The 70,345-nt window shown below is 50.8% G+C and overlaps 2 protein-coding genes across 3 annotated transcripts; one reads left to right on the forward strand and one right to left on the reverse strand.

Annotated features, from left to right (window-relative positions):
• Window positions 1-8,773: 8,773 nt before the first annotated feature.
• Window positions 8,774-16,931, forward strand: VSIG8 (V-set and immunoglobulin domain containing 8; the record flags this gene model as incomplete). Its single annotated transcript, XM_084866541.1, has 9 exons — window positions 8,774-8,822; window positions 9,069-9,115; window positions 10,444-10,527; window positions 12,732-12,953; window positions 13,590-13,791; window positions 13,895-14,116; window positions 15,062-15,187; window positions 15,467-15,659; window positions 16,418-16,931. The coding sequence occupies 9 exons, from the start codon at window positions 8,774-8,776 to the stop codon at window positions 16,668-16,670; spliced, it is 1,398 nt and encodes a 465-aa protein (XP_084722667.1). The 3' UTR covers window positions 16,671-16,931.
• Window positions 16,932-32,744: 15,813 nt separating this feature from the next.
• Window positions 32,745-43,363, reverse strand: SLAMF8 (SLAM family member 8). 2 transcript variants are annotated; one of them, XM_084865926.1, is made up of 6 exons: window positions 43,175-43,363; window positions 39,538-39,864; window positions 36,512-36,553; window positions 36,094-36,390; window positions 35,912-36,010; window positions 32,745-34,284 (listed from the first exon to the last, which is right to left on the reverse strand). In XM_084865926.1, exons 1-6 carry the CDS (start codon window positions 43,263-43,265, stop codon window positions 34,223-34,225), a joined length of 918 nt encoding a protein of 305 aa, XP_084722052.1. In that variant the 5' UTR covers window positions 43,266-43,363; the 3' UTR covers window positions 32,745-34,222. The 2 variants fall into 2 exon arrangements, with proteins under 2 accessions (XP_084722052.1, XP_084722053.1); XM_084865927.1 differs by lacking the exon at window positions 36,512-36,553.
• Between the last annotated feature and the right edge of the window lie 26,982 nt (window positions 43,364-70,345).

Below are 70,345 nucleotides of genomic sequence, written 5' to 3' on the forward strand. Positions count from 1 at the left end.
GGAATCAACAAGAAATGATAAGGGATCAACAAGAAATAAAGAATACATTGACTGAAATAAAAAAATATTATACAGAGTCCTAAAAACAGAATGGAAGATCGCAAGAATCAAGTCAAAGATTTGGAACATAAAGAGCCAGAAGACACTCCTCTGCAGAAGCTAGAAGGCAAGAGAATCCAGAAAATTGAAGATAATGTAAGAAACCTCTGGGACAACTTCAAGCGAACCAACATCAGAATTATGGGGGTCCCAGAAGATGAGAGAGCAAGATATCAAAAACATACTGAAAGAAATAGTGACAGAAAACTTCCCCCACCTGGTGAAAGAATTAGACTTACAAGTCCAGGAAGCACACAGAACTCCAAACAAAAGGAATCCAAAGAGGACCACACCAAGACAAATCATAATTAAAATTCCAAGAGCAAAAGACAAAGAGAGAATATTAAAAGCAGCAAGAGCAAAGCAGGTAGTTACCTATAAAGGAGCACCTATACGATTGTCAGCTGATTTCTCAACAGAAACCATGCAGGCCAGACTGGAATGGCAAGAAATATTCAAGGTGATGAATAGTAAAAACCTACAGCCAAAGATAATCTATCCAGCAAAGCTATCACTCAGAATCGAAGGTCAGATAAAGAGCTTCACTAATTTAAAAAAAAGCTAAAGGAGTTCATCACCACCAAACCAGAATTATATGAATTGCTGAAGGGGGTTCTTTCAGAAGAGAAAGTAAATAAAGATAAAAATTTATGAACAACAAATATGTAACTATCAACAAGTGATTCTAAAAACCCAAGGAAATTAAAAAAAAATCTGATGAACAATATTAACTGTTGAATATAATAGAATCAGAGGTATGGAAGGGGAGTGAACTGAGGATTCTCGGGGAAAAGGGGAGAGAGGAGTGTGGGAAGAGACTGAACATAAACTGTGCACCTATGGATGAGGACAATGGGGGGAAAGGGCAGAGGGTGTGGTGGGAACCTGATGGAGGAGAGCAATGGAGGGTGGGGGTGGGGGGAAAGGAACATTTGTAATAATATGAACAATAAAAATTTATTAAAAAAATAAATAAATAAAATGTAAAGGGATGCATAAAAAAAAAAAAAGTCTAAGAGTGGAGTCCATAGCCTTCCTCACTCACATCCATCGTGATTGGTCCTTCTTCAGAGCAGGAGCCTGGGGGAGAGATTGGGAGAGGGGGGGAGAGGGTTCATTCAGACCAGAGGTATCGCTCTTAGCCTAGGCTGCTGTCAAGGTGACTCTTCCCCCCATTCTCTCTCCCATCCATACTCTGAGATCTAGACTGGCAAATCACCAAGGTTACCTGGAAGAAGGTCATTTCCAGCACCACAGAAATCTAGAGTCCCAGAAAAGGCTTGGTTATTCTTGATTTGACTGGCTCTGAATAGCTTAGACATTCCCTCTGTCGTAGCTCCCACTCTCCCAGCTGGGCTGTCCTTGCAGTGCAAGCTCTGCATTCCTTCCTACATTCTCCACGTCCTCTTGGGAGAGGGGTCACCATGATCTCAGTGTCCTCTGATGACTTGGAGGCTGGGACAGGAATATAAGGTCGAGGTTTTGGTGGCTTCCTTAGAAGACCCCTTCTCTTAGAAGTAGAGAGGGGGTGGGAGTGAGGGGGGGGAGGGCACAGGAGAAACGGCCCAGAGCTAAGGAGCTTCCCCCCACAGCCCCAGGGGAAAACCGTTAGTCCCTGGGCTGATGGGTGTGAGCACCAGATCATAGACCCTCAAGGCTGGAAAGGATCTCAAGGACCCACTGGTGCTGGAATCTCCTTTGTAATCTCTAAATCAAGTAGTTGGAGAGTCTGAGCTTGCTTTTACTTCCTGAGAGTCATAAAAACCCCAAGCCATCTCAGATCAGCCCCGGGGCTCAGACAGGTCTTAATATTAAGTCAGTATATGTCTTCCTGTGCATGCCCAGTGGTCTGAGACCACACTAAACAAGTTCAGGATTTAAAAAAAAAATTTTTTTTTTTTACATGATGCCCCTTCAGATACAGCCTGACCCCATGTCCAAAGTTCTGGAAACACATAGCTTTTCTGAGTCCTTTTTTATTTTATTTTTATTTTTTATTTTTATTTTTTGCGGGGGTGGAGGGGGGTGAGTGGGTTGTTAGAGGGAGAAAGCCAGGGAAAGCCAGGAACATTCCACTCTATCCATTGGCTGGGCCTGTAGCTCTCCTGCCCTGGGTGATGTGTGGTGCTTCTGAGCCCTGCCCCCGCTGGCACCACCTTCCCCACACTCCTTCCCCTTTCCTCGTCAGTGTCCAGGCAACAGGAAACAAACATGGAAAGCAGAGGGAGGGCTGTCAGGACAGGCTTAGCAGGGAAGGCTCCGAAGCAGACACACACCCGGCTTAGCTGTGTCGCCTGCCAGGAAAGCAAGGCAGCCTGGGGCTGCCGGGGACTGAGGGAACCACAGTTCCCTCTGTGATATCTATTGGGGGAACTCAGACTGGAGAATCAAAGGCAAACTTCATTTCTACAAACTCAAGGGTCAGAGTCTCAGTGGGCATATGGCTTAGTCCAGTGGTCGCAAACTCATTAGTCAACAGAGCCAACTATCAACAGTACAACGATTGACATTTCTTTTGAGGGCCAAATAGTTTAAACTTAGACTTCTTCTAACACCACTTCTTCAAAATAGACTAACCCAGACAGTGGTGTTTTGTGGAAGAGCCACAGGGCCAAAGAGCTGCATGTGGCTCAGAGGGATAGAGAGCCAGAAACATCGATGAGAGAGAAACACTGACCAGCTGCCTCCTGCACACCCCCAACCGGGGATGTGCCCGCAACCAAGGTACATGCCCTTGACCGGAATCGAACCCGGGACCCTCCAGTCCGCAGGCTGACGCTCTATCCACTGAGCCAAACCGGTTCTGGCAAGGTCTGTCTCTCTGTCTACGTACAAACGTACAGGGCAGGCCTGGCTCTGATCCCAGCCGGTGCTCTGGTGGATTGGGCAGAAGGTCCCCAGGGATTCAGTCCTCAAGGATCTTCCCTCCTCAGTCCAAATATAACCACTAAGGTTGTCTCTCTTGATTTACTCTCTTCTCTGTGGGCTCTGGCAGGGTCCGAGTTCAGTTTCTAAGGACCCAAGTACTCTTCAGCCCTCCCCCTCCACTCCCAATCCTCCCGCACATCATCAGATGTGCTCCAGACATCCTGTCCACCAGGCCCGGGCCTTGCTGTGGTCACCATAGCTCATCCTGTTGGGACGAGGGGTTGGCACCCCCACCCTTGCCCATCTCCCCCTGCAGCCTGGATGCTCTAGGACACACACTGCGTTCCATTAATCGCTGCTCCTGGGGCCGAGGGCAAGGCCCAGCCCATTTGCTGAGTAGAGGAGGGTTCTGCAGTGCACGGTTGATCTCGGTGAGGAGGAGATCTTTTATCTTTAGGGTCTCTTCGTTCTTCTCCAGGTCTGTCATCAGGAATTCACATACTCCTCACAAGCGAATTCTTCTTTCCTCCACTATTCCCTTGATAACAGCTCAGTTCATAGCATCTAATCAACCGCCCTTTGTCACAGTGCTGGCAGCCACTCCTTCCAGTAATGGGGCCTACTGCAGTGCTATTTGCTTTTTTAATTTTTATTTGTAGTGCAATAAAGAGTTTATTTCAGACTGTTTGCTCTTACGAGTCTGGGCCGGCTCCAGGATACCACTCGATGGGAGAGATGTGGGCATATCCAACATGCTCCCTCCCAGTATCCCCCTTCTGGGGTGGACCAGCAGGAACTGCCGAGGCTTGGGAAGCCTGAGTAGGGGCTCAGGGAGTCCCAAGGTCACACGTGTCCAAAACTTGTGCCCACTGGTCCTTATCTGGACCTCAGTCACTAACCCAAATTCTGAAACAGAACCACACACGTGACTTTTATTTCTAACTAGCTCCAACCCATTCTCAACTGAACTTGACATTCTGCCATCACGCCTCCTATACCACCTCTAAGCTTCCACTTTTCTCATCCGTCATGGTAGTTCTCCAGCCCCAACCCCTCACTGAGAGCTGGGGGAAAGGGCAGACGCTGTAGCGGCCCTGGCTTCTCTGTGACTGTGGCCGCGGGGTGCCTTGTCTGCCCTCTCTGAGGCTTAGCATGTTGTCCCTCCTGCACCGCTCATGACTCCTGCCCCCAGCCCTTTCCTCAGCGGCTTTCTCTGCACGGCCTTCCCAGGATCTGCTGTCACTCCTTGGGGTTGTGGGGTGAGCCTGGTCTGCGTGAGGACTGGGGAGAGGTGCAAGGGAGCCTGCCAACTCTCTCTCTCTCTCTCTCTCCCTCTCTCTCTCTCTCTCTCTCTCTCTCTCTCTCTCTCTCTCTCTCTGTGTGTGTGTGTGCATGCGGGTATGTGCACTTTAGAAAGGGTCAAATTGCCCTACCTGGTTTGGCTCAGTGGATAGAATGTCAGCCTGTGGAATGAAGGGTCCTGTGTTTGATTCCGGTCAAGGGCACATGCCTTAGTTGTGGGTTCAATCCCCAGTGTGGGACGTATAGGAGGCAGCCGATCAATGTTTCTCTCTCATCATTGATGTTTCTATCTCTCTCTCCCTCCCTCTTCCTCTCTGAAATCAATAAAAATATATGAGGTGGGGGAGGGGGAAGAAAGGGTCAAATTGCAGAGGGAGTGGAGGGGAGCTGGAGAGGAGATGGGCACTTGAGCCTGGGCTCAGGGGGTCTGGGAGAGGAGTTGGATGGACAGCCTGGGCAGGTGGGGGCGGGGCCTGCAGGGTTGTGCCAAGTTGCTGTGAAGGGCACTTTGGAGGAAGAGTAGGGGGACCAAGCCTCCCTCCTATCCTTCCCCCACATTTTCTGGGGTCAGGCTGTGCCTCATCTCAGAAATAATCTCTGTGCTTCTCTGGGTCCTCAACCTGCCTCTTCCCCTGTCCTCGGACTCTGTTCATTGGTTTCTGGAGTTTCTGTTTCTGTCTTAGAATAGAAGCAAATACAACCCAAACCATGGGGTATGCAAAAAAGAGGGGCTATTCTCCCCTGGACAGCTCTAAATTTCTCAGGGAAAAGCAGGGACCCTCTTTGGAAATGTGTGTATTGGGCCCGAGGTCATAGCCTGGCCTTCTGCCTCCTGTCTTTCTCTCAGGACCCCCAGATGAGCCATTGGGTGCCACCTGTGTTCCTCTGCCTCTTAGTAATCCCTGTCTCTCCTGGGGGCCCAGAGGGAACCCCAGTAGTCTCCAGATTCTGTTCAGGCCTTTATGGGACCTGAAAGGGAAGTGGTGGGGAAATAGGATGTTTGGGTGGAGACCGGGTCAGGGAAAAGGAGAGAGAGGAATTGGGTAGGGGTCCTCCCAGGAGCGGGCCCTCTTTCTCTACTGAAGATGAAGCCCAGAGAGAAGCTTCAGCTGTGGGATGTTTCCAGAGGGAGGAGGCTATGGGCTAGGCCTAAACTAAACTGATACCCAGTGCCCTCACTCTAAGACTGCTGCACCTCCTCCCTCCCTCCCCTTCCATAGCCAAGCAGAGCTCAGGGCACAGGCAGGAAGGCTGACAGCTTCTTTTATGGGCCCCAAATTGCAAGGAGGTGGCAATTAGCCCTTAATGGGTGAGAGGAGAGCAAAAATGTGCCTTGCCTTTTGAGGCTTGAAGGGGCCCCTGCATGGTACCCTCAACAGTGTCTGTTCTTCTAGGAGCACCTCGGCCCTCAGTCTTCCCCAACTCCTGTCTCTTACACTCCAAAAGCAGGACCCTCCCTCCCCTTCTACCCCCCTCCCACACACACACAGGAAACCTGCTTCTGATAGACCCTATCTACTGGTTCAATATGGTCTGAGAGCCCCACTCATTGAAAAGAGCTTCCGACCGAAACCGGTTTGGCTCAGTGGATAGAGCGTCGGCCTGCAGACTGAAAGGTCCCAGGTTCGATTCCGGTCAAGGGCATGTACATTGGTTGCGGGCACATCCCCAGTGGGGGGTGTGGGTGTGCAAGAGGCAGCTGGTCTATGTTTCTCTCTCATCAACGTTTCTAACTCTCTATCTCTCTCAATTCCTCTCCGTGTAAAAATAAAAAAAAATATATTAAAAAAAAAGAAAAGAAAAAAGCTTCCTGTGTCCTCTCCCCAGATCACTGCTGGGAGCTCTATAGGTGGTGAGCTGAGGTCGAGGAACAGGAATTCAGAGATTACATTTGCCATCGGATTAAGTTGCTTCATGCCCATCAGATGGGCTCATGTGTATTTGTAACTCTCCCCGAGATCTCGGGCCCCCAGTCAACATGTGCCACTGGCATTCCCCAGAGCACAGGGATAAACATTCTAGCCGAACTTGGCTTTAGCAGATGGAGGCTGAGGTCTTTCTGCATCACAATAAAACCTAATGCATCCTCCTGCCCATATAACTCTAACCCACTTTGTAACCCTAAGCATAGGCTATTCTAATTCAAATTCAAAACGCAATTCTAACCCAGCTGTCATCCCAGTTCTACATTAATCTCCACCCATCCTTTGATTGTATTTCAAGCTTAGCTGTAAACCCTATTCTGTATCATAACATGGATCCCATCCATCAACCCTAGCCTCCGTTCTGGCTGTTATGCTAACCCTAATCTCAACCGTAATTACCATCTCAACCTCAAATCTGACCTCAGCCTCATAATTCCAATTAACCCCAACCTTCACCCCAACCTTCATTCCAACTCTAACATTAGCTGAAATCAGAACTCAATTAAACTCCAACCCTGCACTTCAGTTTAATGGAACAATGGCTTTACTCCCTCTTCCCGGTCCCATCTGCTCTGCCTTCTCCCCATCACTGACCCTCCATGCTTTGTCTCCAGCGGTCAGCCTAGTAACCCATGGGGTCACCACACCCCTTTCTTGGGCCACTCTGGATCAAGAATCATGATGCCTGGGTGCCCCCCACTTGGCCAGGCCCCAGAGCAGCATCACCTGAGCTGAATCTTCATGCGTCTCCTGGCCCTTGTTCCACATGGTTAAGTGGGACAACGACCCCTGCTTTCCGGAGTGTGCAGGGCAATCCTATAAACCTCCAAAAAAAAGAAAGAAATGAGGGTACTCATTGTGTACATCAGTGGGCCTCAGAGCACTCTGCTATGGTTGGGGAGTGGGTGGAGGGGGTTGGAGCACAGCCATGTAGGAGGTCCTTGTGCTTCCTTATTGTTCTGTCTCATTTTTCCTGGAGGAGGAAGCCCTGGTAGTAAGTCATCCCTCTCCCATGACTCTTCTCCCCTCCTTCCTGTGCCCTGGTAGGGAAGGGATGCGCTGTTGAATGGGGCCACTCATGACCCCACCCACCTCTCCTGACGCACATGGGAGGTCCAAGGCCTGTCCTGAGGACCCCCCTACCCCGGACCAACTGGCAAGGGCTGCCCCTCCACTTCCTCAGCCCCCCAGGACCCTCCCACCCAGCTGGAACTTGTCCGCTCAGTCACCCCAGTGAGCAGGCCGGGCTATGCGGGCCCTTGGTCTCCCTCTCTGTGCACAGAAGCAAGGATACCAAACAGTCCCTAGAAGAAGTGCACATGGGCTTAGCCGTCCTCAGGGGAGACGTTGCACACGCCGGTGAATGGGCACACACAGGCACCCCCTTCCCTGTTCTCCCAGCACCCCCTCACGAACCTCTTCACTTGCTGGACCCCCTCCACACACCCGGCCCTTCTCCCCTCGGGCCTCACAGAACTGGCTTTAGTTCTGTGTGGGAGTTTGGGCTGGACCCCTCTAATACCCCAGCTCCTATGGATCCCTATCAGGGGTCCTCAAACTTTTTAAAGTGGGGGCCAGATCACGGTCCCTCAGAGAGCTGGAGGGCCGGACTATATGAACTACTAATTCCTACTGTAACACCTTGGCTGCGCTCACTGCCCAAAAAACCTGGCGGGCAGGATCAGACTCCCCTGGGGGCTGCATGTGGCCCGCGGGCCATAGTTTGAAGACCCCTGCTACATCCTAGGAGCTGGAGGATGACCTTGCATCAGGTATTGTTCGGGGCATGGAGGGGGCAGCCTCCCAAACCCACCTCTTCCTCCTCTCGCTGAGCTCAGCAGGGCTGACTTTCGTTGAGGGGCCAGAGGCCTCAGGGGGAAGGCGGACTGGACAGCCCTGAGCCCCTTTCCTCTGTCTGGGCCTTCCCTCCAGCCCGAGTGCCCCTTCCCTGGTGCCCCTCCCCACAGACCCCTTCAGAGGGTCAGGGACAGGGAGAGGCAGGGTGTGGAGAGGGAGTGGGACCCCTATGCCCTGAGGTCAGTGCTAATCCTTCAAGCCTGGACTCCCTTCTTCGCAAGCTTGGCTTCTCTTTCCTCTTCCATGCTCCCCTGGGGAGGAAGGTAACAAGCCCGAGTGGCGAGGGGAGCTCCGCAGATGCCATAAAAGGGGGTGACTGTTGCCACTGAGGACGGGGCAGGAGGAAGTGGAGGTTTAACAGGTGCCTAATTACAAGTCCACGGGCAGCCCTGCCCCACTCTCTGGATAGGGAAGAGCTTGGGTGCTGGCTGGGTAATGCCTGGGTAGGCCACTCTGTCACCCCGGTAATTAGGGTTTTGGGGACTCCTCCCCAAGGCGGGGACCTGGCCCCCTCCCTTCCATAGAAATAACTCTGGCTGCTCCCCAGCCAGGCCCTCATTGCGCCTTCCTACCCCCCGGGGCAGTGTCTGGGCCCTGGTCTCCCCCCCTCCACCCATCCCTACACACCACCACCACCACCACCATCACCGGCCTCACCGCCCGCCCCACTGCCGCCGGCCCGGGACACCCAGCCAGGCGGAGGAGACACCGAGCCTAGAGACATGGGCGTCCGAGGAGTCTTCCACCTTCTGCTCGTGTGCCTGAGCCCAGGTACGGGGCGGGCAGCAGGCAGGGATGCCGCACGCTGGATGGCAGAGACAGGGGCACTGAGGGGCGAGGGGAGGAGCCTGGCGGTTTCTGAGATGCCCTGGAGGGGCGCAGCCCACCCTTGCCCTGCTGCCACCAGGTTTGGATATTGCCAAGGAGTCTCTCCCCAGGAGAGCCCCAGGCCCGGAGTTTGGGGCAGAGGTCTCGGGTGGCCCTCACTGTGGGGCTTGCACTTGCATGCACCTGCAGTGCCTGAGTTCCGGGCCATGGAAACTGGGAGTGGGGTGGATGGGGAGGTGAGCAGCAAAGCCGGGTGGGGGCTGAGGAGGAGCCTGGGAAAGAGTGTGTGTGTGTGTGTGTGTGTGTGTGTGTGTGTGTCCAGCAGGAGGGCCCCCACCCCAGGCCAGAGCCAGGGCAGGAAGCTGCCTGCAGAGGGCAGAGCCTCAGCACTGCCAGTGACAGCCCTGACCGGAGACCTCCCCTCCAGGCCTGTGTTGTGAGGGTTCCGGGAGTGCTCCCCTCCAGGATGAGGCCGGAGGAGGAGGGCGGGGACAGCAACTCCACAGTCTCTTCACTCCGCTGGGGCTTTCGCTGAGGGCAGGGCTCAGGTTGGCTGGCTCCCTGCCCAGGTTGGGGCAAGTCTCAGCAAGGGCCACTCTGTGTGGGCACTTGGCTCGGAGACCCACCCCGGGGTCTGGGCTGGGGGCGAGGGAGTGTGGGGGAAGGAGCTTAGAAAGGGGGAAGTATGTTCAGCCCGTGTGTGTGTGTGTGTGTGTGTGTGTGTGTGTGTGTGTGATGAGTTTCTGGCAGAATGTCTACAACTCCCTGTTTGGTGAGAGCTGGGCTGGCGGAGCCTGTGCAGGAAGCTCTGGCCATGCCAGTGGGAACCTGGCACATCTCCGTGTGGGTGGCACTTGTCCTGGGTGTGTGCTGCGTGTATTTATGCACCGATATCCTCTTGGGGGGGGGGGCTCCTTTTCTCCCCTTCCTCCCCGCTCCTTTTGCACCTCCGGAGGGAGGGTTAGGAACTCTGGAAGCAGCTTAGAAATTCACAAAGGATTTTCAGTCGAGAATAGGCACTGCTGTTGAGGTGACATCCACAGAGGGCGCAGCCCCTGGGGGATGACTAGTCAGAACCGCCTTCTTCCTTGCAGCCCGCTGGGATTTCCTCCCCTCTTCCTGAATCGCCCTGCCCAGGGAGATTCCTCTCTGGCTCTCTTTCCTCTCTTCCCGCCTTTCTCTTCTCTCCTCTTCCCTCACAGCAAGAGAAATCAGGGTGAGACACCAGGAAGAACTTCCCCAGGAGTGTAAAGGCGAGCAGAGAGATTGGAGCCCTTAGGAAGAGACTGAGGAAGCTTCTAGAGAGATGGAACAGCTGGGTTAGGCTCCCGGGCCTGGGACAAAGGAAGACACGGAGTCTAGTGCGGGGTGCAGGCACTCTTCCAGCTCGCCCCTCCTTCCAGGTCCCTTCCCTGAACACTTACCCTCCGGTTGGTCGATCGGCTGGCCCCTGGCTGCAGGAAAGAGTCCTCTCTCTGTAGGCTGCTTCCAGAAGCCCTTAGGGCGGAGGCTCTGCTCTCCGGGGAGTGCTGGCTCATCCTTGCCTTGCCTTGCGCCGCCCCAGGACCTGGCAGATGGCATCTGGATCCTTATCTCAGAAATTGAGCTGATGATCTGTCTGGGGCTGGAGGAGGCCTCGCCAGGTCCCGTTAGGGCCACAGCGGGGAGCCTGCCCGCTCTGGGTGCCCCCGGAGCCTAGCGGGGTTCGAGTGGGGCTGACGGTCTAGCCAGGGTTCTGAGGGGCAAGTTCAAGGCTCCCTGCCCAGGTTGGGGCAAGTTCCCTGCGCTGTTGGGTGTCGCAAGAGTGCGTGCTGGCTCTTTAGAACCGGGTAAGCTCCTGCAGGTAGGCTTGGTCTTGAATGAGCACACACGGACTATATTGTGTGCAGTGGGCGTGTCTTCTGGATGAATCTGGACTCGTGTTGGTGTGCAGACGTGTCTCTGTATGAATCTGATAGTATTCGTGTGTAGGAAGGTGGAAGCCCATTAGTGCGACCCTGCATTTGGAAGGTTTATAAGACCGTGTCTATATGTGTTTGGCTGTGGCAGTGCAATTGTGTGTCTGTGATGCTGTCTAGCTGTGAGGTGGGTCTCAGGAGATAGCCAGAGAAGGGCAGAGCAGAGTGAGTAGCTTAGATCAGGGGCTAAGACTCCAAAGGACTTGTTGTCTCTCAACAAAGAATGAAGGGAGTGATCCAGGCTGGGCCAAGGGGTCTGGTGAGCAAGGGGTGCAGGAGATTGGGAGGCAGAGCCTACTTGCCCTACCTGCCAAGTAGGTTCTATTCCTCTCTAGGTCCAACTGGTTGGGGCTAGTGCTTGCCTGGGGCTTCAGAATAAAAAGGAGAGGAGCTCAGTGCTGAGTGTCCGGACCCCAGGTCCTCACCCAGGCTGACTCAGTGGGGTCGGCTGGCAGCAGTGGGAGGGGACCTGAATGGAGTGAACATATGGGGCAGCTGTACCTGAGTCTCACAATGACCAGAAGGCAGGACACGCAGTCCACGCTGCTAGACGTCATCACACAGGCTCATTGTCCTATAGATGCACGTGGTCTCAATTTCAGGCACACCATTATTCACGGTCACACACGAATTCAGCTCAGTCATGGCCACCCACTGTCATGCACAGGCATGCATCATCACTCAGAGCCCTGACACAACCAGGCACCTGCTGTCACTCACAGGCATACAGCCCCAGATGGGCACCATCATACGCAAGACGCACATGGACATTCCAGTCTTCCACTCCTTGGGATGGGAAGGGACCCCAGAGGTGATGCTGTCCAATCCTCCTGCCTCCAGGTAGGAGCACTTCATGTGGCCCAGACAGAGGCAGCTTTTAACCAGCCAGGCTCCTCTATCAGAGCATTTAACAGCTCTGTGTGCTCCATGTGCACACTGTACACACACACACACACACACACTCACGCACGCTCACAATCATATATATATGGCTAGTAAGCTAAGTGTCCAACAATCTGACCAGTCGCTATGATGCGCACTGACCACCAGGGGGCAGACGCTCAATGCAGGAGCTACCAAGCTGCAGTGACTTGGCAGCGGTGGTTCTTGAGTGACGCACCCCAAAACCAGAGAAGAGAGAGCCCAATTCCTCACGGGGCTGCAGGATTCCACCTTCAGCCATGGGTCATGTTGTTGCTGGGGCACTCTCAGCCCCAAATCTGGTTACTGCTCACTGTGTTTGCGTTCCACTCCCTGTATGATAGCAACTTTGCAGAGTGCCCTCTGGCACTCTGGGACCCCTCAGGGGATGTCGGAGAGCTGGTTTCGGTCTGATCCCTGCAGGTCAGGCCGAGGGACCCCACCTGCTAGAGGGACCCCACTCACTCTGCCATGGTGCCCCCCTGCTATGGGAGATTGGCTCCAGGGTGTGTCTGGCCCGTCTCACCCAGTCCCACTCTGCTGGCCACCTTCTAATTTTCTTTCAATGTGCATGAATCTGTGCACCAGGTCACTAGTATAAATATAAAAGCTGACAACCTACCTGGTCATGGCATGAGTATCCTTACTGTACACATAAGCAGCCACAAATACTCAATATCACTCATGTATTATACTTGAATACATACTCTTACATGCATACACAATCATGCATACATACAAGCATAACTAACAGCTATAAATAAATATACAAACAGGATTCAGATGCAGTCCTACACATCATAGAATATGATGCAAACACACATGTGCACACAAGCCTGCATATACTGCTTCATGCACACACACAGAAACACACTCGGAGCAGCCCCTCCTTCCTGTGGAACCCCCGCTGAGCCTAGGTTGTTGCTGATGCTGATAGAATGGGGGAGGGAGTAGCTGAAGCCGATGACCCAAGTTCTGGTTCAGTTCCCCCGACCCGACCCATTCTCCTCTTCCCCTAGCACTGCTGTCTGCTGTGCGGATCAACGGGGATGGCCAGGAGATCCTATACCTCGCAGAAGGTGATAATGTAAGACTGGGCTGCCCCTACATCCTGGACCCTGAGGATTATGGTCCCAGTGGGCTGGACATAGAGTGGATGCAGGTCAATTCAGACCCTGCACATCGGGAGAATGTGGTGAGTCCTGGGCACATGGTGCCCCTTACCCTCACTCCATGGTCTACCTGATGGCCAGCCAACACTCTGAGGAGAGAGGGGGGCACAGATAATAAAACCAAGACCTTGAACTTCCCCCAAGGCCTCTTGTGGAATGGGGCAACAGGGACGAGAGCTCTGCAATCACTCCAAAGGGGTGGTGCCTGCCTTCAGAAGTTCCCATGCCCTGGCCGGGTGGCTCGGCTGGTTGGCGCATTGTTCTGTATACCAACAGGTTGTGGACTTGATTCCTGCTCAGGGCTCATACCTAGGTTGTGGGTTCCATCCCCAGTCAGGGCATGTACAGGAGGCAATGGATCAATATTTCTCTCTCACATCAGTGTTTCTCTCTTTCTCTCTCTCCCTTCCTCTCTTTCTAAAATCAATAAACATATCCTTAGGTGAGAGAACAAAAAAAGTTCCCAACTCGCCTTTATGTTTTCCAAAGTACTTGCTCTTACTTGGTCCCACCCATTTTGTAAGGGGTCAGTGGACCAGGCATCATTTCCCCACTTTTCAGCTGAGAAAAGCCAGTCTCAGAAAACTTGAGTGACGGGCCCACCTGGGCCTCCTGGGCTCTGCCTGCCTCACCACCCTGTTTTCCTCTCTTCCTGCAAGTTCCTCAGCTACCAGGACAAGAGAATCAACCACGGCAACCTCCCCCACCTGCAGCAGAGGGTTCGCTTTGCGGCCTCAGACCCCAGCCAGTACGACGCCTCCATCAACCTCATGAACCTGCAGGTCGCCGACACGGCCACCTACGAGTGCCGGGTGAAGAAGACCACGATGGCCACCCGGAAGGTCATTGTCACCGTTCAAGGTATGGCTCATCTCCGCTGGGCTCCCCGTCCCCAGGCTTCAGAGCCAAGGCCAGCATGTGCCTCTGGGCCGAGCCTGGCTCACAACTGCCCGCTTCCCTGCAGCTCGGCCCGCAGTGCCCATGTGCTGGTCCGAGGGCCACATGGCGTATGGCAACGACGTGGTGCTGAAGTGCTTCGCCAGTGGGGGCACCCCGCCCCTCTCCTACAAGTGGGCCAAGATCAGCGGGCAGACCCATCCCTACCGGGCGGGATCCTACCACTCGCAGCACACGTTCCAGTCGGAGCTGTCCTATCAGGAGTCCTTCCACAGCTCCATCAATCAAGGTGAGGGGGGTGGGAAGAGTGGGTGGTCAGGACTTGTGGGGCCCGCTGGGGCCTCCCTGAGCCATCAGTGGCACCAAGTCTGACCTAGAATCCCTGGAGGAGATGCTTCCTCAGAGCCTGTTTCAGAAGCTGCTATGGAGAGAAGAGGAGGCAGAGGGGCGGGGCGGGGGCAGCCCAAAGCGGTGTGGCTGGTTTGGAAAGAGCGCAGTCTGAGATTGACAGCTGAGCTGGGCTTGAGCCCTGGCTGGACTGTGGACTGCAAGAAGCAGACCAGTGGCTTACCCTTGGCTCATCCTGCAGGAAAAGGGAGTGAGAACATCTTTCCTCCAGGGGCCTGTGAGGATGACATGGGGTGAAGGGTGCAAAGCTGCCGGCATACAGAGAAACCGGCTAGCACTCAAAACCCAACAGCAGGAGGGGGCCCTAGAATTCCTCTGCTGTGACCCCAGCTTCACCGTGCAAAGGAGGAGGCCGAGGCTCAGAGAAGGGGCATGTTTCTCGAAGGCCACACAGTGCATTAGTGATGTCTCGGTCCTGTTGCTGGTGGAAGGGTTCTTTTTTTAAAATTTAAATATATTTTTTATTGATTTCTGAGAGGGAAAGAGGGATAAAAACATTAATGATGAAGAGAATCTTTGATTGGCTGCCTCCTGCACGCCCCCTACTGGGGATCGAGCCCGCAACCTTGACATGTGCCCTTGATGGGAATCCAACCCGAGATCCTTCAGTCCGCAGGCTCTATCCACTGAGCCAAACCAGCCAGGGCCGAGGGGTTCCTCCTACCTTCTCTGTTTCAGCAGGGGGAGGGTAACTCACCTGGGGTGTGGAGTGGACCCGAGTATGTGTGCCCATACTGTCCCTCCTTCCACCCCTCAGTGCCCACGCAGGGGTGAGGCGCTCAGACCCCAGGCCCCTCGCCTCACGGTGGGCCTGTGGTACCTCCAGTTTCAGGTGTGTTTAATGGCGATCTGGTGCTGAAGGACATCTCCCGGGAGGATGATGGGCTGTACCAGTGCACCGTGGCCAACCACGTGGGCTACAGCGTGTGCGTGGTGGAGATGAAGGGCTCAGGTAGGTGCCTGGCCTTGGGGGCCCCATAGCGGGCCTGGAGGGGCCGGGCCGTGTTCTGGAGCCTGAGCTGGCTCTGCCTGCCCATTGCATCCCCCGTAGGCCTCTGCCTAGGGCAGGTGGGAAGCCCTGGGAGAAATGTGCAAACAGAAGGGGTTAACTTGCATCTCTCACCCCTACCCACTCCGATCTTCCTCACTGAGTGTCCCAGGGCCCTGAGCCCCTTTCCCACAGAGCTTTCTGCCCTGGAAGAGCCTGACGGGCCTTTCCTTCTCTCCGCAGACTCCAGGCGTGCGGGCATGATTGTCGGCGCGGTGCTGGGCTCGCTGCTCCTGCTGGGCTGCCTGCTGCTGGCCATCTGGGCGCTCACCTGCTGCTGCTGCGGGGGAGCCGGCGGGGCCCGAGGCGCCTTCGGCTATGGCAACCGCAGCGGGGCCTGCGGAGGGGCCTGCGGAGACTTGTCCAATGAGATCAGGTAAAACCTGATGCATGCTGCATGCCGCTGCGGACAGGGGACGGCGCCCTGCCCCTCCTCACCCCCGCCCGCCCGCCACTCAACCTGGCCCGCCACCGCCACGGAGCGCTGGGACCGCGGCTGCCAACCTGCCCCCCGGGCCGCGGTGCTCATCTCCCGCCTCAGCCCAGACTCCAGCTCCACCCCCGCCCCCTCCGCCCGCGTGCGCCCCCCTCTGGCGCGCCCCTCTCTGCCTAGATTGTAAGCTCCTGGAGGGCAGGGCCTGCTTCCCCACGTTTCCCCTCTGGGGAGTGGTGAGAGCTCTGGTCGTGTGCTTTTAAAAATATTTCTTAAGACTAGTGCTGCTAACTTATATTAGAAACAAACTAGAAATAAAAACAGAACAAGACTTGCAGTGCTAATGATTGTAGTGCCGGGATGGGACGGAGGAAAAAGTGAAGATTGCGGGCGGGAGGTGAAAAGAGAGGGGCGCACCGGAGGGCAGGGCAGGGAGTGAGGGGAGAAGGACCAGGACAGCATCTCCCGGGTCCCCGAGGTCCCCATCTGTCCCAGCTGGTGGTTGGGGGGCAGCATCCGAAAGGGGCTGAGATCGCCTGCGGGGGAGAGGAGGCGGAGGGCAGGCGGGCGAGGGGCCGGGCCGGGAGGCGCCGCGGGAGGGGGCGCCGGGAGCCGGGGATGCTCAGTCCGGGCTCCGCGGGGCCGGCCCGCGGGGCCTCGGAGCCGGCTCCCCGCTCACCGCCCGCCCGTTGTCTCCGCAGAGAGGACGCCGTGGCGCCCGGGTGCCAGGCCCGCGGGCGCGGCAGCCGCGTCGCCCACCTGCTGGGGTACCCGCCGCAGACCCGCCGCTCCCAGCGCCGGTGCGCGCCCCCGCCCTGCGGCCCCGAGGACGTGGCGCTGGCGTCCCGCGCCGCCGCCTGCGAGGCGGGCCCCGCCCCGGTCTACGTCAAGGTCACCGGCGCCGAGGACTGCGCCCGGGGGCCGCGGCCGGGCAAGGACGGCCTGGTGGTGTGAGCGCCGCCCGCCCGGGCCCCCGGGGCTGCGGAGGCGGACGGAAGGCATTCTCCTCGGGACACGAGTGGGGAGGCAGAGCCTGCTCCCCGGAGTGGGAGGTGGGACGGGAGGTAAAGGCTCCTCGGACCTCCCACACCCCCTGGTCGCAGCGCTCTGGGAGGAAGAGGCGAGAGCGTGCCTGAGGGGTTGGGACCGAGGCCGGGAGTCCCAGGCCGAAGCCGAGGGCCCGGGGCCGGGCGGGTGGGTTCTGGACCGGATGGTTCGGGGTGAGATCCGGGCTCTGAGCGGCAGTGTTAGCGCAATAAAGACCGAGGACGACGGCGGCTGTGGCTCACCGAGGGCTGGGCAGCGCGTGCGGAGGCTGGCTTCGGGTTGTGGTTCTGCATCGTCCCGGACCCTTTCCTCCTTCGATACACAGATGGGGAAACGGAGACCCCCCCTGGCTGGATTGAAAACCCAGAATCCCACCTTCCTCGTTCTTTCTAGAAGGTCAGAAGGGGTGGAGGACAACCTCTTTGAATGTTTCCAGACCGTTCTATAGGCACTATTCTTCCTCCTGCCCACATCTACCCAATCCTGACATTCCTGTCTCTCCCAGATGTAGTCTTCCCTCTGGACAACTGGGAAGGGACTCAGTCACACTCTGGGTAGAAAGACCTTGGAGGGGGGGCTACCCCACACCCCTTAATGGAAAGGGAATCGACATGTATTGGGCACTCAGTAAGTGCCAGTTGCTTTCTGATATCTTGTCTTATTGAATCCTTACTTTAGTCCCGAGGTTGTGCATTATCCCATTACACAGATGAGGAAACTGAGGGTCAGAGGGATTAGATGTTCACCCTTTGAGAGAGAGCAAGGCAACACAGGTAATAATTTAGACAGAATTAGTTGGTCCAGGCATGTTGGATGCTAAGACGTCAGGCTGTTTCTCTAATATTTGAATTCTTCCTACAGCATTCCCAACAAAGGCCATTTCAACCTTTTCCTGAATTCTTTTCATGGCAGCACCTGTCTGCCAGTGTAGTCCATTCAGCCCATGACTATCGGAGATATGTTTCTTCTACCGAAATCATTTTGGCCCCTGTAGATCCATGGGTCCACGTTCTACCCTTAGGGAGCCCTAAACATCATGTCTCCAATTCCACCGCCTCTCGTGGAACGGCGGCTGAACTCCGTACACGGTGGCTGCCCAGGCCCACAGCAGCACCTGGGTCTGGTCCGGGGATCGAGGGTCTTCTGAAGAGCATGGGATCTCATAGTCAGGTCTGCCTGCCTCTGCCCAGCCACCTGCTTGTTGACAGCACTGAGCTTCCTTCTCTCTTTGCCTCTTTTTCTCTTGAGGCAAAACTGGGCTTTCTAATTCTCCTTTCTCCTACCCTGGGGCCACATGAGGTATGGGTATGATGGACCTCAGAATATCTGGGTTTAAAATGTTAAAAAAACAAACAAACAAAACATTTTATTGATTTCAGAGAGGAAGGGAGAGGGAGAGATAGAAGCATCACTGATGAGAGAGAATCAATGGTCGCCTGCCTCCTACATGCCCCCTACTGGGGATCAAGCCTGCAACCCCAGGCATGTGCCCTTGACAGGAATCGAACCCAGGACCCTTCATCCCGCAGGCCGATGATGCTCTACCCCCTGAGCCAAACCAGGTAGGGTGAGTTTCACATTTCTTAACTGAGCAAGCCCAGAAGCGCTGCTTAGCTGTAGGTAACGAGGAGCCCCTGCTGCTTGGCTTGCCTTGACAAACCTGTGAAGGAAAAAAGAGAGACAGTGGTGGCACAGAGGGAGTCAGGGACAAAGGTCTTGAGTTGGGAATACAGGCGGTGATAGGGTTAAACATCAGGGGAGCAGAGAACCGCAGGAACCATCCATCCCTTCGTTGATTTGCACACACTTGTACTCATACTGTGCTTTCTTTCCCGGTGAGAGCCTGGGATACCCTTGCGCTGGAGTTTCCCCTGCAGCCAGAAGATGGCTTGTTAGATAGTTAGGTCTTTGGCAGGGCACTGGGCCTGGCACACTTCTGCCCTAAGACAGAGGACTGACTAGGATGGCTCGGGGCCCTTGGGATGACGCTGAGGAGCCTCCTGTTTGGCCTCTAGCAGGGCAGTGAGGGAGGGAGGCAGCCAGCTGGCTGTAGCTACGGGCTGTGTCGAATGACATCACCTTCCCTATTCCAGGAACCAGGGAGTCATGCTCAGACTGAGCCTTCCCTTAAAGGGTGAGAACAGCGAGGCGCTGGTAAGAAAAGCTCACTAATAAGCAGTGAGAGAGATTGTAGAGACTCTGGAAAAGCTTCCTGGCAGGGTGACTCACCAGGGAAGCCAGGGAAGGTCTCCCATCCCGGCTGGACGGCAGTGATTATGTCATCGCCACTGCTGGGAGCAGCGAAGGAAGATCCTGCTCCCAGGAGATTGCTCCAGGGACCTTTTGGTCATTTGCTGTTTCTCCTACATGAAACCGCATTAGAGTGGGAGAGAAACACTTGTGGTGGAAAATGTTTAACAGCGATTTTGGGAGAAGGTGGGGGTGCATAGGAGGCAGGGAAGCCTTGGTGTATAGCTTTTGCCATTTCTGTGCTGTAAGTTCTCCCACCATGGCTGACTTAGGCTACCAATGTAATATTCCTGGCGTGGAGTCGGGAGAATGAGCAGTAGCACCCACTGTAGAGTATTTCCACTGTCCAGATACCATATGTGTCAATAACCTCAAGTAGTGAGACAAGAGGGAATCATCCTATCTAATAAAGAGGGAATATGCTAATTGACCTTCACACCATCACAAACATGGCAGCACCCACAGCTAATAAGGAGAGAATATGCTAATTGAGTGACACCCCCTCAAAGATGGTGGCACACACAGCCACAAGATGGTGGCACTCAGTCCTCTCAGCCTCACCAGGGCAGCAGGCTTGTGGCAAGGCTGGGCTCCTCCACCTGCTTGCCTCTGGAGTCCCCCAGTCCCCTCAGCTCCCCCAGCTGCCCAGGGCCAGCCCAAGGTGCAGGCAAGCTTTGGATGGTGGCTGCCCAGCCGTCCAGGGCCACCTGATGCTCAGGTATCTAGGGCGGCAGAGGCTTGCGCTGCTGGCAGCGACAGCAGCAGAGGTGTGATGGGGTGACCCCTTCCCTTGATTGCTGGGTCACCTCCTACCCCTGAGGGATTCCAGACAGTGAGAGGAGGGAGGCAGGCCAGGCTGAGGAACCACCACCTCCAGGACATGAATTTTCATGCACTGGGCCTCTAGTAGTGAAATAATTAGGAAGTGATACATTTTGAGTACTGATCTCCTTTGTTTATGTAACTGATTTAATTGTAAGTTTATGTCATTTGATTTGTAATAATGGCTGCAAAACTTAGGTGGATCATGTCACCAGGCTAGAGGTCTGCACACGTGCTGCCTCAGAAGGGGGGCCCACCAGCACAGTCCCCATTCTTCTGTTTTTCCATAGAGACACAAACAGTACTGAGTCAGTTGTCTCATTCTACTTCCCAGTTCTGCCTTTTGTGTCTCGCTTCAGCCTCGCTGGAGCTGAATGCTAGTTGCCCTGGTCCCTGAAACATTTTCTAGGTAATGTCTGTGTCCTTGGTAGCTAACAGAAACCTAGCTTCGCATCCAGCCTGGGAAATCTAGTCAAGAGACATTCTGGGTCCTTCCTGACTCGGCTCCTTCCCTGACCTCTTCCCCCGGTTTTAGAAAGTCATCCTCTAGTCATCTTCTTGTGAGCCCCAAATTCTCAGGACCGTGGGTGGGATGTAATCACAGCGAATTTCTTTCTCTGAGCTCCTGTTAGAGTAGCTGTTGGCACGCACGCTGCCCAATTACATTGCAGTTGCTCTGGGCTCAGGCAGGCTGGGAGGAGTCTGGGGAGGGAGGACTATTTTTTCTTGCCTCGCTGGAAACAAAGGAGTTCTGAGAGTTATCCATCTGTGTGGGGGCGGGCAGCAGGATCTGAACTTGAGCCCTGACCTCTGCGCGTTCTTTCCTGGTGAGGCCCTGGGACAGCCTTGCTCTGGAGTTAGCCCTGCATCAGCCAGTCTATCTGGAGCAATCATCTCACTGGTTCCTGGTGTGTATGGAAACGAAGCTGACTCCATTTGGTGCCTCGCAGTTAGATTAGGAAGGAAGTGTGAAGGGAGAGAGTGAGGACAGAGGAAGGACCCAATCAGGCAGGTGGGCGAGTTGGGAAATCTGGGGGAGCGTGGGTGGTCCCCGTGCCTGTCAGGGGCAGTGACAAGATGGCCCCTGCCACCCCTCTGCTGCCATTGCCTCAGCAGCCTTCTTGGGTGCATGTTGGAAGGATGGGAAGGGCGGGATACTGAGTGCACATGGGAGAGACCAAAACCCTTGACAAGGCAGGAGATGGAGTGACAAGGATGGGGCCAAACTGCCAAGCTCATTTCCCAGAGGCTGAGTTCGGGGTGACGGTGGGCTCTTGCGGGCGTCTTTGGGAGGAAAGAGAAAAGGAGGGGGAAGAAGACTTGTAATAACTATTTGTGAGTTAGTCACCATCACATATGCCAAGGAAAAGACCTCCATTTTGGAGTCAGAAAGACCTGAGTTTGCAGTCATTTCATAAACTCCAAAGCCTCAGTTTTTTTAATCTGAAAAATGGCAAAGTAATAGAACTTTTTTTGTGAAGTGCTTGTTCTAGAGTCTGGTACATGGCAGAGACTCCATAAATACTTGATCCCCAAGTCTCCAGTCCTCAAAAATGTAGTTTTATCTCCCACAGAATGGCAGGCATAGAGGCAAAGATCTAACACACAAAGGTTGGAGTGGAGGCTGAGGCAATTGAGATGCACAGAGAGGAGGTGGAGCAAGAACAATGAAGCTTTGGGATTGAACTTGGAGCTGGCTCGGGGTCTGGGGGAAGAGACGTGGAGCCCAGGAAGCAGCAGGTAGAGAAGCAGGAGGGGGGCGGGCCTTGCCGGAGTCCCGGACTCCACACGCATGTGCTGGATGGATGTAATCTCGTTGCTAACAGTGACATTAGTGAGGACCGGGTGCACCGGAAACACGGGTTGGGCAGGGCCCCTGAGTCAGGGGACAGGCTGCCAGGATTCTGAGGGCCCCCTCCCTGAGGCTGGGGCTGGGCCTCCCGTGCCTTCCCAGCCACCTGCTCTCGGTCCTGGCACCACGGCTCCTGCTGCTGCCCTCGGGCCCGGTGCCCACTGTGGTGCCCCCTGGATCCTGACCCTGACAGCACCTCCCAGGTGTATGGTCCCCCTGAAGGCTCCCCACACGGCTGTCCCACAGCTGAGGAGGCCCCTCCTAGCAGGGTGCACAGACACCCTGGGAGAAATATCTAGTCTTGGAAGTGAGCTCCTTCGGCTCACCACAACCCCCACTCTCTCCCTTCTCCTCCTGTCAGTCCCTACCCTGGGCTGTGCCCTCCCTTTGTCTTGCCTGGATGCTACCCTAAGCCTGGTGGCCCTTCCTGCCGCTGACTAACTGGCTCCATGGCTTTTCAAATGCTGGGTTTCGGTTTCAGCCCCGGCCCCCACCTGCTTCAGCCCCTGTGCTAAGGCTGTTGGCTTTGCCTGTTAACTCTCTCTGTCTCTCGTTCTCTGTCATCCTCCTTCTCAGGCTCACAAAGGCAGGCGTGCATGTCCTGTGTACCATCCAGGTCCCAGCCTGCTCCAGGACAAGGAGGCATGGCGCTCACTGTCACTTTTCCCTGTCCCAGGCATGTCTGTGGGCTCCTGCCTCCAGCAGACCAGACTTCCACGGAGGGCAGGGCTGGGCTACCTTCCTCCTCAACAGTCACTCCCTTGAACAGCTCTGAAAATCCCCGGAGCCGACTGTCCCTCACATTAGTGTGATGCCCACAAATTGCACTAAAGACTCCTCCCCGAACTGGGGGTGCTGACAATTACCGAAGCCGTGGTGACTCCAGGAGCACGTGATGGAAAAAGGCACACAGATCCCCCCACACCCTTCTCCAAAGTCCAGGGAAAACTGCCCTCCCTGAGAGGGCCCTCGGCCGAGGAGCAGAGTCAGGCCGGACGGGGAAAGGTGAGACTGTGCCCGGGCCCCTGGCCCAGCAGGAAGGCCATGGCAGGCAGGGCTCTGCTGGGCAGGGCCCCGTGCTCTGCTCCTTTGACACCAGGCCCCTTGGGGAGCTCTTCCCTGCTCAGCGTGCAGGCTTCCCATCAGTTTATTACGGACTCGAGGGGAGGCCATCTTTGGGATCACCACCATGAAAAAACTGAGCAGCAGGTCCTTGGTCGGGAGCCTCCCCTGCTATTATAACATTGTTCCTGCGGGGAAACCAGACTTTTCCCTTTCCACTCCATCAGCCCTTCCAGGGAGCACAGGATCAGAGAAAGTGGAGAAGAGGGCTGACACCCCCCCCCCCCAATCAATCTATAATCGGTATGTCAACAGCACCCACATTTATGCACCCAGGCCGGACCTCTCTCCTACATTCTGCAGTCACTCACTATGATGAACAGACATCTCAATGTAGCAAGCCCCAAACACTGCCCCGATCCTCCCTCAGCCTGCTCCTCCCGCCACCTCCCCCATTTCAGGTGATGGCAACTCTGTTCTTCCGGAGTCCCCTTCTTCCTCTCTCTGCTCTCCCCACCACCGCCAGCCCGCCAGCAAGTTCTGTTGGTTCTGCCTTCAGAGAAGATGCACAGTTCTGCCCTCCTCTCTTCCCCATAATTATTTCCCGGCTCCCAGCCACCATCATCTCTCTCTCTCTCTCTCTCTCTCTCTCTCTCTCTCTCTCTCTCTCTCTGTCTCTCTCTCTGTCTCTTTTAATATATTTTATTGATTTTTTTACAGAGAGGAAGGGAGAGGGATAGAGAGTTAGAAACATTGATGAGAGAGAAACATCGACCAGCTGCCTCCTGCACATCTCCCACTGGGGATGTGGCCGCAACCAAGGTACATGCCCTTGACCGGAATCGAACCTGGGACCCTTCAGTCCACAGGCCGACGCTCTATCCACGGAGCCAAACCGGTTTTGGCCCACCATCATCTCTTGCCTGGGTTCTAGCAACGGTGTCTCAGCTGATCTCCCTGTTCCTTTCCTTACCCACTACACTTTATTGTCAAAGGATAAGCCAGAGTGATACTTAAATCATTCTCTTGTTCAAAACCCTGAAGTGGCTTCCCATTTTACTCGGAGCCAGGCCGAGGTCCTTACACCGACCCTCCAGGCCTTCCATGTCCCCTTAGGGACCTAAGCTACTGTCCTTCTTCCCCTGGCTCTTCCCATTGAGCCACCCTGGCTCCTGTTTCTTCCACCTCATCAGATACTTGCTGTGGCCCTTTACTTTGCCAGAATAGCTTTATTCTGGATTTCCAAATGGCTAGCTCCTTACCCATTTCAAGACTTTGCTCAGCCGGGACTGGTTTGGCTCAATGGATAGAGTGTCGGCTTGGGGACTGAAAGGTCCCGGGTTCGATTCTGGTCAAGGACATGTACCTTGGTTGTGGGCATATCCCCAGTAGGGGGTGTGCAAGAGGCAGCTGATCGATGACTCTCTCATCGATGTTACTAACTCTCTATCTCTCTCCCTTCCTCTCTGTACAAAATCAATAAAATATATTAAAAAAAAAAAAAAAGACTTTGCTCAGCTATTCCCCTGACCCTTGTGCTGTGAGCTCCTCAAGAGCAGGGATCTCGGTTTTACTCATTCATGTACCTATGCTCCAAAACATACCAGGCATACAGTAGGTGCTCAATAAAATTGCTTCAAATAACAAAAGAAGATGGGCCGGGACCGTTTTGGCTCAGTGGATAGAGCGTCGGCCTGTGGACTGAAAGTTCCCGGGTTCGATTCCGGTCAAGGGCATGTACCTTGGTTGCGGGCACATCCCCACTGGGGGGTGTGCAAGAGGCAGCTGGTCGGTGTTTCTCTCTCATTGACGTTTCTAACTCTCTGTCCCTCTCAATTCCTCTCTGTGTAAAATCAATAAAATATATTTATAAAAAAAAAAAAAAAAAAGAAGAAGATGGGAAGAGACGAAGCATAGCAGGAGCAGGTAAGTCCTCCCCAGGCCCTGGAGGCAGGAGGACGTTAGTACGGAGAAGCCTGTTTCCTTGTGGGCGTCCGAGAGGCCCGGAAGGCTGTCGGAGCCCAGTCAACTGATTTTGCTGCTCGGAAGCGGGGTCTCCAGGTGTCAGAACCTCCCCACATGAGACTCTTGGCTTCTCGGTGGAGGGGATGTCTGAATGGTCGCTTATTGTCCACCTGTGTGCCTCCCCGACCCTGGGCATTGCCCGCTGCTGGATGAGGTGCTTACCGTGTGCCAGTGGTAAGACTGGGGTATGGAATCTGGCCCGCCCAGGCACTCCCAGCCTCACTAAGGACACTATTAACCTCATTTGGAAAAATGGAAGAATGATACATGCGACTGTTGATTCAGCTTCGTGCGAGCAGGGAGCGTGGATGCTGTGAACCCCTGAGGGCAGGTTTCAGGGAGGAGTACCTAGGGCTGGGCTGGGAAGCTTTGCCTGGAGAACAAGATGGATAAGGGCTGTGTGCTAGGCCGGGAAGGAGGGGAAGAGCCTGGACAAAGCGACAAAGGACATGAGTTTGTCAGGTGCAGGGGACAGAAAGAGCTACCATGGGCTGCTAATTGCCGGGCCATCTCCCTCCTCATGCTTCCCGAGGGCGGGGCTGGGGGAGAAGGGAGTGAAGGTGTGCCTGTGGGCTGGAATGGTCCCCAGTGAGGGGTGTGGGTGAGAGTGGAGGGGTGTTCCTTCCTCCATATTCCAAGCTGAGGGGCCTAGTTCTTCTGCTAAAGAATGCCCAGCGAGGCCTCATTCCCTGCCTTTCTCTTCACCCTTCCTTGACCCTGACCTTGACCAGTGCAGGAACACTTCTCTTCAGCACAAGGGACAGAAGGACAGGCTGACACAGCCCGCCAGGAATGAGGCCCTTCTCTGGGGGCAGCATGTGGCGATGCCGTTCCCTGAGGCTGTGTCTGAGGGCGGGATGTTCACTGGGGTCAGGGATGACATGGCCACAGCTCCCAGCAGTGGGACACAGCAGGCTGCCAGCACCCTCCTCTGCTGGCCCAGCACACTCCAGCCCGAAGACGCTGACTCCTGCTGCCCCGACTCTCTGCCTGCCCTTCCCTTCCTTAGGCAGCTCATTGAACATGGGACACAGTTAGCCCGGAGTGGCTGCGAAGCCAGAGGTTCTCTCTGCTGCAGCCCTACTCTAGCTGGGAGGCCCCCTGCCTGCAGGCACCGGTCTCCATCCCGGAAACCGGCACCTCCTCACAGTCCAGCAAGGCACCTCTCACAGCCCTTCCACCAGCCACTGTGACCTCCAGCAGACCCCAAAACTGCCCTTTAGCTACGTTCACACTAGGGGTGCACAGATAGGTAGTTTGGCAAGGGGCTTGCTCCAGATTCCCATGTGGACAGGGAATCCCATGATTCTGGATTCCTAGTGCATTACAGGCCCGGGACAGTGGCCCTCTTGCCTTGGTGGAAGGCTGGTACTGCCTGCGTTTGGCCCCCTGGGAGTAGCTGGTGAGGGGATGGGCTGACAGACATCCTATTGTGCTCATCCTTTCTGGACATAGTCCCCAGAGGAATAAACTCTCCACAAACTGCTGCCTGGGGTTCGCTGAGGCTCTAGCTGGCACCTCTGGGCTCCGGTGTGCACCCAGCCCCTCTCAGAAGTGGGTGGGAGACAGCTCCGCACCTTCTCCTTCTCCTGGGTGCTCAGGCCTCAGGGCACCTGGCAAGCCAGGAGCTCAGCCCCATCCCTGCACCTCCCCTCTTCCTGGAGTGGCCATCTGCTGTCAGGCTTGCTGTCATCTTCATCTCTCACATCCTCATGCTGAGCCACCGCCGTGCTAGGGATCTGGACTCTGGGCTCCATGCTCAGGAGGAGTTCAAAACCCCCAGTGTGAGGGGGAACGGGTAGGGATTTTCTGGGAGAGTTGGGCTGGAAGGCTGATATCAAGTTTGGGCAGGAGGGATCCCAGTGTATTTCTGAACTAGAGTTTGGAAGACTCCTGAGGGCCTGAGCAGCCCCAGGGAGTGGGTGCAGGCCTGAGGCCAAGAGGCTGGGCCAGAGGGTGGGATGGAGCATTTCAGAATCTCACTCCAGGCATCCAAGAGGGTGGCGCCAGCCCTGCCTAGAGCAGGCTGCTGCCCCTCTTTAGTGTCACCTAGAGGGAGCTCTGAAGACAACCTACCTGCCTGGGATGTCTTGGTATTTTGTGAACTCAGTCAATGAAGAAGCCCCTGATGCTGCTCTGGGAAGATGGTGCCCAGGGAGCTACCATGCCACACTGTCTTCTCTTCCCGCCAACGGAAGCTCTACTCCTAGCCAGAGCCTCCGTCCCTTCCACCACTTCCCTGTGGACCTGCCGGTGCTGTCTGGGGACAGAGGTCTCACGGGTTAGGAGACAGCTCTGAACACATGCAGGGGGCTGTGACATGGCTTACTCCTTGGAGTCACTTATTGACACACTTCTCCACTAGCACGTAACCTCTCTGAGGGCAGGGATGGTGATGCCACTACTTAGACATCTCTGTGCCCACGTGGGTACTGGTGGCCAGTAGGGGATCAGTAAACGCTCCCGGAATGAACAGACACATGCACTTGCCGCTCTATAGATTCCTGTTCAAACTTCCTGTTGTACTTTATTTTGTTAAACCAACTCCACTTGTGATAAGATATCTTGCAACTCCTCCCTATGCCCCTAAGGGGGGGATTCTTGACCCCTGCTAGGCTGATCAAGCTCAATCTGTTGGAAATTTTAATCTTCAGTGAGCAACAGGGGAACAGAAAGTATTCCTGGGGCCCTTGAGGAGACAGAAAAGCCATATGATGTCACCTGAGGCCACCGGCTTGTCCTTCCTGAGCCTGGTTGGTCAGTTTTCCTTCATCTCTGAGTGCTACAGGCTGACTCTGTGTGTGCTCCCAAAATGTATATGCTGGAGCCTACTCCCCAGCATGATAGTGTTTGAAGGTGAGCTCTTTGGGGGAGGGGGACTAGGTCTTGAGTGTGAAGCCTTCATGAGTGGGATTAGTGCCCATAGAAGAGAAACCCAGGAGCCCTCCCTCACCCTTTGTACCTTGAGAAGACACAGCAGGAAGATGGCTCTCTATGAACCAAGAAGTGGGCTCTCACCAGACACTAACTCTGCTGGTGCCTTGATCTTGGACTTCCGGCTTCCAGAACTGTGAGAAATAAATGTCTGTTGATTATAAGCCTCCTAGACTATGGCATTCTTTTACAGCAGCCTGCACTGACCAAGACATTTCTCTACCCACGCCTTTCTAATAATTCCTTCTTTTGCTTTAGTTTAAAACCAGAGTTGGCTTCTTTGCCTGCGTCCAAAGAACTCTTAACTGATACAAGTGTCCCATTATTCTGAAATATTCTAAAGAACATGATTTCTTAAATGGCGCTGTGGTCGCATTCATTTATCTGACTGCTTTTATGCTCTTCTGCTTTCGTACTACGACTCCCCATTAATCTCTCCTTTGTTTCTAGCTCTGATCTATTTCCTGATCTATATACTGAGGAGAATGGCAGAACAAAGGGAGCTAGATTAACTCTACTTTATTGTTTCCGACACCCTAGCCAGATCCCTTCAGTGGCCTCTTTTGTCCCACTGTCTCTGCACTCATTCTTTCTTTAATTTTTAATTCCTTCTCCATGTCAGAAGGATCTTGAGGGGTGTCTAGGGCAGGAATGGAAGATTGGTTTAATCTTGGCTCCCCACTTCAATGAACTGTTGAGGTTACTTGATGTACTGCATGTGGACTCAGTGGGAAGAGTGTGCCACAATTAATTTATCTACATTCAACATGGCCTTGGGAGGCAGGTTCTTTATTGAATACAACTTCCCGCCAAACTTGTGCAGGGTCTCCTCTATATAGCATTGTTCTGAGGTGATTTCTGCTTAGGCACATTCATTGAAACAGCTCACTTCCTATTCTACATTTGTTATTAAGTCCTTCCTGGGAAGGGGCTAGACTGATTTAGAAAGTTAATGCTGACTCTGACTCTGCCACTGACTTAATTATGTAACTCCAGCGAGTAACAATCTATTTGGACTTCAGTTTTCCACCTGAGAAATGAAACATGAAGTGAGTAACCACAAAGTCTCCTTCCAGCTTTGGCTATTAGTCATGAGTCAATATTTGCCTTTCAGTGTCATGTTCCCCTGGCGTCAGCTACACAACGTGGCTTGCAGGAGAGCCTTTTGACTATCTGGGGACTTGTGGCCATCCAAGCTGTTGGTTCAAGGTGAAACATGACCGGTTTCTTTAATCGTTTCTCGAATGATTAGGCTTTTAGACTTTTCACCACCGTGGTCATTCTCTTCTGGACGTTGACGTTTTCCAGTGTTTCCCTGGAAGTGAAGTGCGCCTTCCAGAACCCGACAGCCGGTTGTGCAGTGAGAGTGTCCCCACTACTCACCCCTGTGCTCCGTCTGGCCCTCCTGGCAGACGGGACCCAGGTGAGCAGTGCACAATCTGAGGGGAGGCACCTGCTGAGACTGTGCCGGATCTGGGGATGTGCTGTTTTAGAGGCCCTGTTTCAGGCTGCATGCAGAACAGAGCTGGAGGGAGATGGTGTTTCTCTGAAGACCAGTAAGTTACCAAGTGCTGATGAACCGAACAGGTGCTACTTCTAATAACAGTGGGAGGAAGATCTGCCAGCGATGTCATGAATGTTTGCAGCCATTGTTTTTAAACAAGGCACTGGGTGCTCCTGTCTCCATTGATTAAAATGATGTCTCTTACCCTTTTCTTTTCTCTAGCCCTCTCCTTTCTTTCTGACATCATGTCACATGACACCTTTGCCCCAGCAGCTCTTGTATTTGTCCTTTGCACAGAAGGACAGATACAGAGGGTCTTGCCTAAGAAAAATATAGCAAAAACAAAAGCAAAAACATATTTGGAGACGACTCTGGTCTGACCATGAGCCTACTGGAAATAATAGTACAAAGGTTGCCATGGGGCTCTCCTGGCCATCCTCACCCCAGGGAAGGGGTATTGTGAAGACCCAAGGTCCCATGTGCTATGGCCCAACACCATTACTCTGACACTCCCCTTCCACTCTCAGCCCCTTGTGTTTTAATTTATTTATTTTAATTGAGGTAACATCTACAATAATAAGATCATATATGCTAATTAGACTAGACAGCTGAACAACCTTCTGTACAAAGCCAGGGCTGCAAGGGCCGAGCCCCATGCATGAATTTCATGCATCTGGCCTCTAGTTGGTTAATAACATTAAATAATTTCAGGTGTACAATGTTATAATTCTTCACCTTTACCCATTTCACCCTTCTCGTACCCCCTTCCCCTCTGGTAACCACCATTCTGTGGTCTGTATCTGTGGGTTTATTTTTGTGTTGTTTCGTTTGTTATATTTTAATTTTAAACAAAAAGGCATCCAATTGAATGGAAAAATATTTGCAAATGATATTTATGTTCAGGGGTTAATATCCAAAAAAATATATAAAAAAACCACATATAATTCAACAACAACAAAAAACAAACAATTCAATTAAAAAATGGGCAGAGAACCTGAATAGACCTTTTTTCAAGGAATACATACAGATGGTCAATGGGCATGTAAAAAGATGCTCAACATCACAAATTATTAGAAAAATATAAATCAAAACCACAATAGGATACTACTTCACACCTGTTAGAATGGCTATTATCAATAGGACAAGTGTTGGTGAGAATGTGGAGAAAAAGGAACCCTTGTGCATTGTTGGTGGGATTGCAAATTGGTGCAGCCACTATAAAAACAATTTGGAGGTTCCTAAAAAAAATTAAGAATATAGCCTTAGCTGGTTTGGCTCAATGGATGGACCATTAGCCTGTGGACTGAAAGGTTTGCAGGTTCAATTCCTGCCAAGGGCACATGCCTGGGTTGAGGGCTTGATCCCCAGTAGGGGGCATGCAAGAGACAGCCAATCAATGATTATCACCATTGATGTTTCTGACTCTCCCTCTCCCTTCCTCAATAAAATATTTTTATATAAAAAATTAAGAACATTTATCATATGTCCCAGCAATTTCACTTCTTGGTATTTATCTGAAGAATATGAGAACACTAACTTGAAAAGATATATAAACTCCTATGTTCATTGCAGCATTATTGATAATAGGCAAGATATGGAAACAACCTAAGTGTCCATCAGTAGACAAAAGCACAAAGAAGAGGTGGTATATATATCCAATGGAATATTACTCAGCCATAAAAAATAATAAATATTTCCATTTGCAACAACAAAGGGAGCTAGATTAACTCTACTTTATTGTTTCCGACACCCTAGCCAGATCCCTTCAGTGGCCTCTTTTATGTGGGTATTATGCTAAGTAAAATAAGTCAGACAGAAAAGCCATATGATGTCACTCATATGTGGAATAAAACAAAAAAGTAAGAAACAAACAAACAAAATAAAACCTCATACTCTTGTTTTGACTCATCAGCCTTGGCCTCCATTCTAGTTTTCATAAATGCCAGCCATGCTCTCTCTTAAGGGTCTTTCTATCTTCTGGTCTTGGGGATCCCTTTTTCCCAGACGCTGCATGGCTCACTCTACTTCATTGGGTTTCTGTTCCAAGATCACCTCATCAGAAAGTGTTCTCTAATCACCGTATCCAAAGTTGGACCCCTTCTCCTCAACATATCATTCGCTAGTCTTTCACTGGGCTGATCTTTTTTAATAGAACCTATAAACACCTGGCAGACATTTATTTGCTTATTTATTATCAAGAATATAACTCTATAAAGGAAAGGCGTTGCTTTGTCCACTGCTGATTACCTAGTGTTTTGAAGTGTGTCCAGCACACACTTGACCCTCAATCAATACTTGTTCTTGTGTGACTTTTAAAGCATCAATCCAAATGCCTATTAACCCACATATTGTTCTCACAGAAGCACTTTGAGTTTTTCTCAAAGGAGGTTAATTAGTCCACTAGTTGACAAGTGAGTCATTGGGGATGAGAACATCAATTTTTTTGAACAAGATAGATCTGCTGAAAAAGGTCCTGGTGCACCTCCCTACAAAACCATTGTCTGAATGAGATCACTAGTTACCTTGTGAAGGAGAACTGTGGGCCCCACCCCATCCACAGCTGCTCTGATCTGAGATGGGACTCTGGGATGAAGGAAAGTAAGGTGGGGCGTGATGTGTGTGTGTGTGTGTGTGTGTGTGTGTGTGTGTGTGTGTATCCTTTATACAACCACCATGGCCCCTTGCTAGATCTTGGGCTTTCTCTTTCACATAAATTTAGGAACTGAAGCCAGTTTTGAATAATTCACTAGCTGGCAGGTTGGGTGGCCATGTGCATGCTCAGGTGGACTTGGGGGTGATGGGAGAGAAGTGGCTACAGGAAAGGCATGAAGACAAATAAAACCAGCGGACCAGCAGGAGACTTCTCAGCAGAGCTAACAGGCATGGAAAATCCAGGACTAAATCAATGGAGGAGTGGCAAGATGAATCTGAAGGCCAGTTGCATTGACCAGTGTTCCCAGGTGAAGTGACTGCATAGGAATTGAGGTGAAGAGGGAAGATCCTTGGACTGTACTAAGCTCCTGGGTGGAATGAACAAAGCCATCCTGGAAAATACTTCAAAACCTACTCTATTTACTCAATTCCTCCTACCTCTCTATTATCAAGAGTTGAGTGAGGCTCCAGGAAAAAAAAAATCCTGTTATATGTGGGAGGGAGTAACTGTGAACCTTATCACCTACTCATTCTAAAGTTTAGCTAGAGTTTTTTTCCCCCAGTGGCAATACCCCAGAACTATTCTAGACAGAATCACTCAGTGGCAGATAGTATTTTCCAAAGATGGCCTCAATAATTGCCAAGCTCGAACAAGCTCTTCTTTAAAATTCACCTTGACCATACTCCCTTTGAGTTGTGGGGTCTTTTCCCTCTCTCCTTGAACTTGGGTGGATCCTCTGCACTTGCATTTGAAAATTAGTGTGCCAGATGCCAGGATGCTTCAGTGCCCTTCCCCTTCAGATTTTATCTTCTGCTTAGATTTTCCTAGCTCTTTCCTTTCTCAGTCTCAGATAGAGACACTCACCTCAAACAGAGGTGCTTTTCTTTTTCTCTTTTAAATTTTATTTTTTATTATTTTATATATTTTTTATTGAGTTCAGAGAGGAAGGGAGAAGGAGAGAGAGATATAAACATCAATGATGAGAGAGAATCACTGATTAGCTGCCTCCTGCACACTCCACACTAGGGATTGAGCCCACAACCCAAGCATGTGCCCTCGACCAGAATCAAACCCGGGACCTTTAAGTCCGCAGGCCGATGCTCTATCCACTGAGTCAAACTGGCCAGGTGAGCTGCTTTTCTTGAAGTTGTGCAAAAACTTTGGCTGGGGCAAATTTAATATGGTGTTGTTTTTTTTTTTCGTTTTTTTTTTTTTTTTCTGGTCACTGAAGGCAAGAATTTCAAGTCCCACTCCCAGATCCTATAGGAGACATGATAGTTAACAGAGATGGTGAAGTTATCTAATAAAAAGGTGTTGTCTTCAAAAAGGTGTTCCTCTAAAATGGTACCCATCCCAACCATGAGATAGAAACTGCCCTTTGATGGTCTATAACTGTACATTTCCTTTGAGGGTCATGAACTCAGATGACCTGAAAGCCTTTCAGGCCAGAAAGAGAAACCTTTGTCCTTCACCTCCCACCTTCACCTATTTCTAGACCTTTTCTTATGACAATGCCTTGGTCATCAGGAAGCATGGGGATCTCAAAGTAGAGGAGCTTGGGGCTAGGGCTGGGACTGGGCTGGATGTGGGAGATTCAGAGTCACAGCTAGTTCAGAGGTCTAATGTCTCCTAAAGCCTGGGACCCAGGCTGGAGGCAATCCTTTGCTGCAGGGTAGTCTGTCAGGGCTAGCATAACAAGGTACCACTGACTGGGTGACTTACACAGCAGACATTTATCTTCTCACAGTTCTGGAGACCGAAAGTCCAAGATCACTGTATCAGTTGGTTTGATGCCTACGGAGGCCTCACTCCTTGGCTTCATTCTCTCCGTGTCATCCCATGGCTGTTTTCTCTCTGTGTGTGCATTTCTGGTGTTGCTCCTTCTTCTTATAAGGACCCCAGGCATATTAAATTAGGGCCCTATTCCACTGACTTCATTTAACCTTAACCATATCTTTAAAGGCCCTATCTCCAAATAGTCATATTTTGAGAAATTGGAGTTAGAACTTCAACCAATACAGTGGTGCGAGGTGAATCCCTGGACAGTCACTGGCAATGTGGATCCTGGAGAATGTCCAGTGTCCTTTAGGGAATGTCTTCTTAGGCCCATTTTGCCCAGACCAAAGCCAGGGCATGCAATAAGGGGAGAGGGAAGGGAGAGAGTGTAGAAAGTTGTTCCAATGTTTTCTGTCCTCCCAATGTGACAGCTGCCCAGGTGCCCCTGGAAAGTGGAACGGAGTCTCACAGGAGCTACGAGGACCATAGCTGGCACCAGCTGTGTCCTGGGCCATCATGTGCCTGGGAAGTGGGGTTCCTCATGATCCCACATCAGTTTATCTCCTCCCTCACGGCAGACCCTACACAAGGGGGTTCTCTGTCTGTAGAGTGTCTTCATCAGCACAGACATCCTTCTTTCTCCCTGCAAGGAGATCGGAAAAAAGGTTACCCCTCTAATGTTTAGAATCTTAGTAACCTTGGTTTGGCCCAAGATCACCTCAGTCAAAAAACCCCAAACCCACAACTCCATCCTCCCCCTACCCCCGTTTTATCAAGACCATGGAAAAGGAGATGCTTCAAAGACAAGTAGTTCTTCCTACTGTTTAGCCTCCCTCTGCAACTATGCCAGGCATTTAACTGTAAAAAGTATAATTAAGTGGCCAGAAGACCACATGGCAGAGCCAGAGCCAGCACTGTACTTCCTGTGAGGATGTTGGGTTCTTTCTGTCCTCCTAGGTGGCCAAAGCCACTCTTTCCTGAGCCTTGAGTGAGAGAAGGTTGATTAGGGAGGGATGGCCAAGGGGTTTGGGGGTAATGAAAATGTCCTAAAATTGATTGTGGTGATGGATAACACAACTCTGTGAATACAATAAAAGCCACTGAATTGTATGCACTTTAAATGGGTGAATTGTATGGTATGTGAATTATATTTCAATAAAGCTGTTCAAACAAAAAGCTGCTCTTTCCCCGGCTTCTACATAAATTCTGGGGACTGCCTGGGACAGACAGGGCCCCTGGATGGAGTTTGACCTCGCTGCTTTCCCCCATCCCTAGGGAAAGAACATACAAAAGCCAGTTCTCTGCTCCAGCTCTACGCTAAGTGACTCCGGTCTCATGCCTCCTTCTCCTTGCTGACTGCTCTCTCCACCGTGGGCCAGCAAGCCCACACAGCCTGGATGCACATAACCAGGGAGCCACAGGGGCAGGGCATTAGGGGCAAAGGCAGGGCTGATGGGTGTAGAGTTCAGAACCTGGCTGAACTCTGAGGTTCCCCTTTCTTCTCCTTGACAAAGAGGCACTAGCAGCTTCCAGCCAGACAAGCACTTTGCTCAGAGAATATTTCCTAGGCAACAAGGGGTTGGGATATGACTAAACTTTTGTTCAACAAACCTTTATTGATACAGCTATGTAACAGAAACTATTGCTAAATGCCCAGTGGTGACTCAGCATTTGCCTTTAAAGGGCTAAGAATTTAGTGGGAGAGTAAGTGCAATCAGTGCTGTGAATGGGGTAAACGATGGGCGTTAAAAGCAGAACATTAGCCAGCCAGTGTGGCTCAGTGTTGAGCTTCGACCTATGAACCAGAAGGTCACAGTTGAATTCCCGGTCAGGGCATGTGCCCAGGTTTTGGGATTGATCCCTATTGTGGGGAGTGCAGGGGCAGCCAATCAGTGATTCTCTTTCATGATTGATGTTTCTATCTCTTTCTCTCCCCACCCCCTCTTGAAATATAGTAAAATATAGATCTTATAGGACATAATCCAATGAAGGGGTTGAGTGGGAAATCATGGAAAGTGTGGTCCAGACAGGGAAAATGGAATATGCAAAGGCCCAAAGATGTATGTAAGAAAATAGTTCACTTGAAGAATTACAAAAGGAACTTCAATTCTGACTGGAGGCCAGAATGCAAGATGGAGAGGGCCAAGAGATGAGGTGGGAGTGGTACGGAGGGCAGACAATCCAAAGACAAATAGGAAGAGATCTAATTCTGCCCATCTTCCCAGTAGGCTTAGCTCCCCACCCACCTACAGCATGCGCATAACTCCCACCTGAGCAGGGGCCCCGGTACCAGGCAGAGAGACCAGCCAGGATCAGAAGCAGCAAGACGGGCACCGCCACCAGGAACACATCCTTGTAGGAGGCCTTCCCTGGGGCAGGACATGGAGGGGGCAGGGTCAGAAGTGGACTTGATGCTTCACTATCCCACACCAACCCTTGGCCCGTGGTGTACCTGTCTCATGATAGCAGCTCTCCCAGGGGGTGACTATGGTCGAATTCCAGCTGACGGGGTTGGAGACAATGCAGGAAAAGGCCATGCCCTTGTCTTCTGGTCCCAGCGAAACCCTCAACACCTGACCATCCGTGAAGAGGCCATCTGGCTCGATACCAAAGTCAATGGACCCCTCCAGGCGCCAGCTATAGGTTATGTCACTGATGTTGGGGACCCAGCAGGACAGGAATGCTTGGCAGGTCTTGGGGGGCTGAGATACAGCAATGAACACTTGAACCATGGGCCTGGGTACTGCATCTGAGCAAAAATAGTAGAGCAGGTCTGGGTTACCGGGGTGCTGGACAGGGCCCCCACCTTGGCTCTGGGATCCATGCCGGGGTAGATAACACCTCTGTTGAGTCCACTCTTGCTCCAATACCTTGTCTGGCTTCCCATTGACCACAGGACCAAAGCTGAATTCCTAAGTGTGGGATTCAAAATCTTCCATGAAATGGTTGATGTCCATCTCTCCTGCTGGTCCTCCCCACCGCTCCTACATCATTTCCAGCTCTCTCAAGCATGTCATGCTCTTCCATGCTTTCATGTGTCTCAGCAGTGCACACACACACCTTTATCTTCTTGGCCCCCTGGAAAACAGTGGGCCCAGTGTGGACACCTTGCCTGCTGCCCTGACCATGAAGCCTTCCCTAATACTCCAGGTGTGCGGCTGAGCTTTCCAAGCCCCCTGCCTGTCTCCTGTCATAGCACTTTCCCCATGACAGATCAACCAGAGAGACAGTGAGCATTTACCACATCAGGCAAAACACAGCACAACAGTAGCAGCAGCAACCCATCATACACATGCCTGGACTTTTTGATGTTAGAGTTTGGTGAGGAAGACAAATACTAACAAGTGGTTATAAATGGTTAAGAAAATAATTGCAATGGCGAAAATAGGGCCATGAAGGGGCTCTGTCTTGTTATCTTGGTGCTCAGCTACCTGGGCCATTGAACAAACTGGTGTCCTGACTCCCCTTTCCTACGTAGGTTGGTGAGAAAATCCCGGGTCTCCCTAGCTCTGGAGGCCAGCGGGAGAGCATTCTGGTGACAAGGAGAGGACTCCGTGTCTGACAGCGTTCCGAAGTCAAGCAGAGTAAAACCTCCTGAATGGCAGCCCCATGTGTTGGGATTTGGAATATGAAAAAAGAAAACAAAATGCTGGGCACACTAATAGTATAAACAAAGATGACAGGGGAGATATTTATTCTCCTTAGGAGGACAAGCTGCTTCCAAACACGATGAGCACATTGACACTTCTGGTAACTGATCTGCTAATTCGAATCCTTCTTTATCTATTGTCAGAGCGGAGCTCCTGAGGACGGCTGTTTGGCAGCTTGGTGCAATTAGTTCTAATCACGCTCTGCATTTGGAAGCAATAAAACAGCAATTTCCTTACAATTTGTAATTCGGATGCTGAGAACAAGGCATTCTGAGCCTGGCGGTGTGGGTGCTGCATGTGTTCTCACACTCAGTGTCCTCATTCCCCATGTGCTACAGCTGAGATTCAACAAGGGAGACGCTCCGGGGCTGCCTGTGTAGGTTACTCACTGCACAAGGGCACTGGCCAGGGGGTAACGGGGGAAGGTGGGGGTGCTGAAACCCAGCCAGCACTCTGTTTGCCGAACTGTACTCCTGGCTCAGGGCTGCATGCATTCAGAAGGACACCTGTCTAACTGCTTATCAGCACCCTGAGTGGCAGCCAGTTAGCTATCTCAGGGAGGGGAGGAGTGTCTCTGTCCCAATTTGCTACTGCCATTCTCTCCCTCATTGTTTCCCTCTTCCTAGCTGTCACCCCTACTCTCCATTCCTGAATTTGAAACTTTTCCTCCCCTCCATCTACCAACTTTCAAGGTTTTACTAAAATTGTGCTTTGGGGTCTTTCACATATCATTTCCAAGCCGCTAGGTATCTAATTGAGAGCTGGAAGGCCATTGCTTTTTCTTGACTGACCAGCAGAAATATAGTAAAGGTGGTAGAGGTGGAGGTGATAGTGGAGGTGTGGAGGTAGAGGTAGAAATAGTACTAGTGGTAGAAGTAATGGTGGAGGTAGAGGTGGCAGTGAAGACGATGGGGATAATGGAGATAGAAGTGGAGGAGATAGTGGAGTGGTGAAGGTAGAGATAGAGATAGTGATAATGATAGAAATGATGGTGGAGGTGGAGGTGGTGATAGTGGTAGGGTAATGAAGGAGGAAGATGGTGAAGGTGGAGGTAGTGATAGTGGTAGAAGTGATGGTGGAGGTGAAGGTGAAGGTGATAGTGGGGGTTGTGGAGATAGAGGTGGAGGTAGTAGTGAAAGTGGTGGAGGTGGAGGTAGAGATAGCGATAGTGGTAGAAATGATGATGGAGGTGGAGATGGTAGTGGTGGTGGAGGTATTGGAGGTAGAGATGGAGGTGGTGATAGGGTGATGAAGGAGGAAGTAGTGAAGGTGGAGGTGGTGATGGTGGAGGTACATGTGGAGGTAGAGTTAGTGGTAGAAGTGATGGTGGAGGTAGAGGCGGTGATAGTGGTAGGGTAATGAAGGAGGAAGGTGGTGATGGTGGATGTGGAGGTAGTGATAGTGGTAGAAGTTATGGTAGAAGTAGTTGTGATGGAGGTGGAGGTGAAGTTGCTGGAAAGAAAGACCCTTCCTGTCCCCAGTGAATTCAGACACCTGAGCAGAGGCGCTGAACGAGGCTGCATAAATGACCCTGCACTTGGAGCAGAGGTCTGCCTGGCTGAGCCCGGCCAACCTGCAGAATTTCGAGAAATAAAATAATTGTCTTTAGCCAATAAGGTTGGGGATGGTATGTGTTGCAGCAATGAATGACTGAAAGAACCCATGAATATTCTATATAGTAAAGATCTCTAAATGCATCTGGAATAACTTTTAAAAATAGAAAATAAAAATCCTGTACTTCTAACTTCAGTTGGATTATAAATTTTAATAAAAACATAGTGCCCTAGTTTAATTGGCAACATGTTTCCTTTTCAGGGGCACATAAATTAATGGCATGTCTTAATCGGATACCTGTGAACTGGTGAGGCACAGGCCAACTTCTGTCCCAGATGTTTTCCCAAGCGCCACTGCACCTCACTGTCCTGAGCATCTGTGTGGTAACATCGCAATGCCCGCTTGACTAACGAGACAGTGAATGTCGGAGCTAAGCCTTGTGTCCAAGACCACGGAGTCCAGAAAGTGCCTCCCTGGGGCTCAGACTAGGACCGTAGAGCGGGGCTGCTCCTGATTGGAGCTCACCTGGGCGACCCTGAGGGGTTTCCTTAGATGCGGCTGCAGGAGACTCTGAATCAGCCACGGAGTCAGAGGCCCGTGGTTTCTGAAACCCAGTTCTCCAGCTCCCAGGACTCCAAATGCCCTTCGAGGACTTTGTGAGGGAAGGTGGGCAGAGAGCCGGGCACACTCACCATACACCTTGAGCTGCAGGATCTGGGTCCAGATCCGGCCTCCAGTGTCCACGAGCAGCACTGAGAAGTTGCCGCTGTCTCCGGGCTCCAGCGGCCCGAGCTGCAGGCTCAGGTTGCGGTGCAGCTGTGTGCGGCCCAGGAAGCGGGAGTGGTACCGCGTCTCCAGGGCGCCCCGGAAAGACGTGGCCAGGAGCTCCTCCGAGGGCCAGAGGGACCGCCAGATGGCCTCTCGGACGTGGAAGCCGGGGTGGCACTCTGCCGCCAGCAGCACCGAGCCCCCCACCTGGCCCTGCACTTGGGCACCAGTAGTGGCGACAGGAAGTGGTGCTGCAGGAACAACACAGCCACGTCACTCCGCCTGCCCCAGGCTCCTCAGTCTCCCCTGCACGCAGCACGGAGCACATTGGGACTCCTCTACCCCGCTCCCTCCACTCAGGTTGAGAATGCGCGGTCCCAGGGGCTGGGAATAAAATTAAGAAAAAGAATTCATACCTGTGCTCACGGAGCTCAGAGAGGAAGCCAAGCAATTAACATGTATTAAAATACAGCAATTAACATATAGTGAGCCAAGTGCCATCATGGGAAAAGGGCCACTCTGGGAGAACACAGGCAGCCTGATAGTGTAACCTCACCTGGTCTGGAGGGGTTCAGGGAAATTGAGGCCAAAGGAGAAGTGGGATTTGCCAGGCCAAGCAGAGGGCTGCCTGGCACGGGATGGGAAGCCTCACAGGCCAAGGGGACAGCCTGTCGGAAGGCCTGGAGGGTGTGAGCATGCATGTGCACGGTGGGAGGGTGGGGAAGCAGGGGAGGGCTGAAGGTAGTTCTCTGCAGGGGGAGTAAGAACTGTGCTGCAGCCGAAACCGGTTTGGCTCAGTGGATAGAGCGTAGGCCTGCGGGACTGAAGGGTACCAGGTTCGATTCCGGTCAAGGGCATGTACATTGGTTGCAGGCACATCCCCAGTGGGGGTGGTGCAGGAGGCAGCTGGTCGATGATTCTCTCTCATCGATGTTTCTAACTCTCTATCCCTCTCTCTAAAAAAATGTATAAATAAATAAATACATAAATAAATAAATAAAATCAATAAAATATATATTAAAAAAAGAAAAAAAGAATTGTGCTCCAGGGTTGCGATGTAGAAACCCAGTGAGTTTTACAGAGAGAACCAGATTGTGCAGGGCCCTGAAAGTGACATTGACACTTGGGCTTTATTCTTCGAGCCATGAGGGCCCTAGAATAGGTTTTACTAGTCAGTAAGAATAACAGGATCGGAGGCCTGCTAGAAAGATCACTCCAGCAGTGGGCAGAGGAGGCCTGTAGGTGGGCAAACCTGAGGCGCTTCTGTGAATCCAGGGGTGGGGAACACTCGGTCCTTGGGCCCTATAAGGCCCACAAAGTCATTGGCTCTGGCCCTGCAATTGCATTAGGGTGAGTTCATTCAATGTTTGACCCATCAAGTGGCTAATTTTTAAGTTGATCATTTGTATGGCCCTCGGATGATGTTATAAATATCCAAATGGCTCTTGGCAGAGAGAGGCTACCCACCCCTGCTTAATCCAAAGGTGAGTGATGGAAGTTTGTATTGAGGGGGAGCGGGGAGAGGCGGGGAGAGGTGCAGGAAGTGAGAGATAAAGAAGCGTCATCAGCGGGATCTGGTAGTAGACTGGGTCTGTGAAGCGAAGGGGGAAGGAGGCAAGGATGGCTCCCGGGCCCTGGGAACCCACAAGGTGCCAGGTCTCTGCGGTGCAGAGCAGGAGGAGCCACAGAACGGGAGGGTGGAAGGTGCTGAGGGCTGCCGGAACGTGCTGAGTGTGAGGCACGTGGCCGGTGCCTCTGCTTGAAGTGCGCCCTGCCTCCTCCACTGGCTCATTGCTGCTCATCCTTGAAGCATCAGGGTTCCCTAATCCCCCATCCATCCCTGCAGGCTCCACACTCATTCTCCGTGTGCCCTCAGCAGCCTGGGATCCTTGCTATGAATTGGCCTCATTTCTGTGGTGATCCCCAGGCTCTGAGTCAGTGTCTCCCGCTGGCCTGTGAGTTCCTCTTTCCGTCTCTGCGCTCCCCGTGCCCACGCGGCTCAGGAGGAGGATGTAGAAACTCAGGAAGTTTTACAGAACGGATGGCAGGATCTGTGGATGTACCTCGTGCCTGGCACAGTGGTGGGCGCAGGCGGGCAGGGCAGAATGGGAGGACAGGCGGGACACACCCAGGTGCTGGGAGTGCGGTGAAGGAGGCGTGTTCTGAATGGCCACTCAACCAGCTCCTGGCCACTCCAGCCCCTCACGCGCCTCACTGCCCTCCCTGGCACAAATCCCTTCCGGCTTGGTTGGCGGTGACTTCCGGGGGATGCAGAGTAGAGACAGGACGGAGAGGAGAGATGGCAATGGTGGCAGGCAGGACTCCTGAGCCAGTGCGAGCTCCAGCAATCACGCTCCTCTCCGGGCTCCCCCTGTCCCCTCCGCAAAGCCAGGGGTGCACACATACGTTGCACTCACCTCGTTTACCATCAAGAGGCTTTTGGCAAAATGATTTTTGTCTCCCAAAAGCAAGGGTTTGAAAGATTTTTCAACCAAACAGACTTCCTTTTTTTGAGGCATTCCCTTCCCATGTTTAGAAATGGTGACATCCGTAGAGATTGGAGCTCTCTAGGTTGGAGACTCTGGAGGGACCCTGGACAAAGTCACCTCAAAGCCACTGTGAGTCTGAGGCGGACAAAGGTGTCTCTGTCTTTGCCACACCCCCGGACGCCCGTGCCCTGGCCTTGAGGTCCTGAGCTGCGTCACACTGAGCTCGTCTCATCCACAGGAGGGAAGTCGGGCACCAGACAGACTAGAGCCGTGGTCAGCAAACTGCGGCTTGAGAGCCACATGCGGCTCTTTGGCCCCTTGAGTGTGGCTCTTCCCAAAATACCACGGCCTGGGCGAGTCTATTTTGAAGAAGTGGCGTTAGAAGAAGTTGAAGTTTTAAAAAAATTTGGCTCTCTAAAGAAATGTCAATCGTTGTGCTGTTGCTAGTTGGCTCTGTTGACTAATGAGTTTGCCAACCACTGGCCTAGAGGAATTGCCTGGGGCAGAAGAGACCCAACAGGCAGGCATCCCACACCAGATGATCCGCCCTCCAGGCCCACGTGTGCTGCCTTAAACTTGCTCTCGCCTCTCATCCCTACTCAGTATCCCGTACACATGCCTCGGGACAGGCCCTGGCTTCCCACGGGCTGAGGAACTGCATCCTCAGATGGAAAGATCCTTCCTTGCCCTGCCCTGCCCTCCCCTGAGCTCCTCAGGCTGTATTTAGAATTCTCATGTGTTAACACTGCCAGACCCCCACCATTCTCACAGCCAGCTCTTTCCAAACCACTGGTGCCTCCAGCCTCCGTCTCAACAGCCCTGGGCCGCAGCGCAGCTCGAGTCTCCTGGATGTGGGTTCTCCTGGGGCCGCTGCCTCCTTCCACCCAGGACCCTGCATCTCTGCGCCTCGGCCTGGTTTTAAAGGCTGCCCCCAAACTTGCATCCGAATTCCCCACCACCTCCCGGTGCCTGAGTTCTTCCTGGGGGTTGGGGGACCCTGCGCAGACATCTGGCGAGGGGCGGCAGGAGGGGTCAGCTCTTTGAGGACAGGCCACTCGCCCGCCCCACTCACCTGCCCAGAGAAGGGGAAGCCACAGGGACCACGCCGCCATCCTCCTCCGGAAAGCCGGGGCAGCGCCCCTGGCAGCCGGCAGCCAGGACATCCTCTACCCGGGGCGGGGAGGCCTTGAATGGGGACAGGCCTCGTGGCTGCATGGAAGCACAGCTGTGATCCTTCTGGAAAGCCCCATGTGCAGAAGGAGGAATCGCCACTCAAAACAAGACGCCCCGAAAGTGAAAACATGGGAGGAAAGTGGAAGTTGGCTGTGAGCCTGGCCGGGCTCTTCCAGGGCCGCTTCTGGTAAGTCAGTGTTCTTCATGGCCTGTGGCTGGATAAGCCCCGCACAAGCCCGCATCCTATCCTCCCACCTCCCTCAGGAGGCCCGAGTGGGCACCAGGGAAGGTGAGGAGCCAGGGAAAGAATCCCTTAAGGCTGAGGTGGGTAAGGACGAGGAGGGGCCTGGGGCCACCATCCAGGGGCCTGGAATGCCGGGGTGGCATCAGACCCTTGTTCTGGAGGCCAGCGGCCTTCACCCTGTGGCACACGAGGCCGCAGAGGGAGTCCAGGGCAGCAGGGCTGCGAGGGGCGTGGGAACCGGAGGTCAAACAGGCTCCCCGCTCTGGCGGTTCTGGGGCTGGTGGTCAAGGGAAGGTTCTGAACAGCTCCTGGTGGAGGGAGGGCTGGGGCCCCTCAGCGCAGAGAGGGCAGAGCAGGGGTCCTGACAGAGCTGCCGGCTCTGGGCCGAGGCCAAAGGAAGGCAGTCATGGTGACGCCATTGCCAAGTCCGTCACCCACGCAGCAAGGATTGGCTGAGCATCGACGCTGAGCCAGGGGCTGGGGACACACAGGGGAAAGGCGCAGCTCCTGCCCTCCAGGCGCCCGCAGTTTTGATGAGAAGACAGGCTACCAGCCCAGTCATCACCACCAGCAAGATCGGCCCCTGCAAGGCTGCAGAATGGGCTCTGCATAGCCAGCACTCAAACTCTATTAACTGCTGCTACTTAAATGCCAGAGAGAGGGGAGAGAAAGGAGAGAGGGGAGAGAGGGGAGAGGGAGGAGGAAGGAGAGAGAGGTAAGAGAGGGGGGAGGGAGGATAGGAGGGGGTAGGGAGGTTGGGAGGAGAGAGGGGGAAGGGAGGGGAGGGAATGGAGGGGTGAGAAGGGACAGAGGGGAGGTGAGGGAGGGGGGGAAGGGAGGGGAGGGAATGGAGGGGTGAGAAGGGACAGAGGGGAGGTGAGGGAGGGGGGAAGGGAGGGGAGGGAATGGAGGGGTGAGAAGGGACAGAGGGGAGGTGAGGGAGGGGGGGAAGGGAGGGGAGGGAATGGAGGGGTGAGAAGGGACAGAGGGGAGGTGAGGGAGAGAGGGAAGGGAGGGGAGGGAATGGAGGGGTGAGAAGGGACAGAGGGGAGGGGAGGGAGGGAGGGAAGGGAGGAGAGGGAGGAGGGCCAGGGAGAGTCAGATAAGGCCTGTGGAGGTGGAGCAGCCCTGCTCCCAGTCTGTCCTCCCAGGCTGGGAGCTCCGTGAGGCAGGGACCAGGCCCTCTTGGCTGCTGCCCCCAGGAGCCAAGGACAGGCTTGCCCTGCGGTGGTGTCTCCGAGCTCCTGGGAAGTGGGATGAGCGAGTCTGAGTGTGGGTCGGGCCGGGAGGCTGGAAGTAAGGGATTTTTGCCAGTCACGCCCCTCCTTGCAAAACCCGCATTGAGAGGTCCATGGGAGCAGGACATAGGTGCAGTGGCTCCTGGCCTTTCCTTGAGAGGAAGGTAGGGAAACTGCCCGGGAGGCAGGAGGGGGTCAGCGAGAACTAGGAGATACCCTCCCTCCCCTTAGGGACAACCCCAGGGTGTGTGACAGCTGGGGAAATGGAGCGAGGAGGGAGGAAGGTGCAGGAAGGGCTAAGCCTGCAGTAGCAGGTCCCCCCGCGGCCACTCACTGGTCAGACCACAGTATTGACCGCTCCAGGGTGCACTGGAGTCAACTGGCTGTGAGGTCAAGGGCTCCTGCATTCCTCAGAGAGCAGCTGGCAGTGGCTGCCCCAGTCTTCCCTACCCTTCTGGAAGCCAGTGCAGGCACAGTAGCTCCATCAGCCCATCTCTGCTAGGGGCTGGGCTGGGGCTGGGGGCTGAGGGTTAGGGGCTGGAGGTTAGGAGCTTGGGGCTGGGACTGGGGGCGGGGAGCAGGTGTTGACTGTGGTCAAACAGCTGCCTGAGCTCACATAAACCTGGAGAATGGGGCAGAGACTCAGGGCCTGGGGAACTGGGTGGGTGTGTAAGGTGCTCCATGCCCATGCGATGCCCTGTCTAGCTCCTTGGACTGGCCTGAAGGCTGTGTTTCCTCCAGGCAGAGAGGGGAGGAGGGACAAAAGGGGGGGGGTGTTAGAGGAGAGGAGGGGGTGGGGCAGGGAAGGAGGCAGAGGCAGAGCCCGGATAGAAAGGAGGAGCTCTCAGCAGGCTTTTAGGAGCCAGGGGTGAGGAGGAGGGCAGAGTGGGGGAGACTTCACGGCTGTGCCCGGGATGGGGGCTGAGAGTACAGGAGGAACCCCACCTACGCTCCTTCTTCCTGTCTGTCTGCAACTGTGTGGTTTCCAGTTTCCATAGAATGGAGAAGCTGCTGCGGCAGCTGCAGGCCCACAGCAAGCCCCCGGGACCTGGCCAGCCCTGAAGGCGGCTGCCCGGGGCGGGGGCCCACGCCCTCCCACCCCCTGCCCGCGAGTGCAGGCCGCAGAGCTGGGAGGTGGCAGCATGTGTGGACTGGATGCACCTCAAATACCCTGAGCGTGCTAGCCTGGGTAACTAGATATTAATAAAGGCAGGGAGCAAAGGGAACCAGACATTATTAAGCATAATAAACTGGGAAGCAGAATCCAATATTCGAAGTGCTTCACTAAGAAGTTATAGCTGCCCCCCCCCCCCACCCCCCGGCCATCCTCCTCCACCCTCCAGGGAATAAAAACAACTGGAGAAATTACTCTGCCGGGTGCATGTGCAGCAGAAGCTAAGAAGGCAACTGCAGAGGCCTGTCTGTGTGGCCTGGGGAAAGGAGGGATTGGATAAGGGACCCAAATCCTGGGAGATGGAGGAATAGATTGGTTAGGGGTGGACACATCCCAAGCCCAGGGAAGCTTGGGGAGTTGAATGGTTAGTTTGAAGGAGTGTCTGGTTTTTCCCAAGCTCGAGATAATATAATCAGCCTGACAAAGGGCTCTCCCTCTCTCTCTCTCTCTCTCTCTCTCTCTCTCTCTCTCTCTCTCTCTCTCTCTCACTGGTCCTGTGTTTGGTCACGAATTTTGTGGTGATCATGTAAGTCTAGCCATCACCTGTGCCGGCAGCTGAGTGGACCCAGCGCGGCCACAGGGCCAGCTGAGCACAGGGGACGGGGACGGGGACACATACGAACGGGGACAGACACGAACTCTGCTTTCACATGGCACAGGACTTTCTCACCTGGGCCTTGGTATGGGGCTTGGTGAAGACAGCACTGGCCTTCGTCCACAGAGGGATGGACAGAGATGAGACCTGGGAAACTGGGGGCAGCCTTCTATCTCCACCCAAAACGAAGCTCACCACACCACCATCTCCCCTGCGATCCAGGGAAAGGACCCCGCTTCCGCCCGCAGGAAGACGGAGCGCTCACACATCCATGCCCCTGAGGGGATGCCTCCTTCAATCCGCCCCAGGCGCCTCTCCTGCCTCATCCTCGCCCTGGCCTGTTGGGTGGAGGCAGAGGGAGTGGGATCTCTGATGGGCAGTGATCTGATGCACACAACCGCAGGGGGAGACACCGAGGGGAGCAGAGAGAATTCAGAGGAATAGCCTGTAGGAGCCTGGAGGCTGGGGGGTGGGGAGGTCTGAGGCTTGGATAGGGTCTGCTTCACTAAGTGCTTCACTAAGAAGACACCCGTTCCCAGATTGCTGAAGGAAGGCTGCCTAAGACGGAACAAAGCCAGGATTGTGCTTCCGGAGAGGGGAGAGCTGGAAACCCACCCATCCCGTCCTTCACCCCTTCACCGAGCCCGCTGCTGGCTCCCCAGCCCGTGCACACGCACGCTTTACACGTTCATAGAGCACCTGGCATGTGTCATCCCTGGGAGGGCAGGAGCTCACGCCGATGATGACGGCGGCCCTGCCACTGACAATAAGAGTGACTATTCATCTGTAACCCCCGTGGGAAAGGATTCTGGAAGCAAGCACAACACAGGCTGCTCTTTCAAAGAGCTCGAGAGAGGAGCCACCTGAGCAGAGCCACGGCGAGCGATGGTGCTGAGGGAGCAGACAGCTGGCCACTCCGGGTCCTGCCAAGGGCAGCTTCTTCCAGCTGGGGGAGGGAGATGGGAAAGGTGTGCAGGGCACATTTCCCAGCGTTGGAAGAAAAAGCCTGCCCCCCCCCCCCCCCCATCAGGTCCATCCTGGCTATAGTTACTGCTATCACAGTAGATCCCAAGATGAAGGACTCAGAGCCGGTTAGCGGATGCTCATTGAAATAAAAGTGTAGAAGGTCCTATTTCCTAACCGAATTGAAGTTAAACCATTTGGAAAGGAAAGAAATCCCTCCACGTGAAAACTGCCTGGTTCAGGGAAAGAGCTGTGCTCCGTTTTCGTCATCTGTATCTAAACTGTAGAGCTGCAGACCAGGCAAGGACTGGGGAGCGAATGATCTCTTACAGGGAAGTTGTCCAACACATGGAACTGACCACAGTGCAGGCTGGCGTGGAGGTTCTTGACTACCCACGATGGCCACCAGAGAGCAGCCACGAGGCTCTCAGCTGCCCCCTGTCTCACTAAAGGGGCAGCTCCAGGCGCCCCCTCCATCCTCAACCCAGCAATGGAGTTCTTGCCTCTCTTCTTAGCCTGTAGGTGAGGGGACCCCATGGAGCCCAGGTCTCTAGAGGAGGCAAAGCCAGTCACCCCTGCTGACTGACTGGGAGAGAAAAATAACGTTTCAGAGCTCAGCGTCTTGAAGCCGTGGAAGCTGCTGTGGGCAGTCCTGTGACGGGGCACTGGGGCAGGCAGGTGTCATGGCATCCTTCCTCAGCGTCTGCAGGCTCAGTCCCCAGAGAACTTGGAAAGTCCCATTCTCCCTCGGAGATGGCTCTTATGCCCCTGCCCACGAGTGTCCTCAGGTCCTGCTTTAAGGACCTTGGGGCTGAAGACCACGGGTCTCTCTGAAAGCCTCACGTTCCCTTTGTTCTTTATGGGGATTTCCCCCCAGTTTTCTTAACAATTGTTTGTTTTGAGAAATTCCAGCTCATTCTCCTCTAAACGAAGGGAAAAGGGGGTTCTCAGTTGTGCAAATACCACTGGGCTGGGGGAAAATTCTAGGAGAAAGCAAAGTGTCTGAGAGGCCAGGCCAGTGGTGTGTGTGTGTATGTGTGTGTGTGTGTGTGTGTGTGTGTGTGTGTGTGTATGTTAGTAGAACTTGTCAAACAAAATAAAAATTAGCCTGGGGGCTTTGTTAGAAATAAAGGATAAAGGTCTATTCAAGAGTCTTAGATATGTAAATGGGAATACAGGAAGGCAAAAGTCCAGAAGTATTCCAAAGAAGATGAAAACATTAAGAGTTTTTATAGTAGAAAGTGCATTCATAAGACTAGCCAGCCCTGCATTCTTAGCGGTAGAACTGGTTCAGACGGCTATCAGCCAGATCAGTTGGTCTGGATGATGGATGCCATGTGGTCTGGATATGTGACTTCTTCAGGAGGTAGCCTGAGGGTTACCCAGGCATCCATGCTGGACCGGAAAGTTCAAAGTTTCTAGGTTGTCAACACAATAATAAAATCATTTTCTCCTGCCTCGGCCTACTTGATTTTAATAATTGAGCAGCTTGACTATAGTGACTCCATTTTGTTTCTTTACTCTATTCCTCATTCCCCCCTTTGATCAAGCTTTTCTATCAGAAAACATTATAGAGCAAAGGAAACGTTTACAAATCCCTCAGGCCATCATGGCAATGCCTTATTTGGACAGCGGACATGGGCTAGAAGCATTCTTGCCACATCAGAGTGTACAGTCAAGTCAATATTTGTGCCAACTTTTAGGTTGTAGCATTAGGGAAGGACCAGTTAAGACATTAATATATATCAGTTTCAGAATCTAGTCTGAGCCTTGTCACTAGGTCAGTTCAGTTAAACAGTTGTCTCCATTTCAGGAAGTGAAGATGCAGGGAGCTGCCAAAGTTAGGTTGTGGTACATGCTATAAGATATTTCGTAAGAGGCACCTCTGTGGAAACTAAAGAAAGACAGTTGCTAATGATGGAAGCAGACTATAATCCCAGCTTCTGGGTTCTGAAGGCAGGCAGCCAGGAAGAGTTCTAGATGTCTGGCTCGAGGCATCTGCATTCGGAGTGAAGGCAGGCAGGGACAATCTAATAGCTTTTCCTCGTCGCCATTTGAACGTCTCTGGTGATTTTTCTGCAACAGGCACAAAGGATGTCCACAGATGAGCTATTTTGGGGCAAGTTCAGTTTTAGTTCTTAATGATTCCAAGTCAAAAAGAGGGAAAGAAATATTGCAAACGTTACTTTGGAGGGAACTAGAAGATTTCAGGATTTAGTCCAGTTGGTAAGTAGGAACAAGATCTCAAAAGATAATGAACAGCACTAGAATCTAATACCCACAAAGGCATATTACTGAAACGTAATTTTCCTCTATAAAATCACCCTCAATTTTGCCAAAGATAGCCAAATTAGGAGAAATTTGTTTGCAAAAGAACTTCACTTTCAGTGAAATTGGCCTCTTATCTACACAGGAGCAGCCAGTGTAGTAATTAACCACAGAGGCTCTTGTGAATCTGCTTTGCTGAAATGTTTCTGAAAGAATCTCAGATTGAACTTTAAGAGAGCTTGCCATCAGACTTTGCCTGCCATACCTATGAATTTGGGTGAGTCCCCCCCCTTTTTTTTTTCCTTTAAGGCCCCCTAAGTATCCTGAGGTTCTGTACCTGCAAAGAAGTAACCTTCCTTATCACCTGCGAAGGCTCCTGGGAACCCTCTAAGCAAGTTACCAGGTCAATATTTCCAAGGGCATTATTGGTTTCATAAATTAATGTTAATTCCTTAAAGCTGTCTAGTCATATCTGAGTCTAAGCATCTTCTCCCAAATATGACATTTCAGTCAAAGCCTTAGTAATATAATTGAACACAGTGTTCAATTTGGAACAGGTTTTTATTGAAATTATGCAAATCACAATATTGCCATGAAAAGAAGAATACTCATTGAGAGTTTCAAAATCCTAGAACAGGTAGGGAGAAAAAGGCAAATGTTTTAATTCTGCTTACAAAGGTATAATTTACCAAATGGTTGTAAGTCATAGGTCATCTAAGAGAAAAGGTTTCTTTATATCTAGAAAAATAAAAGTTGAAAGAACCAGTAGTATTTCAAATAGAAAGTCATTAAAGTTTTAATTTGGTCCTATGTTATTAATTCTTACTGATCTTCATCCTTTGTATGCCATTTCATAAATGCAATTTTCCCCTCAGTTCTGCAAATTTTCATCCATTGTAATGGTATGATCTGAAAGTAGATCAGAAACCTATATTTTAGAGTTAGTGTCAGAGTTCTGTTTATGAATCTCTCAAAAGATGAAACATATTTGCAAAAGGTGTCAGAGTAAGACAATGACTCTCTGCAAATCCAAAGACTTAAGAGTGACAAGGTCAAAGATCTGATTACAATGCAACTGACAAAGAAATTTGCTTTTCTCTATAAAACACAACATTTTAAGATAATTAGAATTGCAAACGAAAACATATCTGGACATTGTAGATTCTTAGAAATTTTACATACTTTCTAGAACATTTATTTTAATAATTGTCTTTATCATGCATACAAAAACAACATAATAATTATTTGCCAATGTTTCCCACATAACTTTAGCATATAAAATAGGCTTAATTAGTGTAATATCCTCTATTTTTATATAAAGAGAGAAAGAGATTTCTTTTAAAATGTTTCAGGGATCCTTTTGAAAAAAATATTAAAATTATTTCCAGGTTAAGAGAAAGGCTCTAAGTTTTGAATCTTGGAAAGTTTGTCAAGCATATCCAGAGCCACTTGGTCAAATAGAAGCATAGGTCACCATGACATAATACTTAGTTATCTGTTTAATTATTGTGACAGTACAGACTTCACAGGCACATACAGAAAGTTAAATAGATGTAAGCAAAACTTAGCTCTTTAAAAATGAAGATGACTTGGTTTACTTAAGCAATCAAAGACCTGAGGGTACAGAGCACAGAAAATGTTCTTAATATAACACAAATCTTTGCTTTCCTTTTATAACCTCTTACTAAGAATATACTAATAGTACAATAAGACTGTCCTTTTAACAGAGAGAAGACCTAATATAGTTTTATAGCAGTGTACTTTTGCTATTAAAAGAAAGTTAACTTAAATAAATATATTCCAATCTTAACTTTACCCTATGTAAATTTTTTTTTAAAGATTGCTTTTCCACGAACCTTTTGCAGCTTCCATAAACCTTTTACAACTTTAATAAACATTCTACAATAATCACATACCATTAAGTTTTTGTCTTATTTTTTACTTTAGGACAGAATTACTTCTTTTTTTCTTTCAACAAAAACAACCTCATGTCCTTTTATATATTTTCTTTTCTAAAAACACACTCTGTTTTCCTTTTCCTCAACAAAAATGCATCCCTTTTTTATTCTTTCTTTTACTAAAGACATATATTAATTCCTTCTATATTAATTGGAATTCTTAACCCTTAGAAGCCTTAATTTTTAGTGAAAACTAAAAGTAAGCAATTATGAGTTATCATATCAACATTTATACATTGGCAAAGTCACAAATATACTTTATAACTTCTAGAATCTAGGCTTTTTCACTGAAAAATAAATAATTTTTAGAAACATTTAAATCCTCAACAAAGTACACAACATATTCAGTAACACATTCAAATTTATTTTTTAGTTTCTCTGTAATGTCAGAAATAGACTTATTTAACAATTAATGTTTCAGTGTTCTATCCTATTTGGAAATGATCTAAATATTCAATAAATTTAACTTGATTCATCATTTAACTTAACTTGATAAAACTCTATGGCTTCAAGTTACCAAAATATTTTGAAAAACTGTATAAGTAGACATACCATAAAACATGCATATTGTTGAAAAGTTCACCTAAAACTTTTTATCGCATTTATTTTACTTATTCTCAGTAATTATGATTAGATTACTCTGACAATTTTATCATACCATTATCTCTCTTGCAGACAAATTTTGCAACAGAGAAACATGAACTTATTTGGCTGTTACACCCACGTAGAATAAAAAGTATTGTACTTAATTCTGGTAACTCTAAAGACATGCCTAACCAACCAAACCAAATGTTAATAGCTTTACAATCAAGTGTCCCCAGATCATGTGATCCTGAAAAAGCATTGGGGTTAGTTTCTATTGTATTTTTTTAAAAAAATATATTTTATTGATTTTTTACAGAGAGGAAGGGAGAGAGATAGAGAGCTAGAAACGTCGACGAGAGAGAAACATCGACCAGCTGCCTCCTGCACACCACCTACTGGGGATGTGCCCGCAACCAATGTACATGCCCTTGACCGGAATCGAACCTGGGACCTTTCAGTCCACAGACTGATGCTCTACCACTGAGCCAAACCGGCTTAGGCAGTTTCTATTGTATTTTTGAGAATTTTTATGTAAGTGCTGAAGTTCTTTAAGCCAATTAAACAATTCTTTACAAACTAATTCTAGTAATAAACCCTGGAGATAGGCATGCATATACATATATAGACAGTCACAGCTAGAGACCTGGTAGTGTGTGTGTGTGTGTGTGTGTGTGTGTGTGTGTGTGTTTTGTAAAATTTTAGCCACGACAGGGACAATAAGGCAAACCCTCACTAAATCCAGTGCCCTCAGATATGGCAAGCCACGTGCACGCTCTGCCTGGCTTGCCAAGATGGAGGGAAGAAGTTAAGAGAAGGTGAAATGAACCATAGAGCTTTATTATAAGCATACAGTTTTTCCTGTAGAGTTCTGCACACTCCTGCCATTGCTTATAAAGCTTTCAGAGCCCTCGCTCCTCCCATAGACCTCCTGACTAAATGTGTAGCTCCTCTCGTAAATGCTTAGACATTGGGTTTTCTTAAATTTTCATCAATGACCATTAGATTTTTAAATTATTTTGGCTAAGTTGGTTCATTTTATTAAAAATAAAAGGCACAGCCAAAACCGGTTTGGCTCAGTGGTAAAGAGTTGGTCTGCGGACTGAAAAGTCCCAGGTTCAATTCTGGTCAAGGGCATGTATGTTGGTTGCGGGCACATCCCCAGAAAGGGGTGTGCAAGAGGCAGCTGGTCGATGTTTCTCTCTCATCGACATTTCTAACTCTCTATCTCTCTCCCTTCCTCTCTGTAAAAATCAATAAAATATATTTAAAAATAAAGTAAAATAAAATAAAAGGCACAGCCCAGCTCTATCAATGGATAAAGTGTGGGCCTGTGGTCTGAAGGGTCCCAGGTTTGATTCAGGTCAAGGGTATATGCCTGGGTTGCGGAATTGATCCCCAGTAGGGGGCGTGCAAGAAACATCTCTCATCACTGATGTGTCTCTCTTTCTCCCACTCCCTTCCTCTCTAAAATCAATAAAAAATACATTAAAAAAATTAAAATAAAGCACACAGCCCAGCTGGTGGTGCTCAGCAATCAAGCGTTGACCCAGGTACCAAGAGGTAACTGGTTCCATTCATGGTCAGGGCACATATCTAGGTTGTGGACTGGATGCCCAGTAGGAGGTGTGCAGGAGGCAGCCAATTCATGATGTTTCTCTCTGATCTCATCGATGTTTCTATCTCTCTATCCCCTCCCTTCCTCTCTAAAAACAGTAAAAACACATTAAAAAAAATAAAAAAAATAAAGGACACAAAAGAAGGCCAAATTTTTATATAAACAACTAGTTAGAGTTCCCAAGAAAGAAATTTTTGCAGGGTCTCATGTAAAAGATAAATCCCCCGAAAGCTGTGGTCAGACAAAAAAAATAAAATAAAATAAATAAAAACAAGAGAGATATTAAGTGTATACTTGAATCATTTAGTTTCTTAGAGGCCTCTAAATATCAATTGCAAAAAGTCTTCAATGTAGCTTGCTCAGCATTTCTAAAATCTCTAATTATTCACCTAAATATAATAATTTTGAAATCTCAAAAGATCCCCACAAAAAACTATGTAATTCTAAATTGTTCTTATCAGAAGTCCATTGAGACAAATATTTAGCAGAAGATAGACAATAATTCCAGCTGAGCTTCTAGAATGGAATTGTCCTTCTGTAACAGACTTAAAAAGAGGGCACCTCATCACAAAAACTGGTATCAGAAGACCCAAGAATAAATACTCTAAATCTTAACCGAAGGAGGGAGGCGTAGAATCAAGATATCTCATCACTGGAATCCAGAGCTGTCGAGGAGGAGACAAAGCCTCGTTTCAATTCAGCAACAGCACTGGAATTGAAGCCAAGTTTTCTTTGGATCCCATGACACCTGACACCATATATGCTGAATGAACTCAAAAAGGGCCTGGGGGCTTTGCTAGAAATAAATGATAAAAAATGTATTCAAGAGTCTTAGAATTTGCAAACTACAAAGACAAGTAGGCAAAACCCCAGAAGTATTCCAAAGAAGAAAGAAAAGTTGAGTTCCATAAAATGTGCATTCTTGAGAATAGTTAGTTCTGCATTCTTAGGTGTAGGACTGGTCTAGGAAGGGGATCTGCCAGATCAGTTGGTCTGGATGATGGATGCCCCGTGGTCTGGATATGTGAGTCCTTCCAATCCTAAAGTGCTACTTTTGTAGAATACATTAAAAGCAAACCACTAAGAAAATGAAATTAAAAAGGGTTTACAAAATACACGTTCTAATTTTTCATAATTATACTAGAGGCCCAGTGCATGAATTCATGCACGGGTGGGGTCCCTTGGCCTGGCCAGTGATCAGCCAGTCAGGGCCGGGAGGTTGGCCAGCTATGGGAGGCTGGCATTGGGAGCACACTGACCACCAGGAGGCAGCTCCTGCATTGAGTGTCTGCCCCTGGTGGTCAGTGCCCAGCATAGTAACCGGTCTACTGGTTATAACAGTCGCTTATATATATAAACAAACATAACATCACTCTGTTGGATTGCTATAAAAATTTCTAAGTTTTTTTATTTCTTGTACTGGTAAACACAAATCATAGATTGGCCGCAGTCCTCAGACCAGCTGTTGAGTGTCACTGGAATAGGGTAGGGGGTGGGGAGAGGAAAGAAAACTCAGGCAGGAGGCAGTCTTTGGGGACAGCTGGAAGGGCTGGTCCCCATCATCAGTGTTTTCTTCATGAGTTGTCTTGCCTGTTTTGACTCTTTACAAGGGGCACCTGTTTATAGAAGGCGTGGCAAGGGTGTGGGTTCTGCTGGCACTTTTTGATTGACCAGTGAGGACCTTGCATTTCTAGATGACGTGGTGTGTGTGGCTCAGTCACTCTGGCACAGTGAAAGAGGCACGGGGAATGGGGACCCGATGTATTCTGGACATGGACTGGACAGGGGATAAGAAAGATGAGGAGGAGGAAGAAGAGGATGGAGAGGAGTTAGAGTGGGAAAAGGGAAGGAGGAAAAGGGAATAAAAAGAAGTGAGAAAAAATGGGTTATCTTACTAGTTTTCTGGGCCTCTCTGTCTTATCCACTGTCTTTACTCAGAGCAGAACCTCAGGCAATTAAGTTTCCAAAGGTGAGTGGATGAATGTAGTTCGTGCTTGATGAAGTATGTATTTCGGAGGTAGACCAGGCTTTTAAAACTTTAATGTTCGTACAAATTGCCTGGAGACCAGGCTCGGATTCAGCAGTCTGGTACTGGTCTGCCTTTTTAATAAGTTCAAGGGAAAATGCTAGATGTTTGAAGCTCCTTTCATTCCAGGAGTTCTCTGAAAGTACCTACTTCTTCTTAGGAGAGGTGGGAGGGTTTGGTGTAGGCCATCATCTGTGTCAAGGACTCACTCTGTGATCCCTGAGCAGAGGCCAGAAAGGCTGGGGCCAGGGCCCACAGGAGCAAGTATAACTAATCCTTTATTGACCACTCGGACATAAGGAATGTGGTTGCTTTAAATAAACCAAACCAAACTCCAGGCCCTGCAAATGATTTACATTGGTGAATAATATGAAAGAATAGATTATATAATATTTTAAAAATAGATTCTACAACCATGCATCTCTTTTTATTTTTATTTATTTAAAATATATATTTTTATTGATTTCAGAAAGGAAGGGAGAGGGAGAAGAGAACTAACGTCAGTGATGAAAGAGAATCATTGATCGGCTGCATATCCCCCATTGGGGATCAAGTCCACAACCCAGGTATGTGCCCTTGACCAGAATCAAACCCAGGACCCTCCAGTCTGCCGGCCGACGCTCTATCCGCTGAGCCAAATCAGCTAGGGCCATGCATCTCTTTTTAAATATGTAAGGGTGAAGTGAATTTTCTCATGTACTCCTCACATGAAGGCTTTGAACTTGCTTCGGTTCCATCAACTTTGCAAACCTGGAAGGGTTTGCACGTGAAGGCAGCATTCTTGGTGCTGACCCTTGGTCTCAGTGACCCTCAGAGTCCCCTCAGCCCTGACCTCACAAGCAGCTGACAGTTGGAAATGCTTTGCAGGAGCAGCCCATGGCTAGCCCTCTGGGATATGTAGATTGATGAGCTCTCCTTATAGGGTCAGGCCAAGCACATCCAAAGGGACTAAGGACCATAATAGAAAGCACTTACATACATAGAGAGAGAAGGGACTCTGACCTTGCAGTTGTGTGGCAATAACGCATCTGTGGCTGCTGTGGCCAGTTCACTGCTTGAACCTGATGTGTGTGTGGGGACTGTCCTTCCCGCACCTTTGCCTGGTCTTCTAAGAGGGGGACTCAGAGTTCATTCAGGTACTCCATGAATTTCCTCAGAACCCTGACCAGGACAAAGGGCTCAGAGGTTGCCTGAGTGCTGGGGTTGGGAACTGGAGGACCCAAAGAATGGGCTGGGACCCCACTGGCCTCCTGGGGAGCACAGGAGGCTTGGGGGTTGTGTGTGCTTGGAGGACATCATTACTAGTAGAGGACCTCCTTAAGTACCCAAGGGGATCTTTGTGGATCCTGCTTCTTATATTCAGCCCTTTGGCTGGAACTTCACCAAGATGCAAGCAAGCATTTCATCTCAGCGCAGACGTTAGAAATGACCTGTGGGAGAGCTGGGTCGAGATGAGTAAGCATATGAAAACCAGAGGATAAGTAAAGGGCAGGGGCCCACTCACTGTTTCCCCCAAGGTTGACTCCGCAGGCCTGGCTGAGGGGAGCAGGGAAGCACTCTTTGGCCAGGGAATGGGTGCTCCCCAGCACTTTGCCTCTCACCTCCTATCTCCCTGGGGAGAGCACGGACCGGCCTAGTGAGCACTGTTCCCTCTTTAACTCATCAGGACCCCAACTTTCAATTTGTGAACAAGCAGGCTTGGGAGTCAGGAGACCTGGGTTGCCACCCAGTTAAACCACAGCAGCTGTGTGACCTTAGGCCAGTCACAGTGACCAACTGTGTGACCAATTGGCCTCTGAGTCACAGCTTCCTCAGCAGGGGTGGTGGAGGTAATAATGACCTCTCACACGGATTTTAGTGAGAACTGAGAGTGACGAACTTGTCAGAGATCCTTTAAAAATAACTACATTAGATACTTAGTGTGTACCCGGAAAGCTTTTAGGAATGAGCATATTATTAATATGCTTATTATATTAATCCCACATCAGTCCTGCAAAGTAGGGATTATCGATTCCTTCTCATATTGAGATGAGAAAACCAAGGCTTAGCGAGGTTACTCACTCTACAGTCACTTCCACAAGAAGGGGAACTGGATGCAAATACTGCATCTTTGCACACGTGGAACTTCCTCTCAATGAGAGAAGACCCGATGACTTCCCTACGCCAGGTTTCAGATCCTTTCACCCACACGCCAGGGAAAGCAACTGAGAGCGGGAGTTGAGAGCAGATCGCCCCCACCCCAAACCACGCGTTCACCTTTGCTGCCCTAATAGGAGTAAAGCAGTCACATTTCCTTACCTTGCCGATGAGAACCATGTATTCTGAGGTTGGTTTCTTCTTTACTTATGTTTAAGTCTTCATTGTTACTCTTCTTAGGAAGGACCGGGGCCACCTGTCCTTTCCCATCTGCCCTGGCAATATTTTGGGCACCAACCGGTTGTGTCCTGGGGTAACTGCCCCTGAGTCAAGAGATTCCTTGGCTGCCCACTTCCTCTACTGTCCTTTATGGGAGGAGGCAGAGACCCTAGGGTGAGGTTATTCACTTACAGTCACTCTATAGTGGTCGGCAAACTCATTAGTCAGCAGAGCCAAATATCAACAGTACAACGATTGAAATTTCTTTGGAGAGCCACATCTTTTAAACTTAAACTTCTTCTAACGCCACTTCTTCAAAATAGACTCACCCAGGCTGTGGTATTTTGTGGAAGAGCCACACTCAAGAGGCCAAAGAGCCATATGTGGCTTGAGAGCCGCAGTTTGCCGACCACGGCCCTAGGCTGATTCAAACCCATTTTACAGACCAAGAATGGAAATCTCAGAGCAGGCAAGATATGAAAAAGCTCCCTTTTCTGAACATCTACTACATACCAGGTGATCTTTAAAGGTTTCTAGAATCCAGGCTCTACTCCTATTTATAGGATGTCTTGCAAAGCAGGCATTATCTCCATTTTATGGATTAGGCTTAGGGCGGTTGAACAACTTGCCTAGTCACACAGTGAGCACATAGAGCCAGGTTGTGAACTCACTCTGCCTGACTCAGAAACCCGCATCTTCCCTCCCTCTGCTGGAGAGAGGACCTGCCTTCCTAGCTCCAGCAGCATGGCTGGAGCTGGTGGTCTTCATGACTTCCTCTGATAGCTGGGAATGTCCTGTTTCAACTTAGACGCTGGCGCAAAGACAAATTGCCTTATTCTTTTTTTAATTTTTTTTTAATTTTTATTTTTTTATTCCTCCACAGTGCTCAGAAAAGGGCAAACGTTCCCTAGTTCGGATGGTAAGAGTGGTGGTGGAGATGATGTTGAAGTGGTGATCATGGTGGTCACAGTGGTGTTTATGGTGGTAAAAAAGGAAATGGTGGTGGTGAAGGTAGTGATGGTGGTGATGGTAATTTTGGTCACAAATAGTAATGGTGGTGATAGTGGTAGGGACACCTCACCCTAGAACCTAAACTTCCCCTTTACATTAGGAAACATGTCAAGTTTGGCCCAAGATCACTCGCCTTCACTCTTCTTTGGGGTTGTATGAATCACAGGGCAGATAATGCCTTCATCTCTTTCATTCTGCGAATGAACTGAAAGAAGGAATGAGGCTGAACTAGATCCTGCCTGACTGTCCCATGTCAAGATTTAAGTAAGTGTTATAGAGATAATGATGGAGGGAAGCCAGTCAGGGGCTCTGTCATGGTAGCGGGACGTGGCCATTAATGTGGAATATCCATCTTGGCAGGAGGTTCCTGGCCCTTATAGCAGATTCTAGCAGCGACTCCAGCCCAACGCTGTTCAAACTAGAGATTGGCAAACTTTTTCAGTAAAAGAGATAGTAAGTATCTTAGGGTTGGTGGGCCATAGTCTGTGTTGCAACCACTTGGCTCTGTAGTGTGAAACCAGCCAGACACAAACCATAAACAACTTTCTTTACAAAAATGCATGTTGGCAGGGCTTGGCCTATGGCCACCATTGGTCAAACCTTAGTCTAATCACCCCCTGCTTTCTCTCCTGGAGGTCAGCTCCCTCCTTGCTTCCCTCTCCCATCTCGCTTCTCAAGAGCCACCTGCTTCCTTCCCCAGATGACAGAGTCCTGAAACTCTGCTCACAGGGCTCCCTTCATCTTCCTCCCCTTAAGAGACCCTTCCCTGCCATCATGGCAGACCATGGTCCTGCCGGGATCCTTACCGCTGGCCTACAATGGGTGCTGCTCTGTACCTGGGGCCTGGGGCAGATTCAGGGGTGAAAGGGACCCTGGGAAATGCAAAAGCAGCAATTCACCAGATGCCTTCAGAGAGTAGGCTGGTCAGCGGAGCCAGAGAGGCTAAGAGAAAAAAATGTCAGTGGAGGCTGCCTGGAGGGCTAAGGCTGGCTTGTTTATAAGGGCTAATTCACAGGTCTGGACATGGTTAATTTTTACGAGATGCTTCCTTTGAAAAATACCCTAGAGGGTAGGGTGGCACCATGGGAATCACAAACTGGTCAGAGACAGGGTCACAAATGATGGGGTACACCTTGCATGGAAAGGGCCCAGATCCACCAGTCAGGCTTCTTTTCAGAAGAAGGAAAAGCTAATAACTTTGAATGCACATTACATACCAGACACTGGGTTAGGAAGTTCAAATTCGTGCAAAGCTCCTAATCCAGTGACCAGCACATGGGTGGATGTCTAAAAAGCTTCTTTTCCTAATTATTTGGTGTCTGTTTTTCTTCCCAACCACCTGGCAAAGGTTGGTACTATTTTCTCCATTTTATAGATGAGGCAACAGGCTCAGAGAGGTAAATTCTCCAAGATCAAACAGTTAAGTGGTGGGGGCAGAATTGTAATCCAGGCTTGTATGCTTTCCTCCACTAACATGCTGCCCCATGTGGTAGCAGATGCTTCCAGGGCTTTAAACACTAGCTTTCAGGAGAGAAACTGGGTCACTGTGGATTTCAGAACGCTTGGCTCCTGTCCAGTGTCCAGGAAATATTCATTAGCTCTAACTGGGGTAAGCTCTGTGGAAATGGCGCCTCCTGAAAAATCCAGAGGACATTTATGGAGACTCAGAGAGGCCCTGATTATTAACGATCCCTAATGCTCACCTGTCAGGGCTGTTTCTGAGTCTTCACTCAATAAAGAGCTCTGTGAATTTGACAGGAGTCTGTTTTATGAGAAGTGTAACAACAGGTAGTAAAAGGAACTCTTTTAAACAAAGAAAGCAGAACATCTATGCCTCGCGAGTGCTACCGGAATGGGCCCCTTGTGTGACCACATTCTAGTTCTTGTGATACCATCAGTCTAGCAGCTAGACTCTAGCTCTAGGTCAAAATGCTTTGAAAATCGCCTTTAGAGGTGCATTCTGTTGAATATCGTTTTAAAAAAATATATATTTTATTGATTTTTTACAGAGAGGAAGGGAGAGAGATAGAGAGCCAGAAACGTCAATGAGAGAGTAACATCGACCAGCTGCCTCCTGCACACCCCCTCACGGGGATGTGCCCACAACCAAGGTACATATCCTTGACCGGAATCGAACCCGGGACCTTTCAGTCCGCAGACCGATGCTCTACCACTGAGCCAAACCGGTTTTGGATGTTGAATATCTTTAATGGCAAATGTGTTTGCTTGTTGAGGACTAAATATGCCACGTGGACACAGTTAAGGGTCTTACAGATCCAGGTGTGGAGGATAAAGCTGTTGGTCTGACCATTTTTCTTGTGTACTATGGGACTGGGCCTGAGGGCACACAAGAGCAACATTCCAGAGAAGGCTTCGAGTCCCTGAGACTCTGAAGTCAGAGGACATCACCAGGAGTCTTGTTTTCATGATAGACAGGTGCTCCCTGTGTGGGTGGGGATGGGTGGGGATGCAGAATGCTCACACAAAGAGGGATGCTCTTTACTCCCAATGAAGAGCATCTTCCTCTTGAGGATCTTCCACCAGTGACTGCTTCTCCACCGCCTTGTCTGGGCTGGTAAGGAGCCGGCAGTGCCGTGTTGCCTTGCCTTTGATGCTCTGACCCAGGGGTGAGTGAACAGAGATACCAGGCCAGGCTGGCCATTGGAAGGAGGCTTTATCATAGATGCGGGGATAGTAGAACTCACAGATCTTCAGTTCATGGCTCCATCTCCAGCTGCCTTCCCATCTAACTCTGGACCTGCCTCACCTTCCTCTGACCACACAGGGACACCTTAAAACAGTCTCACCTGCATGGAATCTAGACTCAAGACCAAAGGAAGGGAAGCCAGGAAGGGAGGTTGGACAGATAAATAGTGCTCAATGAACAAGGGCAGAGGATGTTGGAGGCTGGCCCAAGGCCTAACGGAGGTGCCTGGTGAGGGGTGACTGGTCTAGAGCTGGGGAGAGACCCTTTCAGGGATCCTGGCTGACGGTCAGGAAGGAATACTTGGGTTGCATGACTGGTGGCCTTTCTCAAGAGTAGTTTGGCCCAGCTCCTGGAGAACTCACCACAATTCCTTAATAGAGAGAGCTGCAAGCTTGAATAAATAAGTCTGGGTCTGAGGTCTATGAGAGCAATTATGTTTGGCCTTGACAAGTGGAAAATAAGTAGGTTGCCCCTGGAGTAAGTGGGTAAACATGAAACTCTGTAGGTGGGTTTGAGGGCCTAGAAATAAACTGGCACCAAATAGCTTTGGCACTGGCAGGCTAAATATGGCCTGAAGCAAGTAAGGGTTAGAATTGAAATAGTCATGTAGCCACCCAAGGTGAAAGCCAAATTTGATGCTTAATTATCATGCTCAAGACAGGAAGCAGAAGAGAGTCTAGAATATCAAAATCAATAGATTACCCAAAGTGCCATTTATCTAATCATTTTCCTTCTTTTTCTCTAAAGAATCCTCTACATGCGAATTTTAATCAAATCCACCCCCTCTCCCCCCTTTTTCCCCAGTGATTCTGACTGGAGGAATTAGAGAATGAATAATAAGAGTAAGAGCCTCTTGGGGAACTTGCCCTGTCATCTGCTTAGTCCAGGTAAGAAATCAAGAAGCCCTAACCGGTTTGGCTCAGTGGATAGAGCATCGGCCTGTGGACTCAAAGGTCCCGGGTTCAATTCCGGTCAAGGGCATGTACCTTGGTTGTGGGCACATCCCCAGTGGGGGCTGTTACAGGAGGCGGCTGATTGATGTTTCTCTCTCATTGATGTTTCTGGCTCTCTCTCCCTTCCTCTCTGTAAAAAAATCAATAAAATATATATTTAAAAAAAATCAGGAAATAGCAGTGTTGGGACCAGGTCATTGGTCAATTTTCTTCTGTTTTGTGATGAATTAACACCCACTGAACACTGACCTAGGGCACAGCACTGCCCAAGAGTGTGTGCGTGAGTATGCACACACACTGGAGTTCTCAGTTCTTCTTTCTCTTCTGCTAAGACCAGAGCTCTGCTGAGTTTAATGAGAGTGTTGGAGGTCTTGGGCTTTTTTTAGTCACCTTGTCCAAAGTATTGTCCTTTGTGGGCCTCTGTCCATGCCCTAGTGTGCAGCAGTCTGTCTGTGTGCATCTCTGGATAACTGTATGCGTGTCAGAGTTGGTAAGAGTCCCTCTATGTATGACATGTGACAAGAAGTTCCTCTCCCCACCCAATCCCCAGGAGAAGAAAGCACTGGTTCTGTCACGCTCTGGCATTCCGAAGGCTGGCCTATGTCTGGCATAGGGACTCATCAACTAAGAAATTCCCAGAGAGTTACTTACCACTTTTTCTCCAGGGTCTGAAATAACCCAGACGTGCAACAGCAATGATCATCACAATAAGCAAACTTGCAGACAGCCGAGGAACCAGACAGTTACTGCTGATTGGAGAGGACAAGGCATAAGGTCCTGGGGGATGAGGAGGCGTGACCATGGATGGTGAGGATGAGATTCAGAAATGCGCTCCAAACCAGCCCAAAAGAGGCAGATGGCTGGCATCAGGGGTAACCACATGGCCTGGCCTGCACACGCCCTGTAGATGGGAATTAGGGGTGACTCAGAGGATGCCAGCAGGGAAGGGCAATTATTATGGAGGACTATGTGGCCCTCCCCATTGTGCTGCCCATTCTCCATGACCTCATTAACCCCCCCACCCCCAGGTTCAATGAACTCCAAGCAGTGTTCATGATGAATCATGCAGTACCTGCTATGGGCTCAGTATTGTGCCCACCTGGTAGGAAGTGCATGGAGTAGTGGGATCTGATCCTGGCAGCTATGAGGCTCAGAACTGGGTGAGGGATAAGATGTACCATCCAGGAAGAGTGTCTCAGGCTGACTTGTCTCCATGGAGATCCTGTTCTCAGCCTCACAGGTGTGGTTCCCAGCCTCCTGCTCAGACATCCTGGGAAGAGAAAGGAGACAGCTTCATTGTGGGGGGCTGAGCAGTTCCCCCAAATCTCCCTCAAGGTAGAATGAGTACAGGATAGGAAGGGAGCCCCTCTGAGAGGAGCTTCACCATGTCCCCCACAGTAAGGCCAGGGGACCCGGAACTCAGGGTGAGCAGAGAACAGAACACAAGAGCTGGGGCAGCACTCCAGGTGAGAGGTCAGCTGGAACACCAGGGTTCCTGGCTCCTCCTCCCTAAGAGAACCCTCACCTTCCAGGGGGCCCCACTATCCAATGCCCAGACCCCTGAGGAGTATCTCCATCCCTCCCCCACTTACCCCACATCCTGATCTCCATCTGGGGGCTCTGTTTCAGACCATGGTGCCCTCAGGAGCTGCCTCACACCAGTAAACCCAGAATCTTACCCCCACTCCCCTGGCTGCTGGGATGCAGAGCTCGGAGTGGAAGCCCCTGTTCAGCAAGGTACAGCTCTCCTTCTACAAGGAGCCATGAAGCTGACCTCTGACGGTGGAGTTTCGTCTGGCATCTCGAAGTGAGGGGGCTTCCCCATGGGATTTGGGAGAGGGGACGATGCTCAGCATAGGAGGCAGGAAGAGTTCTGGGGAGAAGTTAGCCCACAGCTCAGGAGGAAGTCCTGCACAGTGAGGCCCCAGGAGGCTGAGGGAGATACTGTTATTGTCCTCAGGATCTGGCCTCTCATCTTCCCCAGGGGCTCTGAGGCAGCTTCTGCACAGCCCCAGCCCCTGGGTCCCCGAGCCAGAGGGCCTGAGAGGTCATCTAGTCCCCTCTGGTCTGGCCCAGGTCTCAAGGGGGGTGGGAGCGGTGAGTAGCAGAGCTGGTTCAGGACATCTTCCCACCCCTCTCCTTCCCCTGGCTCCTGATGAGTCCTAGGTGGGGGTGGGGAGGTGGGGTGGTGCCAGGGCATGTGGACAGCATCATGGACATGCTAGGGCCTGTGAATTGGCCCTGCATCAGGGGCAGCCAGAAGGAGGGGTGCTGCCCAGAGAGCTGCTGACCTCTGAGCCCAGAGCCCAGAGCAGCACCTTCCTCTCCCCCAGCTGGTGATTCCCCTTGAACTTGAACCATGGCTGTCCCTGAGGTGTGTCTGCCGATGTGTAGGAGGTGCGTCGCCTCCCTCGTGCAGCGGTACTGGCCCCTGTTCCTCACTGTGGCAGCCCCATGGTCAGAGGCTGGCTATCCTAAAGAAATGGAGGAATTTTCATCTCTGTAGACCTTCACCTGGGCCAGGACCGAGTTCTTTCTTCCCTGGTATCGCAGTCAGAATGTCTCCTTCAAACACGGGGTTTGGCCAAACACGGAGGAACAGCTGGACTGTGTGTGACACAGGAACAATGTCACCCGGAGCTGCAGGTTCCTTCAATCCATTCTCTCACTGTCTCTCAGCCGAGGGCCTCCCCCTGAGGAAGGAAGCCCAGACAGCACTCCGCAGCTGTCCCTGTCCCTCAGTCCTTCTTGCCAGGTTAGAACAGGGTGGGACCTTGATTACATTCACTCCCTTTTCCTCTTCTCTCCTCTTCTTCTCTTTATTCCTTCCCTTCCCCTCCCTAGTCTCTGTAGCTTCTGTCTGACCTTCTCCCCTCCTTTATCCCTGTCTCCCTGTCTATTCCACTTCCCTCTATCACTAGGCCAAGCTTGGCTCTGCCCCGCTCCTCCTGACCTGATGCTCGCTCCCCTTGGTTGGGTGCTTAGGCCCTGGCTACCTCAGGGCAGCTCCTCACGCCGCCTCCAGGGAGGTGCTGGAGGTGTGTGTTGCAAGGCCACAGCCTGGGCTCCCTGCCTCCTGCTTCCCTTGTCAGCCTTCCCCAGGCCCCGCTGCTATTTCCACTCCCTGCAGGGAGTTTTATTTCCATTACAGTCGTGGGAAGGGCTCTATAATTTCTGTCCTCATTCCTAAAATGCATTTTGTACCCTGAGGGGGATGAGAGAAGGGCTCCTGGGGACCCAGCATCGTCTGCAGGGCGGCCCCAGGCTGGCCATTCTTCTTTGACAAGCCAGACACTATGGGTCCCAGAGGGCCTCTGACTCCAGAATGATGGTCCTTGCATACTGATGAGGACTCAGATAGGGAAACCTACAATATCAGCTCCTCAGAGAGCCCCAGCTAACCTGCCTTTGCCTGCGTCTCCTTGGATCTCCAGGACCCCTCCCCTCGCCCTGGAAGTAGTGATGCTCCAGTGTAACTGACTGATATGCTTTGTGTCCGTGACTGCTCTTTCTAGCAGCACCAATTGCTGGTTTGCATTCTCCCTCCCTGGGGTCACAGAACATGTCCTTGAAGGTCAAAATGATTGTAGGTCAGAATCTTTTCTAACTTGACAGAAAACTCTGTGGAGGCCAGTGGAACAGGATGGACGGGAGGGCAGGGAGCTGAGGGAGAAAGTAGATTGATCTGCAGACAACACACCTGTTTATCTGACCATAAAAAAGAGAGACGGGAGACCTCGGCTTTGATGAATGGAGAACACAGGAGCTCTAGGCCACTGCAAGGAGACAGAGGCAAGACCTCTGCAGGGAGACACAGGCCAGACCACTGCAGGGAGGAGACACAGGCCAGACCACTGCAGGGAGGAGACAGGCCAGACCACTGCAGGGAGGAGACACAGGCCAGGGTTATTGCTAAGGAAACCGGATGGAGTCCCATAGCCACTCTACTGGGACCTGAATCACCCTAGAATTATCCTCAACCTGAGACCAGTGGAGTCCTGGGTTTCTCCTCTTCCTAGGTATTAGTTAAGACTCCTGAGGGAGGGGCCTAGTCTGATATTGCTCCAAATCTGTTTCTGGGAGACCTCGTCATTTAGTAACTCAACTTTTATGGTTGACTCACTGCATGGAATCCGGATTTGTCCCCATCTATTCATTTTTTGGCTCAGAAACATACTTGTAGATAGAAGAGGCATAGATAAGACTAACCAGTTTTCCCAACATAGGAAACTGCAAGAGAACAAAATGAGAAAGTTGTGTTAAATAGTAGGAAAAACTTTCTGACAAAGAGGCTCTAGAGTGGGTGCTGATGTCCATTTAATCATCCAATTTGCCAGCCTGCTAGGCACCTAATCATTCAACCACCTAACCACCAGCCACCCAGCCACCCAGATACCCAACTACCCAGCCACTTAGCCACCCAGCCATCTAAGCACCTAGATACCTAATTGCTCAGTTACTCAGCCACTTAGCCATCTAGCCACCCAGTCACCTAACCACCCAGATACCAAGTCACCCAGATACCCAGCTACCCAGCCACTTAATCACTCAATGTTTATGGTTGATCTTCTGCTGTATATCAGTTCAAATGTCACCTCCATAGACATGTCTTCCTGTGACCCCCAATCAAAAGGCTTCTCCCCAATCGCTATCACCAGGCTCTGATTGCATTATCATCAGAATACTTTTCACTATTTGAAATTACATTATTTATTAAATTTCCTACTTATTATCACTTATCTTTCAGGCTAGAATGTAAGCTCCATGAGAGCAGGGACTCTGCCTGTCTTGCTCATAGTGAGATACTACCTATGAATATATTTAAAACTCTACAATGGACCTAAAAATATAAACTTTATAATATTTGACTACAACCCTCCACACTAATGTCTCTTTCCTTCCACGAGACCATTTGTCAAAATTCTTGTCATTCTAGCTTTTGCCACAATAATACTGGCAATGGGCCAAACTGGGAACCTCACCCCTAGGGTAGCCTATCCTCCCCTTTCATATCGGTAGTCAGGCAGCTTAGACCCCTGTGTTTTCCTCCCTAAAGATAACCTCGAGGCCTCTGTTGTATTTTAGCTCCAGGCCCAGACAAGTGATGCTGGGATGGCCTCAGGACCGGATTTACCCCCCAAATCTCTCAACAGGACTGCTTTCCAGCCTTCACCAACCAGTCTCTCAGGAAATCATGCTGCTGCAACCCCTCACTCCAACTGTGAGAAATCTATAGTGTTCCAGCCAACTACAATCAAAGTCCATCCCCTTATGATCTCCATGTCCCTTTTCAACAGGAAGTAACTATTGGAGAAATGACCTCTGTCCCTATTCCATAAAACAAAAAGGCTGGAATGTTAGATCTGATCAAGTAATGGAATCATCTAATCAATACTCCACTCCCCTAGGAAACGGACTTTTAGATAATTTCACAGATGGCATTCCCTTTCTCTTAGCCCACACTCCTAAAACCGGTAACTTTCCCTTCCAGACTTGCCCAGGATCCGGACCTGCGCACAGAATTTCCCCGCCAACAGAGCCATCTAGAATCCTTTAAAATCTCCAACTCTTTGTCCCTGGGTGCTGGCGCCATTTTGGGGCCCTGCCCACCTGGTTCTCAGAGGACCTAATAAATTTATAATCCTTTACTCCTTTGGGCCTGGTGCTACCTCCTTCGGTGAACCTACCAGGGATGTGTTAGGAGGGGGATCAAAACCTCTTAATACTAAATCTCTAAAAAAAAAAAAACTAGGCCTGACAGGAAGTGGGGAGGACAATAGTGAGGATGTTCTTCCAGAAGGGACTGGAAGTCCAGGTGCCCTCATCACTCAGGTCAGCTGCAGGGGATGAGCTGTGAGGGACAATGGCTGTTGGGATGGGGAGAATCAGTTCCACTACTGAGAGGTCAGAAGAGAGAGCTGAGTAGCTGGGCTTATGGGGCCACACCTGGTATAGAGACAGAATGGCAGGCTCCAGATCCATCCACCTGAGCTTAAGCCCTCACTCACTCTGGACACTAATCTGCTGAGATTTTGGCTAAGTTCCCAACCTTTCTGCACCTGAGGTCCTTGTCTCTAATGTGGATAAATGAGTACACCTGTATCAGAAGGCTGTTATAAAAGTAAGTGAGATAAAGATATGCTATCTAATAGAACTTCTGTGATGATTAAGTGTTCTCTGGGCTGTTCAGTAGCTACTAGCCACATGGAGCTATCAAGCACTCGAAACAGCTAGTGAGATTGAGGAACTAAAATTTAATTGTTGTTAAACGTACTTACTTTAAAAAGCTGAGTGTGACAAGGGGCTGCCTTATTGGATATTGCGGGCTTTGACACTGCTGGGCAAGTAGAAAGTGCTTGATGCACCAGAGCTGTGGTTGTGAGGAAGAGTCGGAAACCTTGAGCCACCAGAGCCTTCCTCCCAACCGCAGCTCTTACTAGTAATTCCCAGAGAAGTGACATGATCTGTGCAAAGGTTCTCAGCCATAAGGCCTGCTGGGATTGGAGTCCCCTCCCTAGATGGAACTGGGGGCTCCAGGAAAGACCTGAGACCGTTTCTCTGGGTTAAGTCCAAAGGAAAGAACAAATTGGAAACTGATAAAAAATGTAGAACTTAGGACAGAAGCTGAAAAGACCAGGAGTCAGACTGGGAATGAAGTTGCGGGCCTTGCCTGCCAGGGCCAGGAAATGCTATGGGGTATCTGTTCACTTCTTCCCCCCCCCTGCCCCTCCTGCCTTTCTTTCTAGAAAACAACTGCAGGGAGCTTGAAAGAGCTGGTGCGACCCCTTGTGGCTAATGGACAACAATTGCCCTAAGGAGGTACTCTTAGGGTGATATATACTGAAATGTCATTTTCTATTTCTCTACCAACTCATCAGCCCAGCCAGCTTTATTTATTTATTTATTTATTTATTTATTTATTTATTTATTTATTTTAACTCTTTCTGAACACCCACCCCTCTTGGCCTTTAGGAGCTTAGGAAGAGATGGGCATACACTCAATATAGTCTTTGCACTTCTTAAAATATTTTTTCATGCCTCCATTATTATATTTTATCTCACTCTATTGTATGTTTTATTTTTCTTTTCTACTTCCAGCCTGTGATCTCCTCAAAGGCAAGGGCCAAGTCTAGTTAAACTCTGCATCTCCAGGCCTCGTACCATCTGAGCTCCTAGATACACCCAAGTATAATGTTAGGAGTTCTGGAGTCAGAAAGATTTGGATTTAAATCCCAGTTCGCTGCTTCCTCGTTGGAGGACTGGAGGCAGTGGCTAAATCTCACTAGTCTCAGGTTGTAAATTTGTGACGTAATAATGACATCTGATTTCTAGTATCCTGGGAAGGAGTACACTTCTTTTTCTTTTGCACACATAGTAC

The sequence above is a fragment of the Pipistrellus hanaki genome (genome assembly GCF_964339955.1).
Source record: "Pipistrellus hanaki genome assembly, chromosome: 18".
Lineage (NCBI taxonomy): Eukaryota > Metazoa > Chordata > Mammalia > Chiroptera > Vespertilionidae > Pipistrellus > Pipistrellus hanaki.

Excerpts from the sequence above, each read along its gene's own strand:
- SLAMF8 (XM_084865926.1), bottom strand. The coding sequence starts at position 43,265 with ATGTCCTGGCTGCCGGCTGCCAGGGGCGCTGCCCCGGCTTTCCGGAGG. Across the intron at positions 39,865-43,174 it reads GCTTCCCCTTCTCTGGGCAG|CACCACTTCCTGTCGCCACT; the intron begins GTGAGTGGGGCG and ends TTGTTCCTGCAG. Across the intron at positions 36,554-39,537 it reads CCTGCAGCTCAAGGTGTATG|GAATTCAGCTTTGGTCCTGT; the intron begins GTGAGTGTGCCC and ends TCCCACACTTAG.